The sequence below is a fragment of the Bos taurus genome, chromosome 12 (genome assembly GCF_002263795.3).
Source record: "Bos taurus isolate L1 Dominette 01449 registration number 42190680 breed Hereford chromosome 12, ARS-UCD2.0, whole genome shotgun sequence".
Classification (NCBI taxonomy): domain Eukaryota; kingdom Metazoa; phylum Chordata; class Mammalia; order Artiodactyla; family Bovidae; genus Bos; species Bos taurus.
The window spans coordinates 72,402,648-72,474,736 of record NC_037339.1 but is presented as its reverse complement, the minus strand read 5'-3'; the positions used below and the strand labels follow the sequence as shown (position 1 = coordinate 72,474,736).

The 72,089-nt window shown below is 41.2% G+C and overlaps 1 protein-coding gene across 1 annotated transcript; it reads right to left on the bottom strand.

Annotated features, from left to right (window-relative positions):
* Positions 1 to 28,644: 28,644 nt before the first annotated feature.
* Positions 28,645 to 71,604, bottom strand: LOC112449072 (ATP-binding cassette sub-family C member 4-like). Its single transcript, XM_025000156.2, has 7 exons — positions 71,542 to 71,604; positions 65,897 to 66,100; positions 52,452 to 52,541; positions 48,802 to 48,974; positions 48,273 to 48,378; positions 34,947 to 35,081; positions 28,645 to 30,487 (listed from the first exon to the last, which is right to left on the bottom strand). The coding sequence occupies exons 1-7, from the start codon at positions 71,602 to 71,604 to the stop codon at positions 30,461 to 30,463; spliced, it is 798 nt and encodes a 265-aa protein (XP_024855924.2). The 3' UTR covers positions 28,645 to 30,460.
* Positions 71,605 to 72,089: the final 485 nt, after the last annotated feature.

Sequence of the window (72,089 nt, the reverse complement as noted above, 5' to 3'; positions counted from 1 at the left end):
TTCTGAAAGAGGTGGGAATACCAGCTCACCTTACCTGCTTCCTGAGAAACCTGTATGCAAGTCAAGAAGCAACAGTTAGAACAATGGACGGGTTCCAAATTGGGAAAGGATTACCTTAAGGCTGTATATTGTCACTCCGCTTATTTAACTTACATGCAGTGTACATCATGCGAAATTCTGGGCTGGATGAAGCATACCATGGAGTGAAAATTGCCAAGAGAAATATCAATAACTTCACATATGCAGATGATACCACCCTTATGGCAGAAAATGAAGAGGAACTGAGGAGCCTCTTGATGAAAGTGAAAGAGAAGAGTGAAAAAGCTGGCTTAAAAGTCAACATTCAGAAAACAAAGATCAGGGCATCTGGTGCCATCACTTCATGGCAAACAGATGGGGAAACAATGGAGACAGTGACAGAATTTATTTTCTTGGGCACCAAAATCACTGCAGATGGTGACTGCAGCCACAAATTTAAAAGATGCTTGCTCCTTGGAAGAAAAGTTATGATAAATCTATACAGCATATTAAAAAGCAGAGACATTATTTTGTCAACAAAAGTCCATTTAGTCAAATCTAAGATTTTTCCAGTAGTCGTGTATGGATGTGAAATTTGGACCATAAAGAAAGCTAAGCATCAAAGAATTGATGCTTTTGAACTGTGGTACTATGAAAGATTCTTGAGAGTCCCTTGGACTGCAAGGTGATCAAACCAGTCCATCCTAAAGGAAATCAGTCCTGAATATTCATTGGAAAGACTGATGCTGAAGCTGAAGTTCCAATACTTTGGACACCTGATGGGAAGAACTGATTCACTGGAAAAGACCCTGGTGCTGGAAAAGATTGAAGGCAGGAGGAAAAAGGGACAACAGAGAATGAGATTGTTGGATGGCATCACCAACTCAATGAACATGAGTTTGAGCAAACTCCAGGAGATGATGAAGGACAGGGAAGCCTGGCCTGCTGCAGTCCATGGGATCACAAAGAGTTGGACACAGTTGACTGACTGAATAACTTCTAGTAACATATCCTCCTCTCGAACCTCAGAAGTGGACACCCAAATTAAATCTAGCCAATCATAATATGCCATGTCTGTATCCAAAGGGTTTGGGACAGATATAATCTCGTATCTCTTATAACAGATATAACTCTATGCCAGGCCAACTGGCATTCTTCCTTGAGAATGTTTTGTTGCTGTTCTTGGTTGTTCTTGTTTGGCTGCACCAGGAAGATGGCTTACCAGGTGGCGCTAGTGGTGAAGAACCCTCCTGCTAATGCAGGAGACGTAAGAGACTTGACTTCCGTCCCTGGGTCAGGAAGATCCCCTGGAGTAGGGCATGGCAATCCACTCCAGTATTCTTGCCTGGAGAATTCCATAGACAGAGGAGTCTGGTGGGCTATGGTCCATAGGGTTGCAAAAAGTCAGACACAACTGAAGTGTCTTTGTAGGCATGCATGCACAGAAAGGGAAAAACTTGACTTTCTTTTCTGATGAGGGAGTTGTAAGGGTATGACCCATAACTGCTGGTGGCCACGTCTCCCATTTACACAGATGGGCTGGAAAGTACAAACAGATACTGAAAGGTCATGCAATCAACAACTATTTATTAAACACCTACTGTGTGTAAAGACTGAATCAGGAGTTAAAGACACATAAGTGAACAGGATGAGTGGTGTAGAGTCTTAGTGGCATCAAGTCTCTGGGGCTCCTGAGACTTAAAGGATCCCTCCTTGGATGGTGTGACCTGCTGGAGTAGAAGCTGTCACTTTCCAACTCAAGTCCTCTGACTCTTCTCCAGGACTAAAGAGTTCACTGCTTATCTGCAACTCTCTGCTGAAGGGTCTTTTGCCAGCTGCTGGAGCACAGTGGGGTCATATGCAAGATGAGGAAAAACCCCTGGATTCCAACCTCAATCAGTGATGGATGGGGAGTGGGTAGATAAATGCTCCTGTGCCCTTGCCTGTCAGTTGGAACAATTCTCTCCCTGGGTGACCCAGCAGGAAGGAGTCCAGTTGCCTGAGCATTTACTCACTTGTAACAGGACTTTATTGGCTTCCTTCCCTTCTATGTCTCACTTCTCCACTCCCTCCAAGTGTTTTTCTAGGATCACTTCCAAATTAAACTACTTCCACTCAGATCCTTGTGTCAGGGTCTGTTTCTGGGGAACCCAAACTAAGATACCTGCCGGAACCATCCTTCTAATTATTTAAAAAATATATTCACTCCTTGCACTCATAACAATCCTAACTAGTACTATGAATACTGGGTTGTCCAATACAGAAAGGAGGATTGTGAACAATTCAGATGCATCTGGCCTAAACTGAGGTGTGCTGTATGTATAAAATACATTATGCACTTCAAAGAGAAGAAAACCTTTTTCATCTTACTAGTGATTTTTTATACTGATTGCATGTTGAAACAATATTACTTTTGACATTACTTTTGGATATAAAAATATCTTACTAATATTACTTTCACTTGTTCATTTTAGATTTTAACATGACTACTACAAATTCTAAAATTACAGATGTTGGGAATTTCCTGGCAATACAGTAGTTAGGACTCCACACTCTTATTGCCAAGGGCCTGGATTCAAACCCTGGTCAGGGAACCAAGATCCCACAAGCCAAGCAGCATGGCCAAAAAATAGATAGATAAATAAGTAAAATTAAATTACAGAGGTGGCACATTTTATTTCTCTGGACACAAGATAGGTGGTAACTTTAGATAAGAGGCAAGTGGGAAAGGGAAGCTGGCCTCTGCCCCAAAGATGGTGGTTTTGGTCAGAAAGCCTGAGGTGCCACCTCTTCAAATAAGCTGGTCTGCAAAGTGAAAAAGTGAGTGTTAGTTGCTCATTTGTGTCCACCTCTTTGCAACCTCATGGACTGTAGCCCACCAGACTCCTTTATCCATGGAATTCTGGTCCAAAAGTGTACATTTAACTCCATGTCATGTGTCCACATAAAGTTCAGAATCAAAGTTTGTAGTATAACTTGTTTGTATCCCAAGATTCATTCTCCCCAAATTGAGAACAAATTCTAGACCAAAAATTTCCAGCCTTTTCACTAACTCGTGTGTATGTGGACATCATTTATCATTTTGCAACAGCCAGAAGACGTAAGTCTTTACTATTAATCAGAAGAGCCAGGCAGAATATTTCTAGCACACATCTGTGTGTCCTATAGGATCACAACCTCTTTGTTATCCTCAAACAACTTTTCTTATTTTCAAATTTAGAATTTTATCCAGAAATTGACTATCAAGCATTGCCATCCATCTCTGCCTATCAGTCAACGTGTTCAGTTTCCATAAAAAATTATCTCTGTGTTGTGACGGCTCTTCTTTGTAGATCCATTTGGGTGTTTTATTACATTTTCCTGAATTCTTTAAAACAAACAAATAGAAAACACAATATGCTAACTTTAAAAATGATGCAGCTAATGTAATATGGGGAGAACAGGAAGTGGAAGAAAGGAGGTGCCTCTTCATCTGGTGAATGCATATTGAAAGAAGGCTGGTTCATTATATGTTTAATTTTGAGAGAAGAGGAATCAATTTTTTAAAATCTATGAAATTCCTATGTGTGCTTAGTCACTCAGTTGTGTCCAACTGTGACCCCATGGACTGTAGCCTGCCAGGCTCCTCTGTCCATGGGGATTCTCCAGGCAAGAATAATGGAGTGGGTTGCCATTCCCTCCTCCAGGGGATCTACCCAACCTAGGGATTGAACCCAGGTCTCCCACATGGCAGGCAGATTATTTACTGTTTGCACTAGCAGGGAAGTCCAAATTATCTATAGTGGCCCTACTCATAATTAACCAAACTTGGAAGTAACCAAGATATCCTTCAGTAGGTGAATAGATAAATGAACTGATTTATCCAGGCAATGGAGTATTCAGTTCAGTTCAGTTCAGTCACTCAGTCGTGTCCGACTCTTCGTGACCCCATGAATCGCAGCACACCAGGCCTCCCTGTCTATCACCAACACCCAGAGTTCACTCAGACTCACATCCATAGAGTCCGTGATGCCATCCAGCCATCTCATCCTCTGTCGTCCCCTTCTCCTCTTGCCCCCAATCCCTCCCAGCATCAGAGTCTTTTCCAATGAGTCAACTCTTCGCATGAGGTGGCCAAAGTACTGGAGTTTCAGCTTCAGCATCATTCCCTCCAAGGAAATCCCAGGGCTGATCTCCTTCAGAATGGACTGGTTGGATCTCCTTGCAGTCCAAGGGACTCTCAAGAGTCTTCTCCAACACTACAGTTCAAAGGCATCAATTCTTCGGCACTCACCCTTCTTCACAGTCCAACTCTCACATCCATACATGACCACTTGGAAAAACCATAGCCTTGACTAGATGGACCTTTGTTGGCAAAGTAATGTCTCTGCTTTTGAATATACTATCTAGGTTGGTAATAACTTTCCTCCCAAGGAGTAAGCGTCTTTTAATTTCATGACTGCAGTCACCATCTGCAGTGATTTTGGACCCCCCAAAAATAGTCAGCACTAAAGAGAAATGAACTACCAAGTCATGAAATGACATGGAGGAAACTTAGTGCTTACTACTAAGTGAAAGAAGTCTGAAAAGGCTGCATAATATATAATGTAACTATATGACAAAAAGACAAGACTATGAAGACTGTAAAAAGCTCAGTGGTTGCCAGAAGGTGGAGGTGGGGGTGTAGGATGAAAAGATGGAACATGGAGCATAGAGGTTTTATAGAATAATGAAAATACTCTATATGATATTATTGTTAGGTAATTAGAATAGGAAAAAGGAGTCCAATATAGTGGTGGCTAAAAGACAAAGGAAGGAAAAAGCCTGCACAAATAGAACAAAGGAAGGTTCAAGAACCTCAGGTGAAACAAAGGCCTGGCTTGCCCAATTTACATAAGATAGGCTCAGGGAAGAGGGGGTGGGGAGGAGAAAAAAACATATAAAAAGAGGAGCCAAAATTGAGCCCCCTGCTTCTCTGATCTTCTCTCTCTTCTGTGTCTTTTGGGTCAGCCTGCCCTCACACTTCAAGGATGTATTTTCCTTTGCTTGCCAAATAAAACTGAACTGTAACACTGGTCCACCCTTGGCCTCAAGGTTTTGCTGCAGTGAGACAGAACTGAGGAAATTACAAACTCCCCCAACATATATGGTGATATTTCTTGGATTTAACCTGGCTGAAACAACCTTGGCTCAGCCCAGAGGCCAAGCACAGCAGAAGCCCAATTTGGGGAAAGCTCTCATGGTGGAAGATGAATGTGAAGAAAACCCAGTACAGTGAGAGTGACAAGAACCTAAGCATGCTGGAAACCAGGACAGCAAAAACAAATTCAGCAGAAAGCTCACATGAGTCAGTCTCAGATTCCAGGAAACCTGTTGGGGTATAAAGTCCTCACCCCTATGGCAGGAAGGACATATGGCTAACAAAATCTTAATTTCTTTACAATCTCTCATTTCTTATTTCCTCAAATCCCCTGTGAACAGGCAAGTGGCAGTGGGTGCAATCAAGGGACTCTGGAGAGGCTATTCCCCATTGTGTCCCAAAGGCTCCACTATCCTCTGTACTCTAGTAGCTGTTGCCCAAGCGGGTGGGGGTTCTTCTGTCCTTAATCTTATTTGTGCCAAGGATCAGGCCAATGAAAACTGTGAGCACAGGTCAGGTCTTTAGCAGATTTTCTGGCAGGTTATGAAAGGGATTCCTCAACACGTTTTCCCTACTGTTTTTTCCTCCCATCCTTTAGCTCCTCTATCTATGCCACTGATTTCAAAGTATTGGGCAGGTCATCATCTTTCCACTTCTGAAAGTTGTGCTTGAAACCATTTATTTAAGATTGGGACTCAAACCCATGTGGCAGGGACTCTGCTATGCTTATTCACTCAGTCATATCTGACTGGGACTTTAGCCTGGCCAAAACCCATGGTGCCTGGTTTTAGGCTAATGAAGCTCAGGCTCTTGATGTCTTATTGCAAAAAAAAAAAAAAAAAAAATTCAGTGAGAGATACAGCAATGGATAAGAGATGGATTTTTTGGGATTTCAAAAGAAGCACACTCCAAGAGTGTGGGCCATCACAGAGCGGAGAGCAGTGGCCATGGAATGTGGTGTGGTTTTCCCAAGCTGGGTTATTGCATAGGCTAAGGAGTGGGAGGATCATTCCAAAATTGGGGAGTCACCCACTCCTCAGTCTTTTGACAGTGTCTTGGAACTGTCCCCAGCACCTCTGGGTGTCATTTAGCTTGCAGATTAAGGATCAAGGTTTAGTTGAATTCGACTTGTCATCTTGGACCCATTTGATTTTAATTGGCTTATGTTATGTCCTTGGGCTCTGTCATTCTTTCAAAGTACACTCCTTGGACTATGCCCCCTTTCCTGTTTCATGCTCTTTTCCTGGCCCTCTCTGGGCCCACAGTGTTGCTTCTACAATCTTCTGGAGGGACAACCAGGAAATAGCTGGCCCTTGAGAGGGAAATACTGTACAATAGCCAATCCCTCTAGATATTCAGGCCTTCAACTTCCATGTTTCCTATATGTGCAACATCAGCATTTCTCAGTGAACCCTCTAGGGTGGGCAACAGGTGCACAATGCCTGCCAAAAATCCATCTGTTGGTGGCATCCCTTCAAGGGCAATTGGGCTTCCAGGGATAATGTTTGCCACTTTGGGAGCTAGCCCTGCAGGCCCTTTGGGCCTAAACCATGACCACCCTTCTAAAGTTACAAACATACCCCCATATCAAATCTCCACTCCACTTTTATAGAACATCTGGTCTGTTGCCTCTTATCAATTTGTTCTTAAGCCACTTACTAACTCCTACAACCAAGACCCTGACCCCTGGTAGGCAACATTGTTCCACCCCACTTATTATTAAAATACTCTCAATGTCCCTAAAAGGACCAGAAAACCCACCCCTTTGTCATTACTGCTGCTATTACCTAGAGTCCGGAGAAGGCAATGGCACCCCACTCCAGTACTTTTGCCTAGAAAATTCCATGGACAGAGGAGCCTAGTAGGCTGCAGTCCATGGGGTCACTAGAGTTGGACACGACTGAGAAACTTCACTTTCACTTTTCACTTTCATGCATTGGAGAAGGAAATGGCAACCCACTCCAATGTTCTTGCCTGGAGAATCCCAGGGACGGGGAAGCCTGGTAGGCTGCCGTCTCTGGGGTCGCACAGAGTTGGACACGACTGAAGCGACTTAGCAGCATTACCTAGAGTGTATCTATGACAATGAAATGTTTACCATTAGAAGCACCGTGCTGCTGCTGCTGCTGCTACATCACTTCAGTCGTGTCCGACTCTGTGTGACCCCATAGACGGCAGCCCATCAGGCTTCCCCCATCCCTGGGATTCTCCAGGCAAGAATACTGGAGAGGGTTGCCATTTCCTTCTCCAATGCATGAAAGTGAAAAGTGAAAGTGAAGTCATTCAGTCAAGCTGCTCTTATTGAGGACTAGGGGAGGAAATCAGTGACTTACATTCCCTCAGAGCAATAAGAGGATAAGACTTATGGCTGTTTCACCAGGTTCCCAGTCTCAGGGCACAGGCTTGGATTACTTTACATCATGGTATTCCCATCCATGGTGGACAAACCAGCAATGAGTTAAGATTACAACCCCTTAATCCTACCTAGCACTAGTCATGTTGGAGACCTTGTGGACACCCAACTCCAGTCCAGGGGTCCCAGGAGGTTGACCTGCTTTGACTTGCCTAGGGATCTGGCTCCTGGGAGGTTGTCACACCTCAACCTGCTTGGGGATCTGCTAACCCAGGGGTCCCAGAAGGTCAACATGCCTCCACATGCCCAGGGATCCAATTCTCAGGAGGCTGACCAGCCTCAACCTGTCCATGGATTCGACCTCCAGGAGGCTGTCATGCTTCAGCTTGCCTGAGGATCTGCACCTTGACCTGGGGATGCCTGGCTCTCAGGTTGCAACAGTACTGGGTAGAATAAGTTTCAGAAAGACTCACCCCCAAGGTAAGTCCACCCATAAAATAGAAGGAGGCCTATTAGTTTTTTTTTTCCCTCCTCTCTGTCATCACTGTCTTTCAGATGGGAAATAAACCAATCCACTTCCCAAACAGACACCCTTGAGCTACATCCTTGATAACTGGAAGCTGTTGGATCCTCTAACTCTAGGGAGAAGTCACTTAAAATTATTTTGTGCCACTGTGTGGCCACAGTATCCTCTAGAGGACAAAGAACACTGGCCTGAGGATGGGAGTTTTTTTTTTTTTTTTTCAATTTTAATTTAAAAAAAGTATACATGTGTTCCCCATCCTGAACCCTCCTCCCTCCCCATACCATCCCTCTGGGTCGTCCCAGTGCACCAGCCCCAAGCATCCAGCATCGTGCATTGAACCTGGACTGGCATCTCGTTTCATACATGACATTTCACATGTTTCAATGCCATTCTCCCAAATCTTCCCACCCTCTAGGATGGGAGTTTAAATTACAGTACCGTCCTGGAGCTAGCCTTATTTTGCAAAAGACAAGGGAAGTGGACAGAGATCCCCTACGTCCAAATTTTCTTCTGACTAAAAGATATGAAGGAACTCTGTCTTAAGTATGGGATTCTTGTATGCCCTAAAAGTGAGCCTACTAAGCAAATGGTGTTAGGCACAGACAACCAAGAGAAGGAAGCCCCCATGAAGGCTCACCTCCCATGGCTCCCGAGTTGCTTGGTGCTCCTTCCTTGTGCCCCCAAACGTGCCCCCATATTCAGGAGCACCCCTTCCACAAAAGCCAACTCCAGTATCCTTAGTTGAAACTGGAGGAGAATTCAAACTAACCTGGGTCCATAAGCCCTTCTTCCTCATAGAACTAAGATGGATCAAACAAGACCTGGGAAGTGATACAGATGACCCAGGCAAATATATTAGATACATTATAACGCATTACCTTGGCCTTTGACTTGACATGGAAGAACATTATGGTCATATTTAGTCCAACTTTATCTGATCCTGAGTATGCTAGGGTCTTAAAGGAACCCAAAAGTATTGTACAGGGCTCCACATGTCAAGTAATAAATACCCAGTGGGGGAAATTTCGGTCCCCTCCTCAGATCTTAATTGGAATTATAATGACCCTGAACACATCTGGAAAAGGGATCCTTTTCTGATCTCTGTAAAGGCAGGACTAAAAGCAGCCCAGCAAAAAGTAATCAGCTATGCCTGGGTCTCAGCAATAACTCAGGAGCCCAGTGAGAACCCCATTGCCTTTCTGGAAAGGCTAAAAGAGGCCCTCCAAAAGTTTATCAATCTGGACTTAGACTCTTATAAGGGACAGGTGATTTCAAACTACAAATTCCTCTCCCAATGTACATCATAATCAGGATAAACTTAACAACAGCTACAGCAACAGGACCCTGCTACCTCTTTAGATGAGATGGACCAGACAGACACCAACATCTTTTATAACAGATAATAGGAGAGGAAGGCCAAGGCCCATGAATGGGAGAAAAGGAAAGAGACAAGGCATCCCCAGATGCTGGCCATCCTCCAGGGAAGCCCTATGGCAAACCCCAAGTCCTTAAAGGACAAGGCATGAGGCAAATGCCTAAACTGTAGACAGGTGGGGCATTGGGCCAAAGAGTGTCCAAACTGTGAGAAGTCTCCTAAAATGGCTTGCTACAAATGACATCAACTGGGACATTGGGCAGCACTCTGCCCTGGGGACCAAAGAGCCTCAAGGTCAAGCACCAAGCCTTTCCTCAGGATGGTTCAACAGGACTAAAATGGTCCACTCCAGCCAGCCTGCCTGTCACAGATAACCATCATGGGGCTGGAGCCAAGGGTGCTACTGGATGTGGCAGGTAGGTCTGAGAATTTCTTGTTTGACACGGGGGCTACCTACTCTGTCCTGACTTCCTACTCCAGAGCCTTCTCCTCCCAAACCTGTACCATTTTGGGTGCTACAGGAAAAACAATTACAAAAAGATTCACCCAAGCACTTCTTTGTTGCTGGGATCAGCAAATATTTTCCCACCAGTTTCTGGTGGACCCTGAGTGTCCTATTCCCTTATTGGGAAGAGATCTCTCCCTGCCTTCAAAATCTTGCATCTATTGAAGGCCTGATAGAAGATACTTTAAAACTCTCTCTTGGGGGCAAATTAACTATCTTTATCAGCCACCAAGTAAAACAACTCCTGAATGGTAGAGGCCATTTTTGGATGTCTGATCAAAGGATTCTCAGGTATCAAGTACTGCTGATGGAAAATCCAGGCCTTACTATATCCCCTTGTGAGGTTCTTAACCCAGCTACCCCACTGCCTACTCCGGAGGGCTCTCTCCCCTTCCACTCTTGCCTAGAAACCTTGGACCACTGGACAAAACCCCAAGAGGGATTGTCAAAAGATACTCTGACCAATCCTGAGGAAATCTGGTACAGTGATGGAAGCAGCTTTGTCTTGGATGGAAAAAGAAGAGTTGGACATACAGTAGTCTCCAATTTCGAGACCATAGAGGCTAAACCTTTGACACCAGGTACTTCAGCCCAATTAGCTGAGATCACAGCCCTGACTCGAGCTTTAGAGCTGGGAAAAGAAAAAAGAGTAGCCGTTTACACTGACTCCAAGTATGCCTTTCTGGCGCTACATGCATGTGCTGCTACTTGGAAAGAAAGAGGCCACTTGACCACCCAAGGGTCCCCGATCAAATATGGTTATCAAATCCTTAGGCTCTTGGAGGCAATCCATCTTCCTGCTGAGGTTTCAGTCTCCATTGTAAAGGACACCAAAAAGGGAGCCCAGAAGTGGCAAGAGGAAACCAAGCAGCTGATCAGGCAGCTAAGAAAGCAGCATTACCGAACAGTAACCTAACAGAGGTTGCCACCCTAGTTCTGCAGACTAATTTGCCAGAAACTCCCTCATATACTGAAGGTGAGACTGTTAAAGCTAAGAGTCAGGACTTTCAAGAAGATCATATGGGTGCTTCCAAAAGGAGGGACTCCTTTTTTTGCCTGGGAGCCTCCAATGGAAGTTGGTTAACTCCTTACATGCCACTACTCATTTAGGGGAAAGGGCCCTCCAAAGATTACTAGAAATGTCCTTCAGAGGAACAGGCCTCCAAATGACTATAAGGCAAGTGGTGTCTTCTTGTCCCACTTGCCAATTAAACAACCCCCAAGGAGCATGAAGACCCCAGCTGGCCCAGCCCATCCAATGGGTATTTGGATTTCCAATTTACCAAATTGTAAAATAGATTTCCAATGAATCTATATAACATTCAAATTGGTATTTGGAATTCCAATTTACCAAATTGTAAGATAGATTTCCAATGAATCTATATAACATTCAGAGGTTAAAAAGCTGAAATAATATTTCTAAGCATAAAGAACTTTAGAATTCTTTCTTTGTTTTCTGAGAAGAGACTTCCTTTGCTTCCTTTCATCCAGTCTACTTTCAATTGCACTCTCAGGGAAGCTGTGGGTAGAAAAGTACCAAAATGCATCTGAATGAAATGTATTTCCTACCCTCACCAAGCATACAACTTATAATTGTGTATATAATTCCCATTCTTAAGAGTCACACCTTTGCGTGAAGGCTTTCATTATATGTGGACAACAGAAATGAAGTCCACCATGTGTCAATATTAAAACAAAACTATTGACTTTTATGGACATTTTTTCTAACATGTATTGCTGATGTCCCTCCCTCGCAGTTTGCAGAACATAATGACAAACATTATTAACTATTTGATATCATTACCAGGAGTAGAAGTATGCCATTTGGTGCAATACACTTAGGGTCTAATGAACATAGGTATAGGGGTTTACAGATTCATTTATATACACTTACTAACAACAAATTAACTTTTAAAAATTTCACATCTGTTTTTTCTATATTTTTATTTCTTATATTTTCTAATAATACTTTACTTTTTACTACTTTTAAACTAGCTTGTAAAATAAGATTTAATAGGCTTTAAAATAAGGACCTAAGGATCTCTGCTAGGAATAATTATGAGTTTGCAGATCTAATTTTGGCAACTTAGATCCCTCTTGGTGTCAGATATCTTCTGTGAGACTGAAATTACCCAAGGATGACATCTGGAAAAGTGAATGTTATCAGAAGGTGCTTTGGTTTACCAGTGGCTTTATGAAAGTGAAGGTGAAAGTGAAAGTTGCTCAGTCGTGTCGGACTCTTTGCAACCCCAGGGACTATACAGTCCATGGAATTCACCAGACCAGAATAATGGAGTGGGCGGCCTTTCCCTTCTCCAGGAAATCTTCTCAACCCAAGGACTGAACCTAGGTCTCAAGCATTGCAGGCAGATTCTTTATTAGCTAAGCCACCAGGGAAGCCCATGGCTTTGAAAGTGTTCCTAAATGATTAGTAAATTTCCTCTCTTCTTTTGACATGAAATAGTTTAAGAATGCTAAAAATATTCCCCAATTTTATTTTTTAAATGTAAATAATTCCCAAATGGATTCCATATTAAGTATTCACACTTTTCTATAGTTATTTAAGGATTTTCATTAAAAAAAAAAAAAAAAAAAGATATACAGAAACACATCAAAGAGGAAGAGAGAAGCCCAAGGCTGAGACCTGAGACCGTCCAGCATTCACAGTTAGAGACTCACCCAAGGAGTCTGAGGAGGGAGAGAATGTACAGTCACTGAAGCACAGGAGAAGCTGGAGCCCATGCCTCTAAGAGGCTGATAAGTTGAAGACAGAAGAGTACCAGTTGAATTTGGCAAAGACAGGGGTTTTGATGATTTAGGAAAAGCATTATATTATTTTATTTTATTTATTTATTTATTTATTTATTTTGGAAAAGCATTATTTTAAAGAGAAAGAGACTGAAATCTTTTGAAGATGTGTTGAGCAGAGAACTGTGTCTGAAGGTGTGGAAAAGTGGTTGTACACAACTCCTATGAGAAATTTTGCTTGAGGAGGAACAGAAAATAGAAAAAGAAGTAACTGCTGGACTATAACCCTTGAGGAGGCACTCATCCACTGTGAACCGTTCAATAGCCAGTCTAAAATAGACTGTTTGAGTAACATGGGTGAGCCGATGTTGTCAGTGTCTGCCCTGGTGCCTTCCATGTCACCCTAGCCTGACTTCCTGCAACTCTGCCTGAGGGCTTTGTCTGCCACCTGAGTCGGCTCTGCTAAAGCACAAGGCAGCCAGGAGTGCTGGGGAATTTAACGTCTTCCTCTGCTCTCCCCCGGCAGCCTTCAGTCAACAGACAGACAGGAGCTGGTGTGTAAATACCCTGACTCCCTCACTCAGGGGTGCTAACCCTGAGGCTTGTGCTCCACACTGTCTCCTACAGTTTCCCAGCAGGATTGTGTTCCAGTAGCCCAGCCTGGAACATACCTGATAACACATCCTGTGTGGCCTTGTCTCCCTTTCTTGTCTCACTTCCCCACTCCATTACCAGTGTTTCCTGGGACCCCCTCCCAAACAACCTATTGCATTCAACTTCTCATCCTAGACTTTAGCTTCAGCACACCCAAACTAAGACAACCGAAAATATTCATGTAATAACATGAAACCATTATACCAATTTTGCACAAGAATTCATGAAACAAGAAACATTAAAAGAAAATATTTGAAAATGATAACAATCATCATTTCTTATTGTGGAAATATGGGTGATTAAAAAAAACAAATCTCCTTTTTCCTCAAGAAAATAAAGTGGTTTTCTTTTGGTAAAGAAGTACTGTACTTACAACATACAGATTGATAGAGATTTTGTGAATTTCAGAAGGTGATCTTAAAAGAACAAAGAAAGGGAAAGAAAGAAAGGGAAGCCCCTCAGTCATGTCCAACTCTTTGTGACCCCATGGATTGCAGCCCGCCAGGCTCCTCTGTCCATGGGGTTTCCCAGGCAAGAAAACTGGAGTGGGTTGCCATTTCCTTCTCCAGGGGATCTTCCTGACCCAGGGATCAAACCTGGGTCTCCCTCATTGCAGGCAGACGCTTTACCATCTGAGCCACCAGGGAAGCCCTAAAAGAACAAAAAGTATTACCAAAGAAAATATGGCTGCTGCTAACTTTCTCAGCAGCATGTAGCAAATGAAGTACCAATATTCATATGAAAACACACCAATGGCTTTTGTTATAGTTACCATTTATCGAATGTATAACAATACCCTTTTATCATCTCACAAATCCTTGTAATACTACTGTAAGGTACGTATTATTCTCATCTTTTTGCATAAAATATAGTTCAGACAACAGTGAATTCTCCAAAATGGGGGAAGATCTGAACCCAGATATTGGTCCCAAAGCCCATGAACTTCCTGCCACTTTGGGCTGCCTCTCTCTGTACCTTCAGGTATTATTTTAGAGTCATCAACAGAAAGTCAAAGAGTAATCACTGCATCAACATTTCTGATGTGCTTAATGCAGTTTAGAACTAGGAGGATAGATGTGTATGAAGACACTTTGCTGGGGCAAATGCCTTCTTCAGAGCAAGCTGAAGTGTGGTTACCATGGTCATATTGAATAGAACAATTAGAACGCTGTGCTGTCAAACCCTGGAGGCAAGAACAGTACATCACCATGGTGGAAAAATCAAACTGTACTGCAGAGAGATGGATTTTTTAAACTACGAGGCCAAGAAAGCACAACCCTAAAGTATATCTGAGCTTAAAGGACCAAAAATGGCACAGAGTACATAATAACATACTATGGAATAAATTTTTGGTCACAATTAGGTTCTTTGGTCACACTTTACACAGAACAGCTCTTATCTCCTAACTGTATTTGCTTGACTATCTACTAGAGGCCAGTCACTCACTATTTACAAGATAAAATGCAGATTAATCTTTAAGAGACAATGGAGAAATAAGCCTGTTGTTTCTATTTTTAGCTTATTAAAAATGAGCTAAGAGTTATAATTTCTGGATCTGCACTGGTTCACAATGCCTGGACCATAGGCTTCTTAAAGCAGGAGAAGGTCCGCTCCCTTGGACTTGAGGGCCCACTCAATGCCCTGCCCACAGGAAGTCTTAGAAAGCACATGCCTGGTGATGACAAGGATACCCACACCCCACCAGAAAGAGGAGGGCACTTCAACCTCTAAAAACATTTACTGTGACTCAAAAAGTTTCTCTGTCTCTCAGGACCAAAGGGAGAACTATGCTTCCCCCATTGCCTGAGATATACAGGGATAATGGCCAATACCGATCAGTGGAGGTGAGCATAAATGACAGGGACAAAGACAGCCAGACTACTTAGATGACAGCCCCTAACTCCCTAGTGTCTGTTCTACTCCTAGGTTGCTCCTGGAGGAATCCTGTTTTGATAAGAGAGGGAAAGAAGAAAGACCAAAGCACATTCTTCTAGGGGCATGAAGGCAGTTACGCAGCAACTGATGCATAGAGAAAAGTACATAAGCAAGAAGTAAAATTCTGGTTTCTTGATCTCTCAAATAAATAAATAAATTTAAGTGAACTAATAAGTGCACATCAGTATAAGAGGAAAATAAGTAACTTCAGAACTTTTCCCATATATGAAAACCATCTGAATAAAAAATAGAAATATTTTTAAAATATAAATAATAAAATATGAATAAAATATATAAATAAAAAATAATAAACACACTCAATGCTGACTGTACTGTTTCTGTCTATAGTTTACAATGCTGACTGTAGCCCTCTCTGTCTATAAAAAGCTCTTGTCCACTGATTGTCAAGGGAGGGGGAGTCAGCCTTTGGACAGGAGTCTAGCCACCCCCCAACACACACACCAGCATCCAAAATAAAGCAAATGTTCCTTTCCATCAACCTGGTCTTTTATTGGCTTTTGAGTGGTGAGCAGATGGAACCCCCCCCCCTTACTTTTTGACCGTCTATGGTCAGCCTTGGAACTATCATAGCACCTGTCATGGTGAGAGGGGAGTAATTTTAGTGTTACAATGAAGGTATAATGAGTTAGAAGTCAGAGACCAGACCATACTCAAAACCATCTTGATTTTAGCTGGTTCATGCCAGTTTTCATGGGATTTTGTTTATCTCAATATCTGTGCCCACCCACTTCCTTCCTGTTTCACAAGCATAGACACACTGTTTCCATGGTGACGAGGCCATCTTAGCCTGTCACCTGAGAGCCCAGGCCTGCTTCTCTGTGCACCCTGAAGCCTAGGTCCTTTCCTTTCCTATTTAAATAATACTCAGTTGTCTTCCTTAAATGAAGGGTGCCAGGGGCTCCCATTTATTTCAGGAGCAACATCAAGCCCCAGCCAAGAGGGAGTTACCTTATGGGTAAAACAACAACAATAAACAAACAACTCTGATTATATCAATACCTTCCCTTTTGGACCTTCAGGAATAGAAGAGAAATTAGTCTCTTTTTCTTCATCAGGATTATCTCCACAGGTAACAAAGGAAACAGTCATTAAAGGTAAATCGGGGCCCTTAATATTCCACGAGGCTGGGCTGTGATGAAATAGTCACCGACAAAGCCCATCAACAATTCCCTGGGAGTAAAAGTAGAACCTTGGTAATAAAATAAAGTCTAATCTTTTGTTACTCTTTTTGTGCTGAGTCAAGTTTCACTTGCTCACAGGGTGCTTCATGAAGAGGCCTCACACCCAGCCCATCAGACAAGACTCCCTGGTGTGAAACAGCTGCGTTGACATCTCAGCTTGGAGGGCCAAGTCCAAGATCATTGCCCCCAGCGCTGCGATTCAAGATGGCATTGAGGTGTCGAATGCAGAGATGCTGAGTCCTGCACTACAATCTGGAGCCACCAGCAGCACAGCTGAGCCCGTCCTATGAGAACAACCCCGGCCCCGAGTTGACAGGAATCACATTCAGCAGCACCCCAGAGGGTTTTCAGAGGAAACAGTGTCCTCTAGAGCACATTCTACTGGCACGAGCCACACCCGGCAGAGGGACTTCCCAGGTGGCTCAGCAGTAAATATCCCGCCTGCCAATGCAGGACACTCGTGTTGATCCCTGGATCAGCAAGACCCCCTGGAGTAGGACATGGCAACCCACTCCAATATTCCTGCCTGGGAAATCCCATTGACAGAGGATCCTGGCAGGCTGCAGTCCATGGGGCCACAGAGTCAGACATGACTGAGTGACTGAGCATGCATGCACACACATATGCACACCCCTGGCAGAAGGACCCCCACATCCTGTCGAGGGGGGTTCTCACTTGGGAGAATCGGTAACAAAATAAGGAATCAAACTGTTTCTGTTTTACTTGATAGCTCAGATGGTGAAGAATCTGCCAGCAGTGCAGGAGACCCGAGTTTGATCCCTGAGTTGGGAAGATTCCCTGGAGATGGGAATGGCTACCCACTCCAGTATTCTTGCCTGGAGAATTCCATGGAATTCTTGTGGGCTATATAGTTCATGAAATCACAAAGAGTCAGACACAACTGAGCGACTTACGCTTTTTCACACTTTCTAGCAAGGAAAGCAGCTGCCATTTGGGAAGACATGAGATCTTCTGCCTCCAATAGTGGTTCTCACTTGGCTGCAGGGTGGAATCACCTGTGAGGTTATACAAAGTGTTGATTTCTGCATCCCCTCCCCTGAGATTTTGATTCAACTGAGATGAGGCTTCAGGACTGGGCTTTACAGAGCTCCCCTGGTGATTCAAATTTGTAGCCAAGTTTACAAACCACTGGCCTTTGCCATACTGAGGATATAAAGAACTCTACCTGGACAAGGAAGCAGAGTAAACAGACAGAGTGATTCTTCAGGAGCAGGAGTGTATGTTTCTCTGTACAGAGTGTAGTTGGGGTGGGGGCCTGTGACCCCTTTTGCCCACTCTGAGGCCTTCCTGGCCTCTCATTGCACAGCCTTTCCACCTTTATCACCTGGATGCCTGGATTCTTCTGTGCCTTGGTGGTGATTTTCAGTATGGTACAGTTGTCTCAGGAGATTTCATACAAGCCCCGCCTTAGTTCATCACAAAAAATGGAACTGGAGGAATCAACCTACCTGACTTCAGGCTCTACTACAAAGCCACAGTTATCAAGACAGTATGGTACTGGCACAAAGACAGAAATATAGATCAATGGAACAAAATAGAAAGCCCAGAGATAAATCCACGCACATATGGACACCTTATCTTTGACAAAGGAGGCAAGAATATACAACGGATTAAAGACAATCTCTTTAACAAGTGGTGCTGGGAAATCTGGTCAACCACTTGTAAAAGAATGAAACTAGAACACTTTCTAACACCATATACAAAAATAAACTCAAAATGGATTAAAGATCTCAACGTAAGACCAGAAACTATAAAACTCCTAGAGGAGAACATAGGCAAAACACTCTCTGACATACATCACAGCAGGATCCTCTATGACCCACCTCCCAGAATATTGGAAATAAAAGCAAAAATAAACAAATGGGACCTAATTAAACTTAAAAGCTTCTGCACATCAAAGGAAACTATTAGCAACGTGAAAAGACAGCCTTCAGAATGGGAGAAAATAATAGCAAATGAAGCAACCGACAAACAACTAATCTCAAAAATATACAAGCAACTCCTACAGCTCAACTCCAGAAAAATAAATGACCCAGTCAAAAAATGGGCCAAAGATCTAAATAGACATTTCTCCAAAGAAGACATACAGATGGCTAACAAACACATGAAAAGATGCTCAACATCACTCATTATGATGTTGAGAGAAATGCAAATCAAAACCACTATGAGATACCATTTCACACCAGTCAGAATGGCTGCGATCCAAAAGTCTACAAATAATAAATGCTGGAGAGGGTGTGGAGAAAAGGGAACCCTCTTACACTGTTGGTGGGAATGCAAACTAGTACAGCCACTATGGAGAACAGTGTGGAGATTCCTTAAAAAACTGGAAATAGAACTGCCTTATGATCCAGCAATCCCACTGCTGGGCATACATACTGAGGAAACCAGAAGGGAAAGAGACACGTGTACCCCAATGTTCATCGCAGCACTGTTTATAATACCCAGGACATGGAAGCAACCTGGATGTCCATCAGCAGATGAATGGATAAGAAAGCTGTGGTACATATGCACAATGGAGTATTACTCAGCCATTAAAAAGAATACATTTGAATCAGTTCTAATGAGGTGGATGAAACTGGAGCCTATTATACAGAGTGAAGTAAGCCAGAAGGAAAAACACCAATACAGTATACTAACGCATATATATGGAATTTAGAAAGATGGTAACGATAACCCTGTGTACGAGACAGCAAAAGAGACACTGATGTATAGAACAGGCTTATGGACTCTGTGGGAGAGGGAGAGGGTGGGAAGATTTGGGAGAATGGCATTGAAACATGTGAAATGTCATGTATGAAACGAGATGCCAGTCCAGGTTCAATGCACGATGCTGGATGCTTGGGGCTGGTGCACTGGGACGACCCAGAGGGATGGTATGGGGAGGGAGGAGGGAGGAGGGTTCAGGATGGGGAACACATGAGAAATAAAGGAATAAATTTAAAAAAAAAAAAAAAAAAAAAAAACCTATGAACAGGATTCCCAAGGTGTGGCTTGCTGGGAAGGAAATCCTGGGAACTATACAGGATGAGCAGCTCAGCAGTGACTTCAGGAGTTGCTCCCGCACAGGGAAGTTCAGGGAGCTACAGGCAATGGCCAAGCATGAGTGTGGTACACAGCTGTGACTGGAACCTTCCTGTGCCTGGGATCTGAGATGTGTGTGTGTGCTCAGTTGTGATGACTCTTTGGGACTCCATGGACAGAGGATGGGATTTCCCAGGCAGGAATACTAGAGTGGGTTGCCATTTCCTCCTCCAGGGGATCTTCCCAACCCAGGGATTGAACCTGTTACTCTTGGAACTCCTGCACTGGCAGGTGGATTCCTTACCACTAGCGCCCCCTGGGGGCTTGAGGGAACTGATCCTAAAGTCAGTGACAGGTAATTCCCAGATTCAGTGATAAAGAATCTGCCTGCCAATGCAGGAGACACAGGAGATGCAAGTTCGATCCCTGGGTCAGGAAGAAGCCCTGGGGGAGGAAATGACAACCCTCTCCAGTATTCTATTCTTGCCTGGAAAATCTCATGAACAGAAGAGCCTGGTGGGCTACAGTCACAGGGTCACAAAGAGTTGGACATGATTGAACACAGGCAGTGACAAGTGCCTATGATATCAAGCATCAAGAAGTGCAGAGGTGTAATGTAATAAGCGTCCCAATAAACAGCAGCTGCCCCTTATTCTGCTCTGTGAGACAAGGATGTGCTTTTGCTTAACTATCATATCACATTTAATTTTTGTTTTGGTATATGAAAATTTATTACTATCATTCTTTCATCATCAAAATTTATGATCTTGGTCTTTCCTTCTTGCCTCTGTACAAGGCAAAAAAAGAGACACTGGCTACTTTGACAGCCTTAAAGTGGATTCCAGAAATGTCACCAACAGCATGACCTTTGCAACCAAATCCAGCAACCAGAACTTCATCATTTTCCTCAATAAAATTCAAGCAACCGTCTCTGGGTACAAAAGGCTGTGATTTTTTTGCCATTCTTGGTGAACTGAACCCTGACACATTTCCTCATGGCAGCATTTGGCTGTTTGGCTTCAACTCCTATTTTTTCGAGCACAATTCTCTTGGCATGAGAAGTGCATCCAAAAGGGTTGGCCTTCAGGGCTGTGCCCAAATGGGCTTTCTTGTACTGTTACCATGCTGCTTCAGGGCTTGTTGGTGGCTACAGAGCTTCCTGGCAAAGACCAGGATGCTTGCGCATCCTACCAGCACCATGTCCCTGAAAGAAAGACCATCATGTTTAATTTTAACACAAGCTCGGAGGGTACTAGGATGTTAGGACCCCCACCATTTTACAGAGCTTAAGGACCTTGCTAGAGATCTTAAGATTCTTAACTGACAGATGCGGCCTCTGAGCCCCAGTAGAACCGCACAGTCTGTCCCCGCTCCACCCGTGTCCCATGGGACCAGGAGGACTCCCTGCCCAAAGACCTGCTCAGCCTGACTCCCTGGGTGGGTCCGTGTGGTCCCTCCAGGGGTCCGCAGCCCGTTTGCTCCTACTGCCCCTGACTCAGGTCCTTCCTTTTGCAGGGCAGCCCCTGAGAGCCCCATGGTCGGCAGGAGGACACCCTTGCCCCTTTCTAGCAGCTTCTCCCTGCAGCCAAATCCTGGGGGTGGGGTCAGGCCAGGTTGTGAGGAGAATCATGAGAGAAGCAGGAAGGGTCTGAGCTTGTGGTCAGCACCTTCCTCTGACCTGGGACCGCCCTCTCTTCTCCTGACACTTCCCGCCACTCAGGGCAGCTCCTCTCAACGCTCCACCCCGCTCCATTTCAAGTGCTCCTGTAGCTCTGCTGTGGATCAGAGTCACCAGGGGAGGGGTCAGAATGCAGAGTCCTAGGCTCCAGCCCCAAAGGTCTGATCCAACATCCCAATCCCAGTGGATTGGGAGGCAGGGGGTCCTCTGAGCACATTCTGAGAAGCATTTAACAGACCTGCCACTCACATATGTGGGCCCTGGGTCAAGAATATAAATGAAGCCCATCCTATATGTTTAAATATTTAAAAGTTATAAAACAAACTAACACACTGTCAAGTACACCCTCATAACCACATGGCAGGCTGGGGTTCCTGGACCCTAGAGTTTGGAGCCAGAAGGCAGGACAGCAAAGCGAGGGGCTGACCCAGCCCCCAGCCCTCCCCCTGCTCTTCCCACCTCTGGCTCTGACCCTCTTTGTGCCCTGAGGAATCTGCTGCTCAAGCAAGAGCATTACAGCCTTCAAGTCCAAGCTCAGGCCATCCTCTTCCGCCCCATAAACAGTTGTATCTCGACTACCTGTCAGTTTGGGACATGGGTCCCAGGAGGGAGGCCTGCACTGGAGCTGGGAGCAGGGGTTCTAGGGTCTAGGTGCTCAGAGCATGGCCTGGAGGGGGCGGGGCTCCAGGCGGCCACACCCCCTGGTCCACTCTGGTTGCCTGCACCTGGGGGAAGGTGCAACTGCAGGATGAACTGAGCAGGGCGTCTAAACCAGCGCTTCTCAAACTGTACTGTGAGCAGGACTCACCTGGTATCTGGAGATTTTGTCAGTAGGTCTGGGGTAGAGACCACAATCACGTGTTCCTAACAGCTTCCCAAGCCAGCTGACACTGCTGGTACGTAGGCCTCACTTAGAACAGCAGAGCTCTGGGGCAGGGAGGGCAGAGATTTCCTGTAAAGGACCAGGAAGTACATTTCCAGGCTTTGGGGGCCTTATGGTCTATGCTCAGAAAAACATCTACTTCTGCTCCATTGACTATGCTAAAGCCTTTGACTGTGTGGATCACAACAAACTGTGGAAAATTCTTCAAGAGATGGGAATACCAGACCACCTTACCTACCTCCTAAGCAACCTGTATGCAGGTCAAGAAGCAACAGTTAGAATCTAACATGGATCAACTGCCTGGGTCAAAATTGGGAAAGGAGTATGACAAGGCTGTATATTGTCACCCAGTTTATTTAACTTACATGAAAAATAATGTGCATATATGTATAACTGAATCACTGTGGTATAGCAGAAATTAACACAACATTGTAAGTCAACTATACTTAAATACAACAAATTTTTCTAAAAACAAGAAAAAAAAACAAGGGTGTCATTAAGTTCTTTATTAGTAATGTGTACTCTGGTTACTTGCATGGCCTGTATTTGCTGGATTTTCCCACTTTAGACAAACAATTCTTCCCTAAAGAATTAAGCTGAGAAGAACTTTGAGTCCATGAAATGTCGTGTTCCTCTCAACACCCACGCCCCAACATTCACCATTTAGTCAGCCAATGATGAATTTTGTCTGAATTATTTATGACAATGATTGCTGTCACATGGTACTTTTCTGTGACTCTGTCTACATTTGTGAGCTGGCATTCTACTACAAAATAAGAGATTTCCCTTCCTCATAGCAATCCTATATCTTATCAAAATCAGTATAAACTCATGGATTAAAAAAAAATTATTGTTGTAAAATGTGGGGTGTAAAACCCTCAATCCTCTGTTCACCATTAATTACGTTTCTAATGTGATATAAACTCCATACCAGAGACTCATTTTTTGCTAGGTATTTACTTTTAAAAATGTTTTTCATGTAATGTTCTCTAGAATTAAATATAATTAGCTTTTGAATCAAACATGGTTTGGAATACCCAAAGCTTCCACCTATTGGGATGGATACTTGTGAGCATGTTTACTGAGTGGAAGAGAGAATTTAGTCAGAAACATCCAATGTATACTTTGTGTAGAACATTCTTAGTGTATTTAAGTCTTAACCTTGGTTCTTCTTCATTTTAATTTTATTTATTTTAATTGGAAGAAAATTATTTTACAATATTGTGGTGTTTTTTTGCCATACATCAACATGAATCACCCTCAGGTGTACATGTGTCCCACCATCCTGAACCCCCCATCCCACCCCACTGGGTTGTCCCAGAGCACTGGCTTTGAGTGCCCTGCTTCATGCATCGAACTTGCACTGGCCATCTATTTTACGAATGGTAATATACATACATGTTTCAATGCTGTTCTCTCATACCGCCCCACCCTCGCCTTCTCCCACATAGTCCAATAGTCTGTTCTTACATCTGTGTCTCTTTTGCTGCCTTCCATATAGGATCATCATTACTGACTTTCTAAATTCCAAAAATATGCATTAATACACTGTATTGGTGTTTTTCTTTCTAGCTTACTTCAATGTGTATAATAGGCTCCAGTTTTATCCACCTCATTAGAACTGACTCAAATGCGTTCTTTTTATAGCTGAGTAATATTCCATTGTGCATATGTACAACAACTTCCTTATCCATTCATCTGCCGATGGACATCTAAGTTTTTTCCACGTTTTAGCTATTGTAAACAGTGCTGCAAAGAACACTGGGGTACATGCGTCTCTTTCAATTCTGGTTTACTCAGTGTGTATGCTCAGCAATGCTATTGCTGGGTCATATGGCAGTTCAGACACGACTGAGTGACTGAACTGAACTGAACTGATGGAAGTTCTATTTCCAGTTTTTTAAGGAATCTCCACACTGTTCTCCATAGTGGCTGTACTAGTTTGCATTCCCACCAACAGTGTAAGAGGGTTCCCATTTCTCCACACCCTCTCCAGTATTTATTGGTTATAGGCTTTTTGATGGCTTCTACTCTGATCGCCATGAAATGATACCTCATTGTGGTTTTGATTTGCGTTTCTCTGATAATGAGTGATGTTGAACCTCTTTTCACTTGTTTGTTAGCCCTCTGTATGTCTTCTTTGGAGAAATATCTGTTTAATTCTTTGGCCCGCTTTTTGATTGGGTTGATGTTTTTGGGTATTGATGCATGAGCTGCTGGTATATTTTGGAGATTAATTCTTTGTCACTTGCTTTCTTTGCTATTACTTTATCCCATTCTGAAGGCTGCCTTTTCACCTTGTGTATAGTTTCCTCTGTTGTGCAAAAGCTTTTAAGTTTAATTAGATCAAAATATGCCAGCAAATTTGGAAAACTCAGCAGTGGCCACAGGACTGGAAAAGGTCAGTTTTTCATTCCAATCCCGAAGAAAGGCAATGCCAAAGAATGCTCAAACTACCACAAAATTGCACTCATCTCACACGCTAGTAAAGTAATGCTCAAAATTCTCCAAGCCAGGCTTCAGGAATACGTGAACTGTGAACTTCCAGATGTTCAAGCTGGTTTTAGAAAAGGCAGAGGAACCAGAGATCAAATTGCCAACATCCGCTGGATCATTGAAAAAGCAAGAGAGTTCCAGAAAAACATCTATTTCTGCTTCATTGACTACGCCAAAGCCTTTGACTGTGTGGATCACAATAAACTGTGGACAATTCTGAAAGAGATGGGAATACCAGACCACCTGACATGCCTCTTGAGAAACCTATATGCAGGTCAGGAAGCAACAGTTCGAACTGGACATGGAACAACAGACTGGTTCCAAATAGGAAAAGGAGTACGTCAAGGCTGTATATTGTCACCCTGCTTATTTAACTTATATGCAGAGTACATCATGAGAAACGCTGGGCTGGAAGAAGCACAAGCTGGAATCAAGATTGCCAGGAGAAATATCAATAACCTCAGATATGCAGATGACACCACCATTATGGCAGAAAGTGAAGAGGAACTAAAAAGCCTGTTGATGAAAGTGAAAGAGGAGAGTGAAAAAGTTGGCTTAAAGCTCAACATTCAGAAAAGGAAGATCATGGCATCTGGGCCCATCAGTTCATGGGAAATAGATGGGGAAACAGTGGAAACAGTGTCAGACTTTATTTTTGGGGGCTCCAAAATCACTGCAGATGGTGACTGCAGCCATGCAATTGAAAGACACTTACTCCTTGGAAGAAAAGTTATGACCAACCTAGATAGCATATTGAAAAACAGAGACATTACTTTGCCAACAGAAGTCCATCTAGTCGAGGCTATGGTTTTTCTAGTAGTCAAGTATGGATGTGAGAGTTGAACTATAAAGAAAGCTGAGTGCTGAAGAATTGATGCTTTTGAACTGTGGTGTTGGAGAAGACTCTTGAGAGTCCCTCGGACTGTAAGGAGATCCAACCAGTCAATCCTAAAGGAATTCAGTCCTGAATATTCACTAGAAGGACTGATGTTGAAGCTGAAGCTCCAATATTTTGGCCACCTGATGGGAATAACTGACTCATTGGAGAAGATCCTGATGCTTGGAAAGATTGAAGGCAGGAGGAGAAGGGGATGACAGAGAATGAGATGGTTGGATGGCATCACCAACTCTATGGTCATGAGTCTGAGCAACCTCTGGGAGTGGTGATGGACAAGGAAGCCTGGCGTGCTGCAGTCCATGGGGTCACAAAGAGTTGGACATGACTGAGTGACTAAACTGAACTGAAATTTGAACAGGAATTTAACTCTTTCTAAATTTTAAATGCTATTAATTACATTAATAATGTAATAGTAGTTCCTTTTGAAAGCTAGTATGGCTTCATTTTAAACATAATTATGATGGTAAATAAGAAGGCAGTACTGGAGAGGGTAGTACTGATTAATAACTAATCACATATCCAACATTGTTCAAAAGCAGTGTTTCTCAGCTGTCTGGAATCACATATCAGTTTTACTTAATTTTACATTTTCAGCCCATTGCAACTTAGTCACTGATCCACTGTGCATGGCTAGTATGCACCTCTCCCTTCAAGTGCAACACTCACATTGGTCTCTGGGCTGTTCAGGATCACATCCATCCTAAGTGTGGATGTCATGGCAGTAGCTGATGGCTCTGAGTTTCTAGCTTTCTTGAGTTTCCTGTACTTACTTCCAACCTAGTTACAAACAGTTCATGGACTGACATTAGTGCGCAGACCACACAGTGAGTGTCACTGTCATAGTTAATCTTTGCAACAACCCTCTGTGAATCATACTCTCCCCACCTCAACTTTCAGACAAAGACACTGAAGCACAGTGGACTCCCCAACCTTAAGAGCCCATGGTAAACAGGAGCAGAATTTGTATCCAAACCCAGTCAGCAATGCCCAGAATTTGTCCCTAAAGGGTGGCCCCAGAGCTTGTGCTCCTCCCTGGAGGCTTATGTCATTTTAACTACATGTGGAGGAAGAACAGTCTGATTTAGGCCATCAGATGAGGCCCTCCTCAAATACACATTCTACAGTCTACAAATCTCATTCATCCACACTCATCTTGCTCTCCTCTCCTGGTGGTTAGGAATCACCAAGGTCAGTGATTCCACCTTGTGTCTCTGGCTGCTCTTGGTCCATCCATCATCCCAACCAAAGAACTCCAAGAGCAGGAATCATATCCATCTTCCAGATGAAGAAGCTGAGAATCAGAGGTTAAGATACTTGCCTAAGTATGTAACTAAGACTACATGGCTGTAGGGTGTCCATAGTCCATTTTGTCAAGGATGGTACCAGTTTATTTCCCTAGCAGTCTGGCTGGTTACTGCTTTCCTTTCATTTTCAAGTATCCCATTCTGTGCAGTACATTCTTTGGACACCCACACTGCTGGTGAGAGCAGAGAAAGACCTAACAGGCAGATCAGTGTGACTGACTCCAAAACGAGGGCCTTCTGTTATCCCAGGCTACTTCTTAGAATTCCACAATTACAAAGTTGATAAGGAAGGTTTGTTCTCAGTCATCATTTATTCATTCAGCAAACATTTACTGAGCTTCCCCTATGTGACAGACACTGTGCTGAATGACTAAATTAAAAAGTGAATAGAGCAGTTTCAAGTTTTTTTCTCACTTGGTTTAGTGAGAAAACAGACCATTTGGATAAAGAAAGCTGAGCACAGAAGACTTGATGCTTTTGAACTGTGGTGTTGGAGAAGACTCTTGAGATTCCCTTGGACTGCAAGGAGATCCAACTAGTCCATTCTGAAGGAGATCAATCCTGGGTGTTCATTGGAAGGATGAATGTTGAAGCTGAAACTCCAATATTTTGGCCACCTGATGCGAAGAGCTGACTCGTTGGAAAAGACCCTGATGCTGGGTAAGATTGAGGGCAGGAGGAGAAGGGGACGACAGAGGATGAGATGGTTGGATGGCATCAACTGACTCAATGGACATGGGTTTGGGTGGACTCTGGGATTTGGTGATGGATAGGGAGGCCTGGCGTGCTGTGGTTCATGGGGCTGCAAAGAGTCGGACACGACTGAGCAAATGAACTGAACTGAGACCATATGAATACTCATAGTCAGAGCAGGCTATATAGTTTACATAACCTGTGTAAAATGGAAAGAACAGGCCCCTTATTTTAAAATCACCACACTGATGACAATAGGACACTAACCAAGTACAGTTCAGTTTAACAAATGAGAGGTGCTCAGGGTATTACAGAAATATGAGTTACTTAGGATGATGATGGAGAAGGCAATGGCACCCGACTCCAGTACTTTTGCCTGGAAAATCCTATGGATGGAGAAGCCTGGTAGGCTGCAGTCCATGGGGTCGCTAAGAGTCAGATATGACTGAGTGACTTGATTTTCACTTTTCACTTTCATGCATTGGAGAAGGAAATGGCAACCCACTCCAGTGTTCTTGCTTGGGGAATCCCAGGGACGGGGGAGCCTTGTGGGCTGCCATCTATGGAGTCACACAGAGTCGGACACGACTGAAGTGACTTAGCAGTAGCAGGATGATGACGGATCTAAAGGTGACTTCCTAGAAGAGGTGACGACGGGGCTGACCCTAGAAAATGAGATTTCTCCCCTTCATGGACCTTCTCCTCTATTTTTTAAACCAGAGGGTACTGAGGAGAATCACTAACTCATCATTTTGACTTACACCTCAGTCATCAAGAGTTTCCCCCACAGGACATCTTTATCACCTACCTTTGGAGCTGTGACACAGGATGTGAGGGGACATGGAGATGTGCTGTTCAGACCTCCCTTCAAGCACTCGTTGCACAGTTGCTGGAGATGCTGCCAGTGGGCAACCTTAAACCACCAGGCTGCATGCAATGATCCTTCTAGGTGGAGGTATAAAGACAGGCCACTGGATGTGTCAGGACAACCCTGAAGGGCCATCTTCACTCCAGATGCCCCATGGGATAAGCTAAGGTCATCCAGCCAGTGATCCAGCTTGATCTTTCCTTCTGCCCTATCCCGTTTCTTCCCTCCTGATTCCACAGTGTTGATTCCAAGGGCAGCCCTGATAAACATCCCTAAACTAATGCACTAAACTCAATCAGAGTCTGCATTCTAGAGAACCAGCCTGCAATATGTATCAGAAAACATTCCAGTACTCAGGGAGGACTTTTATTTGAAAATTACTGGTTACACATGAACATTTTAAAACCCCCAAATAAAATACAAAATGGTGGAAAGAAGGACTTTTTGTGTGACTATCATTACCTTTGGTTTAAAATCTACAACCAAAAGGAAATTCAGTTGTATATTAATAAAAGAAAACTATTACATTTAAATGCATGAAAGTGCCATTTTATATAAAAGGCTGAATGTTAGCAGTTCCACATGTTCAATCTAATAGAAAAAAGCCATTAGCATTTGAAATTTAGAGAACATTATACTTATGAATAACTCATGGATAAAAGATATAATTAATGAATTAAATTAGGAATTAGATAATACATAATACTTTGGCTAGTGATTGGTGGTAAGTATCAAAACTTGTAGGTTGTAGCTAAAGTGGATTACAGAAAAATTGTCAGGTTTATATACTTATGTTAGAAAAATAATGATATTACTAATCTGTTTCCAATTTAAGAATTTAGAGGAAAAAAATCTCAAAATACAGGAAAAGTTGAAAGAATGATATGATGAACTAGAAAGAAAAACAGAATATCAATCAAGCAATAATCTGATTCTTTGAAAATAGGGAAAAGTTATACAAGATTATTCATAAAAAATGAGAAGCCTCAAAGAAAACTAAAAGGCCAAAAGAACACAGAGATGATGCAGAGATTAAACATGTAAGATATTGTGAATAAATTTATGCCAATCAAGCTCAAAACTCACAGGAAAAAGATCTACTTCTAGAAAAGTGAAACTTACCAAAATGACTCTGCAGAAATAAAACACTGAAGAGGAAGCACGTAATTACCGAAAGTTACCCAGACAATGATGGCTGCACAACACTGTGAGTGTGACTAATGCTAAATCGTGTGATTAAAAATGGTTATATGACAAATTTTATGTTATATATATTTTACCACAATTTTTTTAATGTAAAAAAATAAAATCCTCTATCTAGAAGACAGTCTAGATAACATGTCTGTCTTTCATTAGCAAATCCCCTAGAGGGGTTCCTACTTTGATAAGGCATATTTTCTCTTCCTTCTCTTTTAGAGGGCTTCCCCAATGACTCAGCGGTAAAGAATCTGCCGGCAATGCAGGGGACACAGACAAATGTACAATATTGCCCTTCTGTATTTTAACCACATATTTTTTGGAGGGTGACATTTCTCTCTTCTATACTGTCGCTTAAACTACATGTACTGTATGTTTTTCCTATTACTTTTCTCTGTAGTATTTTAACCAGAGGTCTTTGAGTGGAAAATGGAAAATAATTCTGTTAAAGGAAGTGGTGACACAAAACAGCAACTTCACACAATCTTCAAGAATCTGTAATATAATTAGAAAGTAATATGTAATTCTGGGAACAATAAAAAAAAAAAAATTGTGAGAACTTTGTCTCAAATCTTAGAAAATAAGTTTAGCTCCAGAGTCTCTCAAGACACAAAACCTGGGAGACACCTTTTATTGGTGGCCTGCACCTCTGATTTGGATAAAAAAGAAAATAGTATAACACATAAATAAACACAATAAATCCTTTTGTAAGAGCTTGAAATCACTGAGTGAAGTTGGAGAAAAATTATAGATTAATATCTTATAATATGTCAATATCTGTTGCTGGTGTAAAAAAAAGAACATAATTTACTCAGTGCAGAAACCAATTGGAACAATGTCTTTGGAATAGATGTGAACTCATGGTAGAATCACAGAGTAGACCCAAAAGTTGTGAAGGCGGAGTGTTGTCCATTGGCCATTCATAATATTCATAATCACATGGTCACTGTGAGTGATATCTGGTTATTCGCTTTCAGAGTGCACCTGAGGCTGTGGGTAGGGGAGACAAAAACAACACATTTATGCGTTTTAAAGTCCTTCTCCTAAGGAAACACATTCATAGGCCCACTGGTTCATGTGAAGCAAATCATATCACTACTAGAGGCACAATAGGAAAAACCAGGGGTGTATTTATTCTATGGAGGAAGAAGCCCCATTAAAACCTTCACTGGGGCTGGACATAATGCCAAACAACCTGTAGATACACTTGAGTTCTGATCATTCTGATTCACAAATATGTTTTTAAGACTAGAGTAAATTGATAAGTAAAATCATTTTACTAACTCAAAACCTAGAAATTAAAAACAAGGTAACAAAGAGGCTGGGAAATCTATTAATAGTACCTGACCAAGGGTTTCTCATTTTCACATATAAAATGAGCACAACAAATTTGGATGTTAATATCAGGGTGTAATCCCTATATTTTATAAACTCTGATTGACAAGCATCAAAAATAAGGAGTAGGAAATGAAGAATGCATAATACTATGTTCTTGCCTGGAGAATCCCATGGACAAAGGAGCCTGGTGGGCTACAGTCCATGGGGTCACAAAGAGTTGGACACGACTAAGTGGCTAATACACACACACGTAGTCATTAAAAAGGATGAGATAACCATATGCATTGATATAATCTAAGATATAACATTAAGTGAAAAAAAGAGAAAGAACAGCTATCATTTGTACTTAGAAACAGGAAGTTTCTTCCTGATACACAGAACATCTCAACAGAACAGTCAACAGTGGTGCTGGGACTCCACCGTAGAGGAGCTGTGTGACGATAGGAATGGATAGTGATTTACTTTTTGTTCATAAATTTTAAAAAAGTATTTTTAAAAGTTTTTATATTTTGTAGCATTAGATAAGATATGTGTTTTAAAATCTATTATTATAAATACATTTTAATTGTTTAGAGCAGTGGTCCCCAACCTTTTTGGCACCAGGGACCCAGTTTCTGGAAGACACTTTTTCCACAGACCGGGCAAGAGGAGGGTCAGGTGTAAAGTGAGCAATGGGAAGCAGCAGCTGAAGTTTGCTCCTTTGCACACCATTCACCTCCTGCCATGTAGCCCAGTCCCTAACAGCCCATGGGCCATACCAGTCTGGCCAGGAGTTGGGGACCCCTGATTTAGAGTCTCTAAAGCTACTTAGAACTATGATAGGTGTACTTTTTATTACTGGAAGGCAAGTCTTCTGTCTACAGCCTTTAAAAAAATGATCCCACTTTTATACTGTAAAACGCTCTATATTCTCAAAGCCCTTAAGCATCTGCTCTCTCATCTGCTCTCTCATCTCATCCCTGTAATAAGTGTGAAGAAGCCAGCAGGGCTGTAATCCTGCTCTACACATAGGTGAAGACCTGAGGCTCAGAGGCCCTGGGGGACACAAGCCCACGTGGATGCTAAGTGCCTCCTCCATCTATTCAAATGGGTCCAGGCTCCCAGAGCTTGGATATGAGGATTTTATAGTTACACACTGGGAACAAAGAAACTTCAGAAAACCTCAACCAGCTCTGCTTCATCACAGAACAGAATGGATGACAGGCATTCATTCTTTGAGCTGAACTGTGTCCCCTCCAACTTTACATGTTGAAGTCCTAAATACCACAGTACCTCAGAATGTAACTGTTTGGAGACAGCATCTTTAAAGAGGCAATAAAGTTAAAATGAAGTCATACAGGTGGGTCTTAATCTAACAGACTGGAGTTAGATTAAGAAGAGGAGACCGGACACAGGCTTGCACAGAGGGAAGAGCATGTGAGACACAGAGGGAAGATGGCCTCTCCAAGCCAAGGAGAGAGACCTCAGAGGAAACCAACCCTACCGACACCTTGACCTCAGACTTCCAGCCTCCAGGGCTGTGAGGAAATAAGTTTCCATTGTTTAAGTCACCTGCTCTGTGGTCTTTGTATGGCAGCCCTATCAAACTAATGCCCCCTCCAACTTTATGTATCTAAAAGGTACTTTCTCTGCTATTTCATCGATCAGGGTCAATCAGACAGTGATAAACTCGCCTGAACTATTTGTTCAAGAAAATGTGATGTGGAAGCACCTTCTCCCAGATTTTCTTTTCAGATGAATGAATTCTGTTCTATCAGTGAAACCTTGTGACTGAGGCTAATGCTCCTGGTGTTACAGCTCTGAACAATACATTGATACCTAATGCTTGCACATTCAAAAAACTGATAATCTGACAGTTTATCCTCCTAAGAGGATGCAGAGTATGCAGAAATAATGTCAGGATGGGATGAGAATCAAGAATTGCATTTGTTTCTGTAGAGGTGACCTGAGCCTGTGGCAGGACTGAAATCTAAGAGTGAGGTTCTGTCACCCTGTGAACTTGAGTGATCGCCTCCACCTTGGCTGCCACGTGAAAGAAGCAGTGTTCTCAGACTCGGCACAGAACACAGAAACCAGGACTGCACTCAGCCTCCCAAGAAATTCCCCCTCTGTCTCCCTGGACCAGCTCAGTGACCTTGGGTGAGCCCTGGACCAGTCTCTTCATCCATGACATGGGATAAAAAAGGGCAGTCATGCGGATTAAGTGAAATCATACATGCAAGAACTGTGTAAAATAAATGATAAAGAACTATACAAATGTAACTTACCATTAATATTGTTAGAGTAGGGGCAGGATTACTAGACCAGGAATCACAAGATTTCTAATTCTATGACCTATGTCTGCTTCTGTACATGTCATATGTGACACTTGGTTTAAAACATATACTTAAAGAACAGATTTCTAACTCTGTGTCTGCTGCAAACTAGCTTAACACCAGTTCTATACATGGGACCACATTCCTTCTAAGAGGACTTAGTTTCCTCACCTGTAAAATGAGGATGTTGAATGCTATTATCTTATCTGAAAATATCTAAAATTCTGAGATCAGTTTCTCATTACTCAATGTCTAGCTCATACATAAGGATAATATAGTTTTTCAATGAACACTTGGACACATAGGTGGGGACACCTCTCTTTGATGTGTAATGCCTAAGTTATAAAGAACAAAAGGGTTTTAAAAGTCCTGACTGTTTTGGGACTAGGTTATGTGGGGAATCACAAATGATTATCCGGTCTCAGGATGGAAACTCTGACTGGGAGACACTCTAGTAGATGAAAGCACTCTGTGACTTTTTGGCACAAAAATTACAGAGCTCCACGTTCATCTTCTTAAAATTTGTATACAGTACAGTACCGACAAAAAGCTATCTCCTACCCTATGAACAGTGGAAGGTACTGCTGTGCATTTCCTCATTTCTAAGGAGGATTGAGATGAAACAGTGATAGAGGGAAATTAGACCACATTTTAGATACATTTTTCATACAGAAATACTGTTAGATGCTGGGGCATGTTTTTTTTTTTTTTTTTTAACAGGCATTTTAAATATTACACAAGTAATTTTATTCTACTTACAAGTGAAAATCTGGGAAATGCAGATATGAAGAAGGTAAAATGCATCCATAATTTAATAACCAGAGAAACAGTTTCAATGGGGAAGCCTCATCACATACAGCTGGAAACCTCACCCCACCTCGAATCATGCATCTCAAGTGGCGAGAACACCACACCTTCCCTCCCTCCCTCTATTTTCCCATCAGTTTCAATCCCACCTTGTTCCAGAATGAATTACAGGCGGCTGCATGACAATCGCTAAATCCCTCAAACTAGACCTCAGTTGTCACATCTGTACAAGACACTACCACCTCACCATTGTTAGAAAGACACCACGTGAGTCAAGGTCACTCATCGGGGGCCTTCCTCACACCATGTACAGTGCTTACTGCTTTAACACACCTCATGTTCAAACACCATCCAGAGTACAGTGTTAAGGTATTATGAATTCCTGATTTATCCTGATGACAATCTACCTTCTTCAGGAAGTTAGAGGGAGCATGGGTGGGGAGGGAGTAACTGGATAAAATTTTAAACAACAAAGAATTAGGATTAAGTGACAGTATCATGTAGGAGTTTTCTTTACAGGTTAGAAACAGAAGCAACTTATACCTTTCCCTGGTTAATCTTCCTAGACTCAAAGTATTTCAAATTTTTTTTCCTTAAACTCTCAAATTTCAGGTATATTCCTTGACAGCACTCGCATCACAAATGTGCTGAGCACCAGTCAGAATGAAACGTAAAGCATCTGCAAAATGAAAGTGTTTTGTGCTCTAAAGGAATCTGAACCTAGGGTCCAAGTGTGTGGTGAGTCCTATCTGAAATCTGTTAGGCACAGGTGCGCGTGCACAGAACACACTCCGTCTACACCCCACCCCAACCACTGCTGCAGATTCTCAGCAGACCTGCCTTCAACCTGCCACATGCTGTTAAGACCCAGTCATGAAGTTTAGTCTCTGGAGGTTTATGACTGAAAAGGGCACAGAGACCCCTGGTGGAGATTCCGAAGAGTGAATCTGGAAACAAACTTCAATTACAACACCCTGCAGCAGGCTCACCTGTTTTGCCCTTTCAATGAGGACAGTGGCCTCCACTTCACCCAGTTGCTGCACCATCTTGTAAAGCAGGCTGTCTCTATTTTGCAGCAAATCATATGGCTCATCATATTCTACCGCGTTCCCTGAATCCAAAACCTGTTAATCAGCAGAAAGAAATCAATTAGCACCAATGTTTCACAGTAACATATTGTGTGTGTGTGTGTGTGTGTGTGTGTGTGTGAAGTCGTTTTAGTTGTGTCCAGCTCTTTGTGACCCAATGGACTATACCCCGCTAGGCTCCTCTGTCCAGGGAATTCTCCAGGCAAGAACACTGGAGTGGGTTGTCATTTCCTTCTCCAAGGGATCTTTCTAACCTAGGGATTGAATCCATGTTTCTTATGAACCTCCTGAATTGGCAGGTGGGTTCTTTACTATGAGCACCAAATGTTTCACAATAATGTAACTCGGACAATTATTTCAGAAACGGGCAGGACAGGGAGAATAGAGAGAATCTATCTGGGTGGTAGGCCCGCTGGTGTTTAAATGGTTTGATTACCCTGTTTTACTAGACAGACAAAGGTCTAATGTGATCTTTTATCATTATAAGGTTATAGGAAAGGAAGAAAATGGAAGTTTTACACTAGGATTACTGGCACTCAACAGGCTGAAGCATCTAATATTCTGCCCAGGGCATTTGGGGTTGTTATCATTAGTCAGTGCTTTTAGCTCTCAGACTCTGAGATCTGAGGGATATTTATAGAGATACACAGAGTTGGCAAATACCTTGATTCAAGAAAATCAAAGTCAATTTATGTAAGATGTAGGTTGATGTCATGCAAACCAGATGGCAGTGACCTGACAGCAAATTGCCAATTTGGTTTGACAGAATCTGATCAATATTTTGGGGAAAAAGGGTGCTTCTAGAATTTCTTCAGGGTTCTGGATTACTGTCAGCTTCTAAGAGGGGCAGAATCCTTTATATGAGAGGTTAAGCTACTTCTTAAAGTTGGCTGTGGTTGTATTTTATTATTCTGAGAGTGAAAGGCTGTCAAAAGGAGCTGCTACATAGCAACAGTAGTAGAACTGCTCTGCACACACACACACAAATCTCTAGAAATCCAATTTTCTCCTTGGATAAGATCAAAGAAACAATTAAGAAATTGAGATTGTAATTCTAGAGATCATGGCCCACATAGCACATGGAGGCAGCCCAATCTAAATTGCCTAGGACCTGAATCTGTTTTCACAAATTATCTTTCTGTTTCTTTTTCTTTCTTTCTTAAGCTGCCTTCCTTTCACTCCTTTTATTATCATTAAAAGGTCTGCTGGGCTTCCCAGGTAGCTCAGCTGATAAGTAATTCACCTGCAATGCAGGAGACCCCTGTTCAATTCCTGGGTTGGGAAGTTCCCCTGGAGAAGGGATAGGCTATGCACTCCAGTGTTCTTGGGCTTCCCTGGTGGCTCAGACCGTATAGAATCCACCAGCAGTGTGGGAGACCTGGGTTTGATCCCTGGGTTGGGAAGAGCCCTTGGACAAGGGGATGGCAACCCACTCTAGTATTCTTGCCTGGACAATCCCCATGGACAAAGGAGCCTGGCCGGCTGCAGTCCACGGGGTCACAAAGAGTTGGACACTTGAGCGACTAAGCACAATAGGTCTGTGCTTACTGACTAAGCACGATGAAGTGAAGTGGAAGTGAAAGTTGCTCAGTCATGTCTAACTCTTTGCAACCCCATGGACTACACGGTCCAAGGAATTCTCCAGTCAGAATACTGGACTAAGCACAATATGTCTGCTAATTGGAAATTGAAAGAGAGAGGAAGGGGCTCTTAACTCCCTCTTTCTACTTATTAGTGACTTTGGTTAATGATTTTTTTTGGTGGGGAGGAGGGAGTGTCTAAAACAATATGCTCATATGATATAACTATAAAAACAGTTCTGATGTTAAATAGTATTTCATTCTTCATTTAGAGTAAATGTATCTTAAGAGAAAATGCTGAAACTCTATAAACAAGAAATAGGTTGTTTTTCCACATAAAGGTATTACAGTTAATTTCATTCTTTGTATTTAATTAAAAATAGTTATTAAGTCTCATAAAGTCTCGTCTCTGGTTAATCTTTTGTTTACTTCAGTGGATCACTGCTAAGAGCAGCTCTCTCAAAAGAGCCCAGGAACAACAGAATCTGTATCATCCACATAATAATTTATATCTTCTGTAACTTGGCCAACTTAGATGCTCTGATTGTATAATTTTACTCTAGTATGATAGGATAGAACATAACTACTTATTCTGATGCCAAGGAAGAAAAAGCACAATTTTAAAACACAGGTATGCAAACACCTATGATCAATTAATCTATGAAAGAGTAATCAAGAATATACAATGGATAAGACAGTCTCCTTGGTAAATAGTACTGGGAAAGCTGGACACCTACATGGAAATAAATGAAATTAGAACACACTAATCTTTTTGTATATGTACAACCATACAAAATAAACCATATACAAAAATAAACTCAGAATGGTTTAAAGACCTAATATAAGACTGGATACAATAGAACTAGAGGAAAACACAGGCAGAACACTCTTTGACATGAATCAAAACAATATTTTCTTAGATCAGTCTCCCAAAGCAAAAGAAAAGAAGTAAAAGTAAACAAATGGGACCTAATCAAACTCAAAAGCTTTTGAACAGCAGAGAAGACCACCAACAAAATGAAAAGAAAACACCAAATGAATGGGATAAAATATTTACAAATGATGCAACCAACAGGGGGTTAATATCTAAAATATACAAACACCTCATATAACTCAATATCAAAAACCAATAACCCAATCAAAAAAATGAACAGAAGACCTATATAGACATTTCTTCAAAGAAGACATACAGATGACCAACAGGAAAAGATGCTCCACATCACTAATTATCAGAGAAATGTTAATCAGTCAAAATGAGGTACCACCTCACACGGGTCAGAATGGCCATCATTAGAGTCTACAAATAACAAATGTTGGAGAGCATGTGGATAAAAGTATAACTTGGTGCAGCCACAATGGAAAACAGTATGGAGATTTCTGAAAAAAATGAAATTAGAGCTACCATACAATCTAACAACCTTACCACATCAAGAAAAGACAAAATGATACATACACCCTAATTCAAAAAGATACATACACCCCAAAATTCATAACAGCATCACTTACAACAGCCAAAATATGGAAACAACCTAAGTGCCCATCAACAGATAACTGGTTTAAGAAAATGTGATACACACACACCAATGGGCTCATGTGCACACATTTGCACAGTGGAATATCCCTCATATCACAATAAATGATGAAATATTGCCATTTGTACCAACACGGGTGAAACTAGAGAATATCATACTAAGTGAAGTAAATCAGACAAAGACAAATATGATACCATTTATTTGTGGAACATAAAAAATAATACAAATGAAATCTACGTATAAAACAGAAGCAGATTCACAGACACAGAAAATAAACTTATGGTTACTAAAGAGGAAAGGAGGGGGCATAAAAATTAGGACTATGAGATCAACAGATACAAACTACTATAAATGAAACAGATAAGCAAAATGGACTTAATGTATAATACAGGGAAGTATATCCAATATACTGTAATTACCTATAATGGAAAATATTCTGAAAAAACATATACATATTTAGGTGAATCACTTTGCTATACATCTAAAACTAACAAAATACTGTCAGTCAACTATATTTCATGTTTACAAACAGGAGTAACACATACCCAAACACACTTGAGGAACACTTAAGTAAATTTTCATTAATTTCTAAATTTATTCAGCAAACATTTATTGCACATTTATGTGCACTGATGGCATTTTGCTGGATGCTGTGGAAGATGAAAACACACATAAGCCAGAGACCCTGCCCCTAGGGAGCCTGTACTGAGAGGAGAGAGAGAAGAAAACCTCAAGTGTTTATCATGCAGGTAAAAAAGCACAACAATGAGAGTTTAGTAACAGAAGAGATGACTCCTGGTCAGAGGTTTTGAGGATGAGCTTCAGGGAGGAGAGAGGGCAATGAACTAGGCCTTGAAGAAAGGACAGGCACAAAAATGCAAAAACAAAGGTGGATGGGTGGACAGTGGTCATTCCAGACACCTGGACAATCATGAGCCAAGTGGACAGGAGATGAGCCTGGCATCTCCTTGAGGGCAGGGTGATGCAGTTTTCCTTGTTCAGTGCTGCATCTCAGGGCCCTGGCCCCTGGCATTATACAAAATAAGTAACAGGCACACAGTAGATGACAGTTTAAAATTAAATACAAATGAAACTAAATTCAGGGTATGACTGGGTGATAAACCAATGGTGTGATCTGTCAAAAACTACAGGGTGAGATCAAGGCGAAGATAAGTCCAGCTGGCACTGGAACAGCTAAGGCAGGGGATACAGGGATGACAGGATGAGGGATGTGGACCTGGAAGACCACATGCTTCAGGTGGATGGCTGAGGACAAGAAGGAGAATGAGAGGGGAAATGAGGGAGGGACACACCAGGGCTGAGGATGGAGGCTTCAAACTCATTTATGTTAAATACTGGAAAAGATAAAGAAGAAGAGATAGTCAGAGAGGAGGGGGAGTTGAGAGGAGCAGGAGGGCAGTGCAGCCACAGATATTCCAGGGAGCTGCCTACACATAAAAATTAAACGGACCCACTGCAAGACAATACAATTTATTTTCATTGGCAGGATGCCACCAGTGACAATGGAGTGGCTTCAGGGAGAGGTGGGGGCAGGAGAGGTTGGAAGAAAAGCCTAGTAAGAAAAAGATGCCAGAAACGGTTTAAAAAATGGTGAAAAACAATAAAGGGAAATCCCATTAGGGATAAATAGAGTGGGGAGCTGAAGATCTGAGTATTGGACCTCTGTTTTTGGCTGCTAGGTGACACAGGGACAGTTGTCCAATTTGGGTCCAACTTGGAATTTGGGTCCCTAATTAAACGGGTTCTTGTGATTTTCTCAGAGACTAGACACTGTGGCAGGTATTAACTCAAATTTTTTTCTTAGTCTTGAAATAAGAAGTCATTCTTTTTGCCCATGGAATGATGAAAGTTGCGTCATGGTCACCTCCATAATTGCTCTCCCAAATCCGCTGCTTTTGTATGCAAGCACCCCTTTAATAAAGTATTTCTTTTCTTGTATTGTGCACTCTACTCTCACATTAGTTATCTTTTCTCTAAAAACTTTAGTGAAAATACTTGGCATGTTTTTGAAGGAGGTTTCTCTTCTAAAATGTTGTAACTATATCCATGTAGGCTTATGAAAGAAAAAAATCCATAAAGGTAAAAAACAGAATTTAAGTAAAATGCTAGTTAGGTATAAGCTGTTTTTGTGCTTTTCAGGTAGGTATATTACAAGAGTTTCTGGTTTTGATGTATCTGGGGAAAAATGTACTTAGAAGAGGCTTGAGTTGAGGAAAAGAGGTAAAGAATATGCACAATATTGTTTACGAATAGAAGAGGTAGAATTTGAGATTCCTGGTCCTGGTTTTTGTCCTGCATCATTCATTTTCAAAGAAAAACTGCAGACAGTGAAAATGTTGACCACAGACAACAACCCTGTAAGGGCAAGTGCAGATTTTCATGTGCCCCTTTGCTCGTGCTTCTAGGGAGAATACAGGTCATATGAAGGCTGGAGTGTGAGAGATGGGAGGGGACAACTGTGCTATTGGCTGAAGAGAAAACAGGTCATAAGCACCCAGCAAATCCTAAAAACCACAAGAAGAACTCACCTTTTAATGCAGAGACAGTGGTGAGTCTTAGGAGAAAGAGGATTTCTAATTTATCTATCTTGCTCCACTGTTATGGAGCAAATAAGGATGATTAAAATAGTTGTAATTATGACTTCATTATGTTTCAGTTCAGCTCAGTTCAGCCGCTCAGTCATGTCCAACGCTTTGCAACCCCATGAATCGCAGCACGCCCGGCCTCCCTGTCCATCACCAACTCCTGGAGTACACTCAAACTCACATCTATCGAGTCGGTGATGCCATACAGCCATTTCATCCTCTGTTGTCCCCTTCTCCTCCTGCACCTAATCCCTCCCAGCATCAGAGTCTTTTCCAATGAGTCAACTCCACATGAGGTGGCCAAAGTACTGGAGTTTCAGCTTTAGCATCATTCCTTCCAAAGAACACCCAGGACCGATCTCCTTTAGAATGGACTGGTTGAATCTCCTTGCAGTTCAAGGGACTCTCAAGAGTCTTCTCCAACACCACAGTTCAAAAGCATCAATTTTTCGGCATTCAGCTTTCTTCATAGTCCAACTCTCACATCCATACGTGATCACAGGAAAAACCATAGCCTTGACTGGATGGACCTTTGTTGGCAAAGTAATGTCTCTGCTTTTCATTATGCTATCTAGGTTGGTCATAACTTTTCTTCCAAGGAGTAAGTGTCTTTTAATTTCATGGCTGCAATCACCATCTGCAGTGATTTTGGAGCCAGAAAAATAAAGTCTGACACTGTTTCCACTGTTTCCCCATTTATTTCCCATTTATTTCCCCATCTGGTCCCGTGATGGGAGCAGATGCCATGATCTTCATTTTCTGAATGTTGAGCTTTAAGCCAACTTTTTCACTCTCCTCTTTCACTTTCATCAAGAGGCTTTTTAGTTCCTCTTCACTTTCTGCCATAAGGGTGGTGTCATCTGCATATCTGAGGTTATTGATATTTCTCTTGGGAATCTTGATTCCAGCTTGTGCTTCTTCCAGGCCAGTGTTTCTCATGACATACTCTGCATATAAGTTAAATAAGCAGCGTGACAATATACAGCCTTGATGTATTCCTTTTCCTATTTGGAACCAGTCTGTTGTTCCATGTCCAGTTCTAACTGTTGCTTCCTGACCTGCATATAGATTTCTCAAGAGGCAGGTCAGTATGCTTAATAAAATTAAAAAATGAGAGAACATCTTTGTAAAACAGAATTCTGAAACACTAATGGTGCTTAATGAACCAAAGCTGGGTAAATTCCTTTGAAGAGTAAACACATAAATAAAGCTATTAACTAGGCCAGTTGGTTCCCAACAAGTGTTTTTCTTAATTTATTTATAGTAAACAAAACCATTTCAAATAGCTGAGAAAAGAAGAGAATAAAAGGCAAAAGAGAAAAAGAAAGTTATACCCATCTGAATGCAGAGTTTGAAAGAATAGCAAGGAGAGATAAGAAAGCCTTCCTCAGTGATCAATGCAAAGAAATAGAGGAAAACAACAGAATGGGAAAAACTAGAGATCTCTTCAAGAAAATTAGAGATACCAAGGGAACATTTAAGGACAAAAATGTATGGAACTAACAGAAGCAGAACATATTAAGAAGAGGTGGCAAGAATACACAGAAGAACTGTACAAAAAAGATCTTCATGACCCAGATAACCACAATGGTGTGATCATTCACCTAGAGCCAGACATCCTGGAGTGTGAAGTCAAGTTGCCCTTAAGAAGTATCGCTACATACAAAGCTAGTGAAGTGATGGAATTCCAGCTGAGCTATTTCAAACCTTGAAAGATGATGTTGTGAAAGTGCTGCACTGAATATGCCAGCAAATTTGGAAAACTCAGCAGTGGCCACAGGACTGGAAAAGGTCAGTTTTCATTCCAATCCCAAAGAAAGGCAATGCCAGAGAATGCTCAAACTACCACACAATGTACTCATTTCACATGCTAGCAAAGTAATGCTCAAAATCCTTCAAGCGAGGCTTCAGTAGCATGTAAACCAAGAACTTCCAGAATGTACAAGCTGGATTTAGAAAAGGCAGAGGAACCAGATATCAAATTGCCAACATCCATTGGATTATAGAAAAAGCAATAGAATTCTAGAAATACATCTACTTCTGCTTCATTGACTTCCCTAAAGTCTTTGACCGTGTGGATCACAACAAACTGTGGAAAATTCTGCAAGAGATGGGAATACCAGACCACCTTATGTGCCTCCTGAGAAACCTGTATGCAGGGTAAGAAGCAATAGTTACAACTGGATATGGAACAACAGACTGGTTCAAAATTGGAAAAGGCATACATTATGGCTGTATACTGTCACCTTGCTTATTTAACTTCTATGTCGAGGACAACATGTGAAAAACCAGGCTGGATGAAGCACAAGCTGGAATCAAGATTGCTGGGAGAAATATCAACTTGAGATATTCAGATAACACCACTCTTATGGCAGAAAGCAAAGCGGACCTAAAGAGCTTCTTGATGAAGGCAAAAGAGGAGAGTGAAACCGCTGGCTTAAAACTCAACATTCAAAAACTAAGATCATGGCATCTTGTCCCATCACGTCATGGCAAATAGATGGGGAAACATGGAAACAGTGGGAGATTTTATTTTCTTGGGCTTCAAAATCACTGCAGAGGGTGATTGCAGCCTTAAAATTGAAAGACCCTTGCTCCTTGGAAGAAAACCTATGACAAAACTAGACAATGTATTAAAAAACAGAGACAGTAATTTGCTGACAAAGATCCATATAGTCAAAGGTATGGTTTTCCAGTGGTCATGAATGGATGTGAGAGTTGGACCATAAAGAAGACTGAGTGGTGAAGAACTGTAGTTTTGGAGAAGACTCTTGAAAGTCCCTTGGGCTGCAAGGAGATCAAACCAGTCAACCCTAAAGGAAATCAACCCTGAATATTCACTGGAAGGACTGATGCTAAAGCTGAAGTGCCAATACTTTGGCCACCTGATGTGAAGAGCCAACTCATTAGAAAAGACTCTGATGCTTGGAAAGATTGGAGGCTGGAGGAGAAGGGGACAACAGAGGATGAGATGGCTGGATGACATCACTGACTCAACGGACATGAGTTTGAGCAAATTCTAGGAGATGATGAAGGACAAAGAAGCCTGATGTGCTGCAGTACATAGGGTCGCCGGGAGTTGGACGTGACTGAGCAACTGAATAAGAACAAAACAAAACCATACCCTCTGTCTTTGTGCAGATATATTCACCAGTGCAACAAATTGTACTTGTTACAAGAAATGGTAACCCATTCCACTATTCTTGCCTGGAGAATCCCCATGGCCAGAGGAACCTGGTGGGCTACAATCTATGAGGTGGCACAAAAGTCAGATACAACTTAGCAACTAAACAACACCTTCAACACCTATAACCACATGACTTCAAGGCAACAACCCTGTCGGTTATGCCCTTCCTCAGTATCAGCCCCTCCCTCAGGCTGGCTGCCTGCCCTCTGGAGTGTCAGGTTTTGCAGCAGGTTGACTCGTCTCATGTCCACATTAAAGCTTTCAGAACAGTCACCTGCTTTCCTGAAAGGAAAGAGGTACAGGGATCCCTTGGAGATGTTGGGGGTTCAGTTCCAGAACACCAGAGTATAGTGAATATCACAATAAAGTCAGTTATACAAAAGTTCTGGCTTCCCAGGCTGTATAAAAGTTATGTTTAGACTACACTGTAGCCTAGCGAGTGTGCAGTAGCATTATGCCTGAGAAAACAATGTACAGACCTTAATTTAAAAAATAATTTATTGCTCATGGGCATACCCATGGGTGATTCTTGTTGATGTCTGACAGAAAACAACAAAATTCTACAAAGCAATTATCCTTCAATTAAAAAAATAAATTAAGCAAAATAATAATAATGATAATGTATTGCTAAAAAATACTAACCATCATTGGAGACTGTGGCAAGTAACACCAAAAATCACTGATCGCAGAAATAACAAATGTAATGATAGTGAAAAAGTTTGACATATTGTGAGAATTACCAAAAGGTGACACAGACACAGAGTGAGAAAATGCTGTAGTCCCCTAAGGTCTAATCCTGCTGTTCCTACAAGAGGAGTCAGCAAACACAACCATTTTGGACCAAGATGTAAATAAGTGGCTGAGTTTACATCTCCTGGCGGGGCCTCCCTGTGACATCACTGATGACCTCAATCAGGGACCCTTAAACTGAAGGTCTCCCAACATAGGAGTGGGAAGGGCAGCTCCACAGTGAAGGACATCACGAAAAACAAGTCCAGTCATTGCAAAGGTGACAGGCTCCAAAGAGACCCCTCACGTTTCTCTTCTCTCTCCATCTTCCCCGTTCACCCAGATGCTCAGTTTCCACACTCAGACATCAGCATCAACTCCTCTCTCTCCCCTCAGGTCCCTCATTCAATTTATCACTTGGCTTCTCTTCCTTATCTCCCCCAAATCCAACCATCTCACCATTTCCACTGCAGACACCTTAGTCTCAGCCACCAGCAGTCAAGAGAGGGCACAACTGCAAGAGAGAGGGAAAGCTGCATTTGGAGAATTGAAGACCATCAATGTGGTTTTAGCTGTAAAGGAAGGAGGGGGTGCAGAGTGGGACAAAACTAGAAAGGTGGGGAGGGGCCGGGCTGTAAACTGCTTTGTTAAAAGATGTTAAAGATTTGTACACTGATCAATTGAGAAAAATTTGAGGTTACAGAAATTTACCAGGAGATTGGCTTCCCTGGTGGCTCAGATGGTAAAGAATCTTCCTAAAATGTGGGAGAACCGGGTTCAGTCTCTGGGTTGGGAAGATCCCATGGAGTAGGAAATGGCAACCCACTCAGTATTCTTGCCTGGAAAATCCCATGGACAGAAGAGCCTGGCGAGGTACAGTTCATGGGGTTGCAAAGAGTGGGACGTGACTGAGCAAGTAACACACATGAGTAAGTAAAGCATTAAATAAATTGAACATACTTTGATAACAGCAACAGAACTGATTGGTTCAAGGGATACAGACGTTTACATCTGTGAATCAGGTGCTGAGGGATAAGACTGAGAACTGACTAGCAGACATGCTTTCCAAATTCTGTCCTTCCTCACTGTTTCCCTAACCAATCACACATCCCAAGGTGACAGTATTTCTAAGAATTAGATAATAAAAATGATCTGCTACTATTAATGCTGGAATACCAAAAACCAAAAATAAAGCTGCAGGATGCATTTAGGAACAAAGAATTTATTTGAACAGACCCCTAAGTGAGCTAGAGATCAAGCCATCTTTCTGCTGCTGCCTCTAAAACCTGACAAAGGGCTGGAAACAGTTAAATTTATAGCATCATTTATTTATTATGGAAGAAAGATGTTTGGGGGACAGTCTTCAAAATATACAGTGTTAAGAGGTAAGAACAACAAAGCAACAGGAAAAAGTAGAAATGAAAGGCTACTTTGCCAATTAGCATTCAAGAACACAAAATGAGGATCTAAGAATGCTGCTGCTGCTAAGTCGCATCAGTCGTGTCCGACTCTGTGCGACCCCACAGACGGCAGCCCACCAGGCTCCCTCGTCCCTGGGATTCTCCAGGCAAGAACACTGGAGTGGGTTGCCATTTCCTTCCCCAATGCATGAAAGTGAAAAGTGAAAGTGAAGTCGCTCAGTCCTGTTTAAGAATACCAGGTGCTAAAAAAATACTTCTGGAATTTGAGTTACTGTCCTATAGTCTTGGAATTTAACCCAGTCCCTCTTGAAAGTTTGCAGGTGGAGTCAGCTTCCTACTGAGCTGCTCTAGTCCAGACAACTGGCTACACTGCTGGAGCCTAGAGCATCCCTTTGGTTGGGGATGCCCCACTCCTGTTGTCTGACTCCTTGGAGCTCACTCCTGTGCATGTCCAGCTCAGTGAGTGAGGCTACAGGCGCTGCTTCAATGCTGACAGCCTGATATCTACTCAGTGTCCCCATTGATGATCCATCTGACAATGCATGTGAAGTAAGGAGAGGGGGTGACATTCCAGAAACTGTCTAAGAAGTCAAAAGAGACAGTTCCATTATCATAAGATGTAAGGAAGTTTGGATGTTACTGTTTATTATTGATTATTACCTATTTTTTTGTGGGCCATCAAAATACCTAAATATATCTTGCATTCTTTTGGACTGACTTCCCTTGTGGCTCAGACAGTAAAGAATCTGTCTGCAATGCAGAAGACCTGGGTTCAATCCTTGAGTCGGGAAGATTCCCTGCAGAAGGGAATGGCTACCCACTCCAGTATTCTTGCTTGGAGAATCCCATGGACAGAGGAGCCTGGCAGGCTACAGTCCATGGGGTCACAAAGAGTCAGACTTGACTGAGTGAAAAACACATTCTTTTGGGATTATATGCAGCCAAAGGTTTTCCTTTGAGCCATGGTTTCTATATCATTTTGTAAAGCCACATTCTAACATTTACTGAAACTCAGCAAGCAGCAGAGGGAAACAACAAAGGGAATATGAAAAGAAATAAGGAATAGAAGGAGGAAGGAAAAGAAGATAAGGGAAGGAAATATTAAATTACTGAGAGGAAAGAGCCAATCAAATCTGGAGGGAAGATACTAGACAGGTGTCCAGAGACCAAAGCTTGGAGCCTACCGCATGTGCAGTGCCTCGATCTACTGTGCGAGAGGCTTGTCGGTTGTTTATCTACAGACTTTCAGCCTTGATTTGCCTTCCTTTCTAAACTCTCACCTGTGATGCACAGGTTGGATCTCTGCAAGTCACATTTCAGAGGCTCTTTGGCAAGCTGGCCTTTTTTAGGTTCTGCCAGTAAGTGGGCACTAGAGGGAGACTGAAAGTGGGACAGAGCTAATGTTCTATCTGATTTGGCTGTTCCTGCAGTGTCACCTCAGCAGTGGGGCCTGACTTCAGCTCCGAGCTTCTGTTAGCACATGGAGAAAGAGCTTCATCCTGCCTCTTCAGCACATATGACCAGCACCTGGGCCTCTCCTTGGAGGTCTGAGCACCAACTATAGGGCCTCTCTTCTGAGTTCTTAGGTCTGAATATCTGTCCTAGGACATGGTAGCTGCTTCCTAAAATCATGACCCCAGTGTTTCCTTTCATTTTTCTAGCCTCCAATTCTTATGTAGCAAATTTCCTATATTAAATCCTTTCAGCTGAAATACTATTTTTCTCATGAGGCCCTTTCTTCTCATGGACTCCCTTCTGACAGCAAGAGCTGAAAAATTCTGCAACCTTAGCCAACAACCTCCTGGCAATCTAAATGAAAGGTTAATTTTTTGATTAAGGGAATTAAAAAATACTGAAACAAGTGTGACACAGTAAAGATGAATGTGTTCTAGCCTCTTGAAACATGAAGCTATAATTTGGGTTTGGAATATTTTCATGGCTGGATGTCTTAAAAAATAACAATTCAAATATAAGACTATTATATAAAATATAAGGTTATTGGATATATTATTTAATAGCACATTTTGAAGTTCATTACTCGAGTTATTTTCAGGAATGAGAAGAGAAACCAAGAGAAAATTAAATTACTGGAGGTTTCTATCAAGTTTTACAAGGAAGAATCAGTGCAAAATTGAATATAAGTGAACACAACTGAAATGGTGAGGGACTTACCAGTATCCGTTCACAGCCAATAACGGTACTCAACCTGTGTGTGATGGTTAGCACAGTGCACTGGGCAAATTTCTCATGGATTTTTTTTTGTATTAACTCCTCAGTTCTGAAATCAGAGAAGTTGATATACTTCAGTGAAGACAGGAAAGGCAGACTAAAGAATTAAAAATTAAAAATCAATACTTTAACATATAATCTTGTTCCTAAAAAACTAAGTATAAAAAGTCTATTTAGAAATTTACCATTTTCCATAAAGTGATGGAAAATAGCCTTCCCTTGAAACTGAAACTATGTGGATTGAAACTAGCTGGATTCCTAAATCCAGCTCTCTTAGGATGCCTCATAACAATATTAACAGCATATAACTGTCTTGGTTTCTTCCTTTGTTTTCCTTTGTTTGTGATTAATATTATTAAAAGACATCTGCGGGCCAAAGAGGGCACAGAAACATTTTTTAGCATCACTAAATGTTTTCCATTTACCACATTTACAATTTGGATTCCAGGTTTCATGGATCTGAGCTCCATACCTCGGATCCACATTGGATGTGGCTTTGTCAAGAATCAATATCCGATTTTTCCTGAGAATAGCCCTGGCAAGGCACACTAGTTGTCTCTGTCCAACACTCAAGTTCAATCCTGATTCTGCTAATTCAGTATACATTACACAAGGCAGAGCTTTGATGGCTTCTTTAAGTTGTACCTGTTGATACAGAAAGAAGAACATTTCGAAAACAAACTGCTGCAGAAGTAGAAAAGCCTCTTAGACATTAGAGCTTTGAAGTCCTCATGACTTCTTATGTATCTTACATGTACAGTCACATGATGGGAAAAGCTGTTTCCAATTAATGTTCACTGAGAAAGATGGTGGGTAGAGTCAAGTCAGGACAGAAAGATCTCAATGTCCCCCCATATCTGCCACGTGCCGTCCACCAACAACCCCCACCTAGGAATTAGTTCAGAAGGTCTCTCAAAAATTGAAGCTATTTCTCCCAATATGGTTTAAACAGAAAATCTAAAAGGATCTTTATGGTTGAATCAACTTTACTGAGGAGTTGAAAAAAAAAATTACAGAAAGTTTGGTTCTCTAAAGATATATTATTAACACTTTACAATTTTTTAACATTTAAAATAATACAAATTTAAACAATGGAAAACTCTGTCTTATGCATTAGTAATCCTGGAACATTTCCCAAGCTTAGTCTATAAATAGTGGACCAGTCAAGTGCATTTTCTTCAATATCATAAATGTCTTCCAGTGAATGAAAACTCACAAAAAACAAGATGAATATTACATCTTATCTCCCTCACAATATGGATATAGGCCATGTTTATACTAATCTATCTTCATAAAATTATACTCATAAGATTAAAAAAAACAAATCTTTAACTACAAAATATAATCTGAAAGTACACTTCGTGGTAGGGGTCAGTTCAATGAATATTCATTTTGGAGATATATTATGGAGCAAGAAGCAAACTTAGGCTGTACTTAAAGTGAAAGAACAAAGAAGAAATACACTTCAAATAAAGAAACCAACAGATTGATGGCCAGTAAGCTATGTGACACCCTACAGCTTCAGATAACAAAACACCAAGGGTGAATGACTAGCATTTTCATGATAGCCTAAATGCTAGAGCACTTCCAAAAATGTGATCCTGAACTGTGCTCCTGATGGAGTCCAATCCCTAGAAAGCAGGATTCTGAGTTAGGATTAAATATGGCATTGGTATTTAGTGATAGCATAAAAGGTGTACAAACTGTAAAGGGTAAGATTTGGATTGTGGTGCAAGTGGTTGGTCTTTGTTAGGACTGACATTCTAACTCTGAGGAAATAATCTCACACTTACTCCTGAATTGGATGACATCACATAACTAATCTTGTTTTTTCCTTTTCCTTCAGGTTGTCCATATCTGCTTCATGATCAATAAGAGTTGTAAAGGGAAGTGTTTTTCATAAAATACTTTTTTCTGAGACACTGTATTTATTTATGAATCAGGGATGATTATGATAATAATATGAATATCAGGCCCTCTGTAGTGTAATCATAAAATCAAGGTAAGAAGTATTACAATGGAAGAAAAGGGCAACAGATGCAGTAGACAATAATAATTAGAAGTTACAACTGGAGAATCTGAACACATTAGACGACAGTGTAATATGACTATTTTATTTCTTAATCAAGATAATTGTGTTAGATTATGCAAGAGAATGTCCTTGAAAAGGACAGAGATTGTGTCTTTTAATGACTATGATAGACCCAGAATCTGCAACGATGCCTGTCTAAGAAGCTGTCAGAAATATTTGTTGGCAGTGTGAAGGCAGAAGTGAATCTCATCATATGACATATCTGTCTCTATAAATTAGAAAGTAAATCCATATAGACAGGTTATATATAACACTATTATTACATGTTAAAGGATTATATTCTTATAATAATTAACTGGCTCCAGAATATCACATCACACTGTAAACTGTGGAAAGTATATAAAAAGTTATAATTTAAGGAAAATAGAGCAAATAATACTAATCAAAACTATACATCTCAATATGAAACAGTTCAGATCATTTTTGAGATTGGGAAAATAATGGAATATAGCAAAATTGAAAAACAATTAACTGAACTTATAAGGCACCCTATTTCTATCATCATAAACATTTTTAAAGTAACCTGCTGTGTAGTGTATCTAGTAGGTTCCAAGACCTCTCACAGGAGGTTAACATAGATGTCAGGTGCTTCCCACATTTCGTGGAACCTTCTTACTTCTCAAAAAGAAAGGCTGGTGAGGACTGGAAGGAGACAGGGAAATGTAATCAACAGATGGGGAAGAGCTTTTACTAGAGCAGGGCCAGCAGTAAAGGAAGTAAAGAGAGAGCCCATTCACCTAATACAAGGCCCCGGGAAATGGACATGTGAGCTGTCCCACAGCAAGGACTGAACCACGTGGTTCCTGATGCACAGGCTGCTGACACCCAGGTTTCTGTATCTTGGTTTCCTGTGTGATGAGACACACTTGTGCCCTAACAGAGATACTATCAATGCTGAATTTGTGTAATACAAATTTTTTTAAAGAAATAAGCCATACTTCTCTGAAATGCAGATATCAACCAAACATTTAGCACCTATTTATCAAGTGCTGACTTCCCTGGTGGCTCAGACAGTAAAGCGTCTGTCTACAATGCGGGAGACCAGGTTCAATCCCTGGGTCGGGAAGATCCCCGGAGAAGGAAATGGCAACCTACTCCAGTTCTATTGCCTGGAAAATCCCAAGGACAGAGAAGCCTGGTAGGCTACAGTGCATGGGGTCGCAAAGAGTTGGACACGACTGAGTGACTCTACTTTCACTTTCACTTTATCAAGTGCTACTTTTTAAAAATCAAAAGACTGATCTAGATCCCATGGGAGACTAGAAGTCTGTCTATGGTTTAGAAATCTAAAGTTTCTGCCATCAGTAGAATCAATTTGTAAAACTAGGACTAATACACAAAATAATTAGTATTGAAATATACAAACCAACAGCAACTTAATAGTCAAAATTTTTTTCATGCAAGGGTAGAGAAATTCAGTGAAGTAGAGCAAGGGGAAACATGACACAAATAACAGGAGCTCCTCTAGAAATTAACGTATCCATATAAAATCTGAATCAGAACACCAGGGTTCTGTTACCTGCATTCATGCTGCAACATTAAAATGATATAACCATCAATAAGTAATCATGACATTCAAACTAAATACTTTTATAAACATTTTCTTATGAAACTTCATAGCATTTTATTGGAAGGATCTTGTTTATCTTTCAATTAATGAAAAACTAGTGTCTCCACTTAGATATCCCCTAAGGTCATAAGAATAAAATGAACATTGAAGGGTAATTAACTAACTAGGTCACTCATAGAATTTGACCCCACACTTTTAATGTCTGGTTTAATGCTCTGCTAAGGACAAAATATTGTATCTAGTTGCTTTGGGTTCTATAGAAAAAGCTAAAATGAAAACATGGGGAATTATTTTGTTGGTTTTCATTATCAATATACACATTTTAAGTGTACCCATCTCATCACTGTTTTCCTAGAAAGTAAACAGTTAAAATGATAAGCTTCCCTTAATTACCTGCAATGCTATGAATGTACACACACAAATACTGATGCTAACAAGTTAATAACATTATATAAATTACCTCTTCTAAGACATTCCACAGTTCCTCCTCCAAATACTCATTAAAGGGATCCAGATTTTTCCTTATTGTTCCAGTGAATAAAACAGGTTCCTAAATACCGCAAAATAGTGAATGTTATTACCTTAATCTCTCTTCATTTTAAACCAATGCTTATAGAAAAGAATGAAAATACAAAATATCAAAGTTCACTTCTATTACTAACATTAAAGTTTCAAATACAAAACAGTATCTCTAAAATAATTTTCCATTGTACAAAGTGTGCTACAAAAAATCCTCTGGACTATTAAACACTAAGAAAAGAAAGTGTTTAAGAAGTATTTTCATCTCAAGAGGAAAAAAAAAAAAAACTGAAGAAAAGAAAGGAAAATTTGATTTTTTTAAAAAAGTTGCTGTTCTGGTAATAAATATCTGTTTAAACACACACACAAACTTACATTATAATCACATGAGAAAGTTTACATCAAGATCTATATAAATTAACTGTCAATCCTGGTGTGATTGGGAAACATCAACTGCCTGATTAGTTGAGGCTTGTGCTTCAAAGCAAAACTGTTCAATATTTATACATTGGCAATGAAGAATAAACTAGGCTATTTTCTCCATTGGTCAGACTGTCTTCTAGGATCTGGAATCTCTCCCCAGGTATGAATGGAACATCCCCGCATGTTCAAAGAGAATGTCAGCTCCTGGGGCCTGAGGCACCTCTGTCCATGGAGAGATCACCTCTGATTCTGCATCAGCTGGTCCCCACGTTCTCTCACCTGTGCATCAGGATGACCTGCCTCATAGAACCTCGTTACTCAGTTCAAGGCCAGAAGGACCTCAAACCCACTGTGATGTGAGCCATAATAAAATTGTTTAAATAGCGTTTCCTATTCATCATCAGGAGGAGCCACAAGTAAATTACACTGGAAACACACCTCCTGAGTTTCAAGAGAGAATCGTGTACATAAGCTCATGTAGACAATTTACATTTTCTTCTGGAAGGCTTTAGTAAGCCAGGTCATAAGCATATGGGCAGCAGAGAAGAGCCCAACAGGTTCCTTTTGGTGAAGGGGGCAGAGCAAAGGGAGGCACCGTGTGGGAACCAGAGGAGACCTGACTCTTCCACAAGTGCCCGGAACTGCTCGGAATTACCAGCCTCAAATCATGCCTGGCCTTGGGGCTGGACTTTCCTCCTAACTTCATAAAAGCCTGAGAAGAAAGATGAAGAAGACAAATATTTCTTTTCCTTAGTCATGATGAAGAATGACACTCAGAGAGCCTCCCATACCTTCTTACCCTATTGTCTCAGTTTTATGTCTAGTGATCAAGACATGAATGCAGAAGGCACAAGACAGCGTGCCACCAAAAGAGATATATCCCTAAGGAAAATCCAAAATTAAAAATATACTATGTAGGGAGCTTCATTTGCACAAAGTTGATTAAGTGACTGATAAGCCTACAAAGCAGTGAAAAATCACTGGACATACATTTCAAGATGATTATTGAATTGAACTGAAAAATCCAGAGACTCAAATTTAAAGTTTCCCTTAAAACTCTTGAATTTAGGAACAAAGATTAACAACCACCTAAGCAATAGTAAGAGTTCCTTGTCAGGAGAATAACCATCATTGTACCTCATATTTTTATAAAAACTTTTTACTCTTTGTAATTTTCAACCCTAAGATTCCCCTGTGCAGGTGATTTCTCATCCTTTAGCTGTATCTATGAAGTTTGCACAAACAACCAGCGAGATGAGGAGAGGCTGGTCCCCAATATTCCTCACCCTTCTCTTCTCCAATCTTCCCTCCATTATCCAGATCCTTTCAAGTAAGCAGGTACTCCCTGAATGTAATCTCAACTGGCGTTCTTCCTGCAGAATATACTTAACTATTTCAGATCTTGAGCACAAAGGATGCATACACTTCAATTACCTGTTGTGTTTAAGGAAATTATTTAGGAAAAGCTTTGTTTTGCTTTTTCCTGAAACTTTGAATACAGATTGAGGAGTACTTCTTAAGAACACAGTATTCATCTTTTAAAGTTCTCCCGAGGACTGATGTTTCATGTCCCCACTCCCCTGTCTCTGGTTCCTACTCAGGTCCTTGCTGCCATCACATCTCCCCCAGTTCTGACCTGTTCATGGCAGGACCAACAGTGATGGGGATAAGCCTGGGAGAGAGAGATGACCCCAGAAGCTTGCTGCTGTTCCCAGGATCACAGGTAACAGGGATTCAGGGACCATGATGTAGGCCTGGCTCACCTGAGTGGGGCAACTCAAAGAAACAGCACTGGGCTCCCCCTTCTGCAGAGTCTGCTCTCAGCTTCCTAGGCTGCCTAAATCAGGGTGTGACACACAAGCATCATTGCTTGCTACTCATTTGAGGGGAAGAGAGATGTATGTTTTCTGCACACAGACAAGTTAACTTCAAGTAACCAAACCAACAGACTCTTCCCCATCTCTGAACCAACAAGACACTGTAAAGACAAAGGGCTCTTGGCTGGGGAGGGGTAAGATTTTGAGTATCTTCTCCTGACACTTATTATCTCATAACACATAAATGAAAAAACCCATTCCAAAACTGATATTCTCCAAATGAGACTCAAAACAGGAGACGTATCTTCTGACTTTACTAAACTTTTGTTATGTTTTGGGGAAAATATCTCATGAGAACATCATTCAGTTTAACTAACATTTATTGAAAACAAAAAATAAATTTGGAGTCAGACAGTTCTAAGTTCTGATTCAACTTATCATTAGTTATTAGACTCAGGGTAAATTATTTATCTTTCCAAGACAGTTCCATTACTGGAAATTAGGGTTAGCCTTGCAAGGCTGCTGTGACAATCTGAAACAACAATGAAGTTCCTGATGTGATGCTAACATGGACCAGGAGCCCAGCTCAACAGGGGGACAGGCAGGGACAGTGACTGTCAAACTTCAGATGTAGTCAGTGGATTATGAAATTAGTTTTGTGCGTTGTGATCATCATTTTGTCTTTTATATGAAGTAGAATAGAACTGGCATCACAGAAAATATCAGAGCACAGAGCAATAGTAATGTTGTTATGTGACATTTTTATTTCTCTATGTATATATGTGTGTGTGTGTGTGTGTGTGTGCATGCACATGAAATCATGATATGAAGCAGTTCTATCAAGGACCACAGTCAACAGCCACCTGAAGTCTTACACAAGCAGAGTAATTTGCTTCTCAGCCTCTGAAGTTGAAAATCTCTTTAAATTTACTTTGAACCCTATTAGTATATTTTGGAAATTAATACATGGTTGATCATGTCATTTGCAAATATTTTCTTCTTTTCCATAGGTTGTCTTTTTTTTTTAAATGGCTTCCTTCATGCTATAAATACTTTTAAGTTTAACCAGGTCACATTTGTTTATTTCTGCTTTTGCTTCCATTACTTTAGGGGTCAGATCCAAAAAAATAGTGCTGGGATTTATGTCAAAGAGTATTCTGCCTATACTTTCCTTTAAGATCTTATCTTACTAAATATCTTGTCTTACAGGTCTTTGCTCATTTATTCATTTTTATTTTATTTTTATATGGTATTAGAGAATGTTCTAATTATTTCTTTTACATGCAGTTGTGCATATTTCCACACACAATTTATTGAAGAGACTGTCTTTTCTTTATTACATATTGTTACCTCTTTTGTCTTAGATTAATTGACATTAAGTGCATGAGTTTATTTCTGGGTTTTCTATCTTCTTCCATTAATCTATGTGTTTAGTTTCTGTGATAGTAACCTACTTTTTCATTACTGTGTCTCTGTAGAATAGTCTGAAATCAGGGACTGTGATTCCTCCAGCTGTGTTATTCTGTCTCAAGATTGTTTTGGCTATTTGCGGTCTTTTCTGTTTCCATACAAATTAAAAATTTTTTTTTGTTCTAGTTTTGTGAGAAATGCCACTAGCAATTTGATAGAGATTGCATTGACTCTGTAAATTGTCTTGGGTAGTATGGTTATTTTTAACAATATTGAATCTTTCAATCCAAGAATACAATTTACCTTTTCATCTGTTTGTATCATCTTCAATTACTTTCATCAGTGTCTTACAGGTTTTGTATACAGGCCTTTTACCTCCTTAGGTAGGTTTATTCTGAGGTTTTTTTTTCCTTTGATGTGATATCAATGGGATTGTTTCCTTAATTTCTATTTCTGATACTTTGTTTCTAGTCTATATAAATACAGTCAATATCTGTATAAACAGAGAGGGCAGTGGCAACCCACTTCAGTACTCTTGCCTGTAAAATCCCATGGACAGAGGGGCCTGGTGGGCTGCAGTCCATGGGGTCGCTGGGAATCGGACACGACTGAGCGACTTCACTTTCACTTTTCACTTTCATGCATTGGAGAAGGAAATGGCAACCCACTCCAGTGTTTTTGCCTGGAGAATCCCAGGGACAGTGGAGCCTGGTGGGCTGCCATCTATGGGGTCACACAGAGTCAGACACAACTGAAGTGACTTAGCAGCAGCAGCATCTGTATAAACAATGGCTTATACAGCTCAATATCAAAAAAATAAACCTAATCAAAAATGTGAAGAAGACTTAAATAGACATTTCTCCAAAGACATAAAGATGGTCAACAGACCCATGAAAAGATACTCTGCTGCTGCTGCTAAGTCGCTTCAGTCCTGTCCAATTCTGTGTGACCCCATAGACGGCAGCCCACCAGGCTCCCCTGTCCCTGGGATTCTCCAGGCAAGGACACTGGAGTGGGTTGTCATTTCCTTTTTCAATGCATGAAAGTGAAAAGTGAAAGTGAAGTCGCTCAGTCATATCCGACTCTTAGCGACCCCATGGACTGCAGCCTACCAGGCTCCTTCGCCCATGGGATTTTCCAGGCAAGAGTACTGGAGTAGGGTGCCATTGCCTTCTCCATGAAAAGATACTCAGTATCACTAATTATTCAGTTCAGTCGGTCAGTCATGTCCACTCGTTGCGACCCCATGAACTTCTACATGCCAAGGCTTCCCTATCCATCACCAACTCCCAGAGCTTGCTCAAACTCATGTCCATTGAGTTGGTGATGCCATCCAACCATCTCATCCTCTGACCTCTCCTTCTCCTCCCGCCTTCAATTTTTCCCAACATCAGGGTCTTTTCTAAGGAGTCAGTTCTTTGCATCAGGAGGCCAATGTATTGGAACTTCAGCTTCAGCATCAGTCCTTCCAATGAATATTCAGGATTGATTTCCTTTAGGATTGACTGGTTTGATCTCCTTGCAGTCCAAGGGACTCTTAAGAGTATTCTTGAACACCGCAGTTCAAAAGCATCAATTCTATGCTGAGTTTTCTTTATAGTCACTAATTATTAGGGAAATGCAGATCAAAACTACAATGAAGTATCACCTCACACTGGTTAGAATGACCATCATTTAATGTCTACAAATAATAAATGCTGGAGAGGGTGTGAAAGAAAGGGGACCCTCCCACACTGTTGGTGGGAATGTAAATCGGTACAGCTGTTATAGAAAACAATATGGAGGTTCCTTAAGAAATTGAAAAAGAGTTACTGGGTGATCCAGCAATTCCCCTCCTCAGGAAATAACTGGAAAACATAAAAACCATAATTCAAGAAGATACATGCACTGCAGTTTTCACAACTGCTCTATTTACTATAGCCAAGATGTGTCCATGGACAGATGAATGGATAAAGATTTGATGTATACACACACACACACACACACACACACACACACACACACACACACAGAGGAATATTATTCAGCCATAAAAAATGAAAATTACCATTTGCAGCAACATAGATGAACCTAGAGATTATAAGACTAAGTGAAATAAGTCAGGCAGAGAAAGAAAAATATCATATGAGATCACTTACATGTGGAATCTTAAAAAATGACAGAAATGAACTTATTTACAACACAGAAACAGATTAACAAATATAGAAAGCAAACTAATTGTTACCAAAGAGGAGAGTGGAGGAGAAGGATAAGTTAAAAATCTGTGTTTAAGAAATACACACTACTATTTTGCTATATAATTGAAACACTGTGAAAAAATAATCAGACACACACAAAATCTGACTCCTGGCTCTGCCCCTTACTTGGTAAGTGGGACAAGCTCCCAGGGCCTCAGTTTTTAAATCTGTTGCTGCTGCTAAGTCACTTCAGTCGTGTCTGACTCTGTGCAACCCCATAGATGGCAGTCCACCAGGCTCCCCCGTCCCTGGGATTTTCCAGGCAAGAACACTGGAGTGGGTTGCCATTTCCTTCTCCAATGCATGAAAATAAAAAGTGAAAGTAAAGTCACTCAGTCCTGTCTGTTAGGTAAGGATAACTACAGAATTGTGAGGATTAAGCAGGAAATGGCAGGATAAGGGTTAAAACATGTTAATGATTCCACAAATGTTAGGAATTCTTGTAAGTGCTTGTCAGTAACTTGTCAGGGACTGTAATAAGCACAGAGGAGCAGAAATGAGAGCTATATTTCTGTATCCTCAAGGAGATGCTCAAGGAGAGGAAGAAAATAGCCAAGAGTGTGGGAGGGCTGAGAAAAAAGGCCCGAGGTCTTGGTGGAGGACTGGTAAGTAACAATGTGTACAAGACGGTGGTCAGGAAAGAAGCTGCTGGGAGGGGAAAATGAAATCAAAGTACAAGAAAGTGTTATTCTCTCTTTTTGCTTTTGGTGGAAACATTAGATACATTTCTCTGTTATTCCTTCCCACAAATTCCTATTGTGTTGTTTTTTTTTTTTTGATTTTTGTTTCTTTGCTCTACTATTTATATTTATACAAACAATTTATATTGTAAACAATAAATATAAAGAAAATCACCAAGCACCATGAACACATAAGAGAAATTAAAGAGTAAAGTCATTCCGGAAAGTATTACTCTTTTTAGTTAAGCAGAAATAATATCCAAAGGCCAGTACCCCAATCATTAAGAATAATAACAGTTCCTGATGACTGAGCATTCCCAAGAACCAGACATGGGCACAAACCTTATCTCACCCAGTTGTGTGTGCTAAGTCGCTTCAGTCGTGTCAGACTCTTTGCTACCCCATGGATTCATAGCCCACCAGGCTCCTCTGTCCAAGGGATTTTCCAGTCAAGAATACTGGAGCAAGTTGCCATGCACTCCTCCAGCAGATCTTCCTGACCCAGGGATTGAACCTGCATCTCTTATGTCTCCTGCATTGTCAGGCATGTCCTGTACCACTAGCACCACTTGGGAAGCCCAGATACATTTTCACAACAAATCTGTGTGGCAATGATTCCCAGACCTGGTTTAAAGATGAGGACACTGAAGTCTGGAAGCTGAGTAATGTCATCAAGGCCCCACAGTCCTTTGAGGCAGAGCAGGAATAAAACTGTGGGCCACACTGATACTCGGTCTACACAAATATTCTATCCCTGGCTGCCTCTGGAATGATTTCCTGGGAACTTTGCACATTGCTAGTTCTCTACAGATATTCCCTCTTTTATCAACCAATATTGTACCTTAGAGGCAAAGGCATATAGAGAGGAATCTACATGTATACAATGTTTGGCACTATTTTCTAAGGATGCTCTCTGGAGTGTGTATGTTGAACATGCTCAAAGGAAGGGTGAAAAGCAACAGAACAGAACAGAACCAAACTATGTTGATGGTATGGAAGACTACTATCTTACATATGATGGTATGAAAGACTAAAGGTATCTTTAGTCTTTGCTCAGATGTGCTTCCAAACATTATTGGCAGAGCCAAGGATCTTCTAACATTATTTCTTTATCTATAGAGTTATTTTATGTACACCAGCATACAATTCTAATTAAGTAGCTTTAAAAATAAGGCAGGGCATGTTTCGAAAGCTTTGCATCAAAGGAAATTAAAGGACTCTACAGACATGCCCTTTATTTCTACTAAATAATCTCACTTGGACATTTCAGAGATGAGTACCATCAAAACGTAAAACTTGGGAATCTAAACTCCTTTATTTTCTACTGTAACCACAAGTCATGAATTAAATAGCCAGAGAAAATCTTTAAATATGGAGACTGAACATGCTAAAAAGTTCTTCCCATTTTTCCTGAAAGGGATACCTTTAAAATTTTTTTAAATTGTGGTAAAATACATATGAAATTTACTAGCTTGACCAGCTGTAAGTGCACAATTCAGAGGTATTAAGTACATTTACAATGTTGCACAGCTATCACCACCATCCAGCCACAGAACTCCTTTCGTCTTTCAAAACTGAAACTCTTTAGACATTAAACAACAACTCCCCACTCCCAGCAGCTCATGGAACCCACCATTCTAATTCCTGTCCTCATGAATTTAGTACTCTAGGTACCTCACATTAGTGGAATCATACAATATTTGTCCTCTGTGACTGGCTTATTTCACTTAATTACCTCTAGGTTCATCTGTGTTGTAGCACAAGTCAGAATTTCCTTCCTTTCTAATGCTAAATAATACATACATCACATTTATTGATTCATCTGTCAATGGACCTTTAGGTGCCTCCATCTTTTTGCTACTGAGAATAATGCTGCTATGAACATGCAAGTGCAGGTTTCACTTCAAGATCTTTCTTTCAATTTTTTTGGGTCTATACTCTAAAGTAGAATTGCTAGATCATATAATAATTCTATCTTTAACTTTTTTGAGAACTGACCAACTTGTTTTCCACAGTGGCTTCACTATCTTACATTTCTACCAGCAATGAACAAGGATTCTAATTTCTCTACATCCTTGCCAATACTGCCAACCCATTTTCTTTCTTTCTCTCTTTCATTTTTCTTTTTTGACAATAGATGTCTTAAGGGGTATGAGGCAGCATTTCACTGTAGTCTGAAAAGCTGTATCTTGGTTTCAAAAGTACTTAGACATATGCATTACCACATGTAAAATTAGACAGCCAGTGGAAATTTACTGTATGATACAGAGAACTCAAATTTGGTGCTCTGTGATAACCTAGAGGGGTGGGACGAGGTAGGAAGGAGGTTCAAGGGGGAAGGGACATATATATATACCTATGGCTGATCCATGTTGATACATGGCAGAAGCCAAAACGATATTATAAAGCAATTATCCTTCAATTAAAAATAAATTAATTAGACAAAACAAGAGTGCTTAGAGTAATTCCAGGTATTTTAGAGGCCACCGGTAGATAGCAACAGCTGTACTCAGTCATAAGGCCCAAGCCCATGTTCTCCTTCCCTTTGGGTGCCATGCTGAAATGCTTGCTAATAAACAGGCATTTCAGGGCACATTACACCCACATTCCAGGAAGCACATTTGCCTGGCTCTTTGTGTCTCATCTCTTCTCTGTTTCCCATCTCAAGAGGGTGTTTTTCTGAGCTTTGTTTGATAGGCAGATGATTATGGAGTATAAAAATAAAACCTCAAAAAAAAAAAAAAAAAGCAAATCTGTCAAAACAGAGGGCAGGATGACAGATCAGGACGCCTGGCCTCCACTGCCCTTGGCTATATACCTGGACACAATCAAGGACAGAAATGGTAAAGGCCTAACTGAACCAGAAGAGATGAAGAAGAGATGAAAAGAATACACAGAAGAACTGTACAGAAAGGACCTTAATAACACAGATAACCACCATGCTGTCATCACTCTCCCAGAGCCAGACATTCTGGAGTGTGAAGTCAAGTAGGCCTTAGAAGGCATCACTACCAACAAAGTTGGCCTTCCCAGGTGGCGATAGTGGTCAAGTATCCACCTTCCAATGCAGAAGACATAAGAGATGTGGGTTTGATCCCTGGGTTGGGAAGATCTTCTGGAGGAGGGCATGGCAATCCTCTCCAGAATTCTTGCCTGGAGAATCCCATGGACCATAGCCTGGGGGGCTATGGGCCATAGGATCTGCAGAGTCAGCCATGACTGAAGCAACTTGGCATGCACAAAGCTAGTGGAGGCAAGGGAATTCCAGTACAGCTATTAAAATCCTAAAAGATCATGCTATCAAAGTGCTGCACTCAGTATGTGAGCAAATTTGGAAAACTCAGCACTGGCCACAGGACTGGAAAAGGTCGATTCTCATCCCAATACCCAAGAAGGGGAGTACTAAAGAATATTCAAACTACTAGACAATTGCACTCATCTTACATGCTAATAAGGTTAGGCTCAAAATTCCGCATGCTGGGCTGAAGCATTACATGAACCAAGAACTTCCAGATGTCCAAGCTGGGTTTAGAAAAGGCAGAAGAACAAGAGATCAAATTGCCAATATTCGCTGCATCTTAGAGAAAGCAAAGGAAATCCAGAAAACATCTACCTCTGTTTCATTGACTATACAAAAACTTTGACTGTGTAGATCATAACAAATTGTGGAAAACTCTTAAAGAGATGGGAATACCAGGTCATCTTACTTGTCTCTTAAGAAACCTGTATGTGGGGCGAGAAGCAACAGTTAGAACACTGCATGGAACAACTGACTGGTTCAGGATTGAAAAAGAAGTACAAAAAGGCTGTTTATTGTCACCCTTTTTATTAAACTTATTTGCTGAGAACATCATGAGAAATGCTGGGCTGGATGAGTTACAAGCTGGAATCAAGACTGGCAGGAGAAACATCAACAACTTCAGATATGTGGATGATACCACTCTAATGGCAGAAAGAGAAGAGGAACTAAAGAACCTCTTGATGAGGGTGAAGGAGAAGAGTGAAATGGCCAGCTTAAAACTAAATATTAATAAAACTAAGATCATGACTTCCAGCCCCATCACTTCATGGCCTATAGAAAGGGAAAAGCTGGAAGCAGTGACAGATTTCCTCTTCTTAGGCTCTAAAGTCACTATGGATGGTGACTGCAGCCATGAAACTAGAAGACGACTGCTTCTTGGCAAAAAAGCTATGACAAATCTGGACAGTGTATTAAAAAGCAAAAACATCACTTTGCTGACAAAGGTCTATATAGTCAAAGTTATGGTCTTTCCAGTGGTCATGAATGGTTGTCAGAGCTGTACCATAAAGAAAGCAGAGCACCAAAGAACTGATGCGTTCAAACTGTGATGCTGGAGAGGACTCTTGAGAGTCCTTTGGACAGCAAGGAGTTTACACCAGTCAATCTTAGAGGAAATCACCCCTTAATACTCATTGGAAGGACTGATGCTGAAGCTGAACTCCAATAATTTGGTCACCTGATGCAAATAGCTGACTCATTGGAAAAGACCCTGATGGGAAAGACTGAATGCAGAAGAAGAAGAGGGCAACAGAGGTTGAAATGGCTGGATGGCATCACCATATGAAGTAGACATGAACTTGGGCAAACTCTGGGGAGATGGTGAGGTCCATGGGGTCGCGAAGTGTCAGACACAACTGGGCAACTGAACAACAACAGTATACCTGGAGGATGGTAATTGCTCAGTAAATATTCACTAAAGTATGGAGTGCCTGATGAACTATGGAAGGTGGTTTGTGACATTGTACAGGAGACAGGGATCAAGACCGTCCCCAAGGAAAAAAAATGCAAAAAAGCAAAATCGCTGTGTGAAGAGGCCTTACATATAGCTGTGAAAAGAAGACAAGTGAAAAGCAAAGGAGAAAAGGAAATATATTCCCATTTGAATGCAGAGTTCCAAAGAAGAGCAAGGAGAGATAAGAAAGCTTTCCTCAGTGATCAATGCAAAGAAATAGAGGAAAACAACAGAATGGGAAAGACTAGAGATCTCTTCAAGAAAATTAGAGATACCAAGGGAACATTTCATGCAAAGATGGGTTCGATAAAGGACAGAACTGGTATGGACTTAACAGAATTGGAAGATATTAAGAAGAGGTGGCAAGAATACACAGAAGAACTGTACAAAAAAGATCTTCACAACCCAGATAATCACGATGGTGTGATCACTCACCTAGAGCCAGACATCCTGGAACGTGAAGTCAAGTGGGCCTTAGAAAGCATCACTATGAACAAAGCTAGTGGAGGTGATGGAATTCCAGTTGAGCTCTTTCAAATCCTGAAAGATGATGCTGTGAAAGTGCTGCACTCAATATGTCAGCAAATTTGGAAAACTCAGCAGTGGCCACAGGACTGGAAAAGGTCAGTTTTCATTCCAATCCCAAAGAAAGGCAATGCCAAGGAATTCTCAAACTACTGCACAATTGTACTCATCTCACACGCTAGTAAAGTAATGCTCAAAATTCTCCAAGCCAGGCTTCAGCAATACATGAACCATGAACTTCTAGATGTTCAAGCTGGTTTTAGAAAAGGCAGAGGAACCAGAGATCAAATTGCCAACATCATTTGGATCATGGAAAAAGCAAGAGAGTTCCAGAAAAACATCTATTTCTTCTTTATTGACTATTCCAAAGCCTTTGACTGTGTGGATCACAATTAACTGTGGAAAAGTCTGAAAGAGATGGAAAAACCAGACCACCTGATCTGCCTCTTGAGAAACCTGTATGCAGGTCAGGAAGCAACAGTTAGAACTGGACATGGAACAACAGACTGGTTCCAAATAGGAAAAGGAATATGTCAAGTCTGTATATTGTCACCCTACTTATTTAACTTCTATGCAGCATACATCATGAGAAATGCTGGGCTGAATGAAGCACAAGCTGGAATCAAGATTTCTCGGAGAAATATCAATAACCTCAGATATGCAGATGACACCACCCTTCTGGCAGAAAGTGAAGAGGAACTAAAAAGCCTCTTGACGAAAGTGAAAGTGAAGAGTGAAAAAGTTGGCTTAAAGCTCAACATTCAGAAAACGAAGATCATGGCATCCGGCCCCATCACTTCATGGGAAATAAATGGGGAAACAGTGGAAACTGTCAGACTTTACTTTTGGGGGCCCCAAAATCACCACAGATGGTGATTGCAGCCATGAAATTAAAAGACACTTACTCCTTGGAAGGAAAGTTATGACCAACCTAGATAGCATGTTCAAAAGCAGAGACATTACTTTGCCAACAAAGGTCCATCTAGTCAAAGCTAAGGTTTTTCCTGTGGTCATGTATGGATGTGAGAGTTGGACTGTGAAGAAAGCTGAGCACTGAAGAATTGATGCTTTTGAACTGTGGTGTTGGAGAAGACTCTTGAGAGTCCCTTGGACTGCAAGGGGATCCAATCAGTCCATTCTGAAGGAGATCAGTCCTGGGTATTCACTGGAAGGAATGATGCTAAAGCTGAAACTCCAATATTTTGGCCACCTCATGTGAAGAGCTGACTCATTGGAAAAGACCCTGATGCTGGGAAGGATTGGAGGCAGGAGGAGAAGGGCACGACAGAGGATGAGATGGCTGGAAGGCTTCACCGACTCAATGGACATGAGTTTGAGTGAACTCCAGGAGTTGGTGATGGACAGGGGGCCCTTGCATGCTGCGATTCATGGGGTCACAAAGAGTCGGACACGACTGAGCAACTGGACTGAACTGAACTGAGGGGTAAAAATGATTAACCCTTTTGTTTAATTTGAAAAATATAAAAATAAAAAATAGGTAAACTTAGGTGGCTTATGAAAAGAACATGTGAGTGCATACCTGAGGTGCAACTGACATTTTCTTCCTTAAATCATGAAGTCCAATATTGTTTGTGTAGAGCCCATCAATCCAAACATCACCTTCAGGTTCTGACAGTCTAAAAAGGGCAGCGATGAGGGAACTTTTTCCAGCCCCTGTTCTTCCTACAATGCCAAGCTGTAAAGAGATCCAGGAGAGAGTAAGAATCAACAAAATGCAACAAACCTGGGAGAAATGCTGGTTATTAATGACGAATTTTAAAAGTTCTATATAAAGACTAGTTTTTAAGTTCCTCAGTCATGGCACTGTTGACATTATGGGCCAGATAATTCATTCTTGGGGGAAGTGGGCTTGTCCTGTGTATTGTAGGATGTTTAGCAGTAGCCTTGAACTCAATCCACTAGATACCAGTAGCACCCCCTAAATAAACTGTGGCAACCAAAAATTTCAGACATTGACAACCATCCCCTGGTTGAGAACCCCCGAGTCCCAAGAAGAGTTAAAAATGACAATCTGCTGGCAGTGAAAAGCCAGCAATCTCCTAAGTGGTCCATAAGAAGTCAGCCTTTAAATTAGCTTTATTCCTACAGCCTGAGTAAGTTGACCTGGAGAATTATGTGACTAATTTTATGGAGATATCAACAAGTAAAGTCAGAAATATTATACATAAAAAAGTATTCAATTTTTCAAGGGCCTAATTATTTAAGAGGAATTATTCTTTGGTAGAAAAACTAAAAAACTTCCTAATATTAAGTATCTTAATTATATTCTATCTTGAAAGAAAACATCTTAAAATTATAAAATTCAGATCTCAGAGTCTTATAAGACAGAGGACAGTAGACAAAATGCATATAATGAAGTCAACATCAACACAACATTTGCTACTTATATGGGACCTTTCACTGGAGCAGTTCAAAAGGTATTTTACAAACAAATTAATACTTGCAATTGCGCCTTGGAAAGATACATGTCAAGTGTCAGTCTAGTCATTAAAATCAAAGCAGAGAGAAATTCAGTGCACTAATGATAAGATTGGGGCTTTTCTGGTGGCTCAGTTGTAAAGAACACACTTGTCAATGCAGCTGACTCAGGTTTGATCTCCTAATTGGGAAGATCCCCCAGAAAAGGAAACAGCAACACACTCCAGTATTCTTGCCTGGAGAATTCCATGGACAGAGGAGCCTGGCAGGCTATAATCCATGGGGTCACAAAGGAGTTGGACATGACTGAGCAACTAATAAATATCAGTGCAGCAGACATGGGTTCAATCTCTAATCTGGGAAGATCCCACATACTATAGAGCAACTAAGCCAGTGCTCCACAATTACTGAAGCCCACACGCCCTAGACCCGGGAGCCACAACAAGAGAAGCCACCGCAGTGAGAAGCCTGGGCACTGCAACTAGAGAGCTGCTCACTGCAACTAGTGACCCCTCATTCATTGCAACTAGAGGAAAAACTAGAGCAGCAACGAAGACCTAGCCCAGCCAAAGATAAATAAAAAAAATTATTTTGTAAGAAGTTATGTTTATATTATATTTTAGTTTACTTAGTGCACAACAGTATTATGCATGAAAAACAATATCCATACCTTAATTTTCAAATCAGATCAGATCAGTCGCTCAGTCGTGTCTGAGTATTTGCCACCCCATGAATCGCAGCACGCCAGGCCTCCCTGTCCAACACCAACTCCTGGAGTTTACTGAGATTCACGTTCATCGAGTCAGTAATGCCATCCAGCTATCTCATCCTCTGTCGTCCCATTCTCCTCCTGCCCTCAATCCCTCCCAGCATCAGAGTCTTTTCCAATGAGTCAACTCTTCGCATGAGGTGGCCAAAGTACTGGAGTTTCAGCTTTAGCATCATTCCTTCCAAAGAAATCCCATGGCTGATCTCCTTCAGAATGGATGGGTTGGATCTCCTTGCAGTCCAAGGGACTCTCAAGAGTCTTCTCCAACACCACAGTTCAAAAGCATCAATTCTGCGGCACTCAGCCTTCTTCACAGTCCAACTCTCACATCCATACATGACCACAGGAAAAACCATAGCCTTGACTAGACGGAACTTTGCTGGCAAAGTTATGTCTCTGCTTTTGAATATGCTATCTAGGTTGGTCATAACTTTCCTTCCAAGGAGTAAGTGTCTTTTAATTTCATGGTGGCAGTCACCATCTGCAGTGATTTTGGAGCCCCAAAAAATAAAGTCTGACACTGTTTCCACTGTTTCCCCATCTATTTCCCATGAAGTGATGGGGCCGGATGCCATGATCTTTGTTTTCTGAATGTTGAGCTTTAAGCCAACTTTTTCACTCTTCACTTTCACTTTCATCAAGAGGCTTTTTAGTTCCTCTTCACTTTCTGCTATAAGGGTGGTGTCATCTGCATATCTGAGGTTGTTGATATTTCTCCGAGAAATCTTGATTCCAGCTTGTGTTTCTTCCAGTCCAGCATTTCTCATGATGTACCCTGCATATAAGTTAAATAAGCACGGTGACAATATACAGCCTTGACGTACTCCTTTTCTTATTTGGAACCAGTCTGTTGTTCCATGTCCAGTTCTAACTGTTGCTTCCTGACCTGCATACAAATTTCTCAAGAGGCAGGTCAGGGGGTCTGGTATTCCCATCTCTTGAAGAATTTCCCACAGTTTATTGTGATCCACACAGTCAAAGGCTTTGGTATAGTCAATAAAGCAGAAATAGATGTTTTTCTGGAACTCTCTTGTTTTTTCGATGATCCAGCAGATGTTGGTAATTTGATCTCTGGTTCCTCTGCCTTTTCTAAAACCAGCTTGAACATCTGGAAATTCACGGTTCACATATTGCTGAAGCCTGGCTTGGAGAATTTTGAGCATTACTTTACTAGCGTGTGAGATGAGTGCAATTGTGTGGTAGTTGGAGCATTCCTTGGCATTGTCTTTCTTTGGGATTGGAATGAAAACTGACCTTTTCCAGTCCTGTGGGCACTCCTGAGTTTCCCAAATTTGCTGACATATTGAGTGCAGCACTTTCACAGCATCATCTTTCAGGATTTGGAATAGCTCAACTGTAATTCCATCACCTCCACTAGCTTTGTTCATAGTGATGCTTTCAAAGGCCCACTTGACTTCACGTTCCAGAATGTCTGGCTCTAGGTGAGTGATCACACCATCGTGATTATCTGGGTTGTGAAGATCTTTTTGTACAGTTCCTCTGTGTATTCTTGCCATCTCTTCTTAATATCTTCTGCTTCTGTTAAGTCCATACCAGTTCTGTCCTTTATCGAGCCCATCTTTGCATGAAATGTTCCTTTGGTATCTTTGATTTTCTTGAAGAGATCTCTAGTCTTTCCCATTCTGTTGTTTTCCTTTATTTCTTTGCATTGATCGCTGAAGAAGGCTTTCTTATCTCTTCTTGCTAGTCTTTGGAACTCTGCACTCAGATGTTTATATCTTTCCTTTTCTCCTTTGCTTTTCGCTTCTCTTCTTTTCACAGCTATTTGTAAGGCCTCCCCAGACAGCCATTTTGCTTTTTGTATTTCTTTTTCATGGGGATGGTCTTGATCCCTGTCTCCTGTACAATGTCATGAACCTCATTCCATAGTTCATCAGTCACTCTGTCTATCAGATCTAGGCCCTTAAATCTATTTCTCACTTCCACTATATAATCATAAGGGATTTGATTTAGGTTATACCTGAATGGTCTAATGGTTTTCCCTACTTTCTTCAATTTAAGTCTGAATTTGGCAATAAGGAGTTCATGGTCTAAGCCACAGTCAGCTCCTGGTCTTGTTTTTGCTGACTGTATAGAGGTTCTCCATCTTTCACTGCAAAGAATATAGTCAATCTGATTTTGGTGTTGACCGTCTGGTGAAGTCCATGTATAGAGTCTTCCCTTGTGTTGTTGGAAGAGGGTGTTTGCTATGACCAGTGCATTTTCTTGGCAAAAGTCTGTTAGTCTTTGCCCTGCTTCATTCCATATTCCAAGGCCAAATTTGCCTGTTACTCCAGGTGTTTCTTGACTTCCTACTTTTTCATTCCACTCCCCTATAATGAAAAGGACATCTTTTTTGGGTGTTAGTTCTAAAAGGTCTTGTAGGTCTTCATAGAACCATTCAACTTCAGCCTCGTCAGTGTTACTGGTTAGGGCATAGACTTGGATTACTGTGATATTGAATGGTTTGCCTCAGAAACGAACAGAGATCATTCTGTTGTTTTTGAGATTGCATCCAAGTACTGCATTTTGGACTCTTTTGTTAACCATGATGGCTACTCCATTTCTTCTGAGGGATTCCTGCCCGCAGTAGTAGATATAATGGTCATCTGAGTTAAATTCACCCATTCCAGTCCATTTCAGTTCGCTGATTCCTAGAATGTCGACGTTCACTCTTGCCATCTCTTGTTTGACCACTTCCAATTTGCTTGATTCATGGACCTGACATTCCAGGTTCCTATGCAATATTGCTCTTACAGCATCGGACCTTGCTTCTATTACCAGTCACATCCACAGCTGGGTATTTGATTTCTAAAAGAATGCTAAATGTCATCTAAGCCTTTATTGGGTAGTAACATTAAAAAACACTGATCATAGATCAGAAAAACAAATATAATAATAATAAAATGGCTTGAAATATTGTGAGAATTACCAAAAGGTGACAGAGACATGAAGTTAGCAAATACTGTAGGGAAAATGGTACCAATGTACTTGTTCAACACTGAGTTGTCATAAATGTTTAGTTTGTTAAAAAAAAAAAAAAAAGAAAAAGAAAAGAAGAAGCATTACCTGTGAAGCACAATAAAAATGCATGTCTGTCTTTCTGGGTGTTCTTATACATAAATCAACACACGTTAAGACACAGGTGACAACTGTATCCATGAGAATGTGTGTATGTTCCCATATTATGAGCTCTACTGACACTGATCCATCTGTGCAAATGGGAACATTTGTAGACTTTGGATAAATGGGCTGAGATATGTAGGAGCATTGAGGGCCACTCATGACCACAGGACTGTGAGCTCCAAACTCCAGTGAGGAGAATAATAAGAAACAAGGGACTTCACAGGCAGTCCAGTGGTTAAGATTCTGAGCTTCCACTGCAGGGGACATGGGTCCAATCCCTGGTAGGGAACTAAGATCCCACATGCTATGTGGCTACACAACCCCTCCTAAAAAGGCAACTCAAAGAGAAAAAAATACACCTTCCTCTGGCTATTTCTACAGTTAAATCATTAAACCTATTAATATAGTCTGAATGTCTTATTTGGGTCACCCGTGGGTTTTACCAATTCCACAAGGAAAGTGTCACCAGTATCAGTAAGTTTACATTCCTAACACCAAAGACACTTAGAAAAAATCTTATTTTAGCTGCTTCACAACAGCTCTTTCTGTTTTTCCTACCACTTGGATCAGAGTGGTAAGTGTAAGACAGGAAGTCAGGAGCTGTTGTATCTTCAGCAAGATATCATGGGAAAATGATACCGCTTTTTGAAATTAAACTGATGTCCAATAAAATGAAGCTATGAATCCCAGGTTTGTGAATGTGCAGGGAACCATGCCAGGGTTCATCTCTGATGACCACACCAACTTGTTAGACACTTCCTCCTGGATCTCTCTTCACACATCAAACTCAACATGATCAACATCTGATGCCCCACATTAAACAGCCATGGCCTCTGACTTCCTCACTCTACTTCTTTCCCACGTTCATAGGTACAACTGTCCACCTTACTTCCAGCTTTCCCTGAGTCCAGCATGCTGTCAAGCCCTGAAGACTCTACTCTTGAAGTGTTTCATGGCTCAATCCCTCATTTTAAGGTCCACATTCACCACCTGACTGTCAGGGTGCATTATCTTTTAAAAAGCAAAATAAAACAAACTCCTTTTTTAATCATAATCAGTGCATATGAATTTGAAAAGTAAATAAAGGCTAGATATACCCTAGAAGTCTGATAAAACCAATCTTAAGATGTTGATGTTTTGATTTTTCAGACTTGTGTTATGTGGTCTTAAAGATACAAATTTACATATTTAAACAAAATATGATTAGTATGAGCATAATGTATCTTCATTTAGAATTTCAAATATTTATTTTATTTTACTTTGCCAACAAAGGTTCATCTAGTCAAGGCTATGGTTTTTCCCAGTAGTCATGTGTGGATATGAGAGTTGGACTATAAAGGAAGCTGAGCACCGAAGAATTGATGCTTTTGAACTGTGGTATTGGAGAAGACTCTTGAGA

What these genes read in the sequence shown, in the direction of transcription:
- LOC112449072 (XM_025000156.2), bottom strand. Translation starts at nt 71,604, where the DNA reads ATGCTGGACTCAGGGAAAGCTGGAAGTAAGGTGGACAGTTGTACCTAT. An exon ending in CCTATGAACGTGGGAAAGAA is followed by an intron (nt 66,101 to 71,541) that starts GTAGAGTGAGGA and finishes CATTTCTCCCAG; the next exon opens with GTTTGTTGCATTTTGTTGAT. An exon ending in TCATTGAAAGGGCAAAACAG is followed by an intron (nt 30,488 to 34,946) that starts GTGAGCCTGCTG and finishes CCCTACCCACAG; the next exon opens with CCTCAGGTGCACTCTGAAAG.